At 45.2% G+C, this 71,927-nt stretch overlaps 3 protein-coding genes across 4 annotated transcripts; 2 read left to right on the forward strand and 1 right to left on the reverse strand.

Moving 5' to 3' along the window:
• Positions 1-4,020: 4,020 nt before the first annotated feature.
• LOC101766850 (transcriptional regulator SUPERMAN) lies at positions 4,021-4,542 on the reverse strand. The gene has a single exon (XM_004956727.1). The coding sequence runs from the start codon at positions 4,540-4,542 to the stop codon at positions 4,021-4,023; it is 522 nt and encodes a 173-aa protein (XP_004956784.1).
• A 19,406-nt stretch (positions 4,543-23,948) lies between these two features.
• On the forward strand, positions 23,949-38,355 carry LOC101767263 (transcription initiation factor TFIID subunit 2). The gene is made up of 25 exons (XM_004956728.3): positions 23,949-24,282; positions 25,847-26,330; positions 26,422-26,573; positions 26,665-26,731; positions 26,976-27,175; positions 27,312-27,465; positions 28,141-28,225; positions 28,461-28,552; positions 29,305-29,430; positions 29,513-29,566; positions 29,763-29,819; positions 30,425-30,522; positions 30,619-30,954; positions 31,043-31,130; positions 31,933-32,058; positions 32,132-32,188; positions 32,916-32,995; positions 33,108-33,150; positions 34,007-34,093; positions 34,420-34,509; positions 35,053-35,111; positions 35,202-35,292; positions 35,390-35,555; positions 35,626-35,809; positions 37,083-38,355. The coding sequence occupies exons 1-25, from the start codon at positions 24,170-24,172 to the stop codon at positions 38,149-38,151; spliced, it is 4,158 nt and encodes a 1,385-aa protein (XP_004956785.1). The 5' UTR covers positions 23,949-24,169; the 3' UTR covers positions 38,152-38,355.
• Positions 38,356-39,619: 1,264 nt separating this feature from the next.
• LOC101767658 lies at positions 39,620-46,238 on the forward strand. Of its 2 annotated transcripts, none has more exons than XM_004956729.2 (15): positions 39,620-39,890; positions 40,493-40,583; positions 40,679-40,763; positions 40,861-40,945; positions 41,388-41,457; positions 42,131-42,200; positions 42,471-42,516; positions 42,596-42,647; positions 42,776-42,844; positions 43,084-43,289; positions 43,393-43,467; positions 44,179-44,248; positions 44,321-44,401; positions 44,681-44,760; positions 44,865-46,238. In XM_004956729.2, the coding sequence occupies exons 1-15, from the start codon at positions 39,682-39,684 to the stop codon at positions 44,974-44,976; spliced, it is 1,401 nt and encodes a 466-aa protein (XP_004956786.1). In that variant the 5' UTR covers positions 39,620-39,681; the 3' UTR covers positions 44,977-46,238. The 2 variants fall into 2 exon arrangements, with proteins under 2 accessions (XP_004956786.1, XP_004956789.1); XM_004956732.2 differs by having other exon boundaries at positions 42,596-42,620.
• The last annotated feature ends 25,689 nt before the right edge of the window (positions 46,239-71,927 follow it).

The raw sequence follows: 71,927 nt of genomic DNA on the forward strand, positions 1-71,927 counted from the left end.
TGTTAGAGAATCGATCTCAGTGCAGGTTGCTTGGATTGACTAGGCAAGCAAGATGGAATTTGTGAGCTTCTCATCCTCGAAATCTTATTTGTTAATAAAGTTATGTTTACTACTCTCCCTCCGTTTCAAATTGTAGGTCGTTTTGATTTTTCTAGGTTCATAGATATTTGTATGCATCTAGACATAATGCATGTCTATGTGCATAGAAGAAAAAAGTAGAAAAGACAAAACGACCAACAATTTGGAACGGAGGGAGTAGGAATTCAGGATTGGAAGGAATTTCATCCATACGGTAAAAACACGTAAAAAGGAACTAGAATGCCTGCAACCACCCTTGTAAAATGTATCAATGTATCCTTAATACTGAGCATCTAAAACATTGACTTAATTGTACAGGTCGGTAAATATTATTTGAATCAATATTAAGAATAGAAACTTGCTGCAAGTTTAACAAGTCGCGCACGGGTAGCAGTCACAGTTCTTTGTTCTTCGCAGAATTATTCAGATGATTTCTCACAGCTTTTGTTATGATTTCAAGAAAGAAACAGAGACGCATGGATGCTTTGTAAATCAGGGAGCTATTAACCTATTGACGTAATGGAAGAATCGATAACAATGTATAACGTTTTCTCTGCCATTTCTTGCATTTGTAGTTAACTTACAATTTATCCGAGTTATAACTTTTTTGTTCACCATCACTACCGGGGAAAACACCTTCCATCCGCCACGAACGTACCTATGGGATTAGAACCGGTAATAATGTATTAGTACCGGATCTAATTCCTACATGTATATTTGTTGTGGATGGAAGGCCTCGAAGTTCCTATATATGCATTATGCTAGTAGAGAATTAGCCTTTAGTCCCGATTGGTAGGGTGCAAATCTCCCGAAAATCCATCTGGGATAAACCAACCGGGACAAAAGGGGGGTCTTTTATCCCGAGTCACTCAACCGGGACAAAAGACCCCCCACTTTTATCCCGATTGGTAATACCAACCGGGATAAAATGGGTCACCACGGTCGGTGCTGCAAAAAAAAAATCCCGAGCTCCCAAGTCACAAGTCACGCAATTTTTCACGCGAAATATGCGCATGCGCACTGCGTGGGATTCGAACCCACAACCTCCAACCTCACGCGTAGCTTCCTTGCCATCCCACCTACACACAACATCTGACTATGGAGGGGATGCTATCCTTTTGTATTAACTCGTGGGGGACCCTATTATCCCGGTTGAAAACACCAACCGAGATAAAAGACTCCCTTTTATCCCGGTTGGTATTACAAACCGGGATAAAAGGGTTAGAGGGATTTAGTCCTGTTCTAGCGACCTCGTTGGGGACCCTTTTATCCCGGTTTGTAATACCAACCGGGATAAAAGGGAGTCTTTTATCTCGGTTGGTGTTTTCAACCGGGATAATAGGAAGGGGGGGTCTTTTATCCCGGTTGGTGTTTCAAACCGGGATATAATGCCTCTCAGGATCTTTTTTTCACACTAGCCTTTGCAACCGGGATAAAAGGTCCCGGTTGGTGAGCCCACCACCAGTGACCGAGCTTTAGTCCCGGTTGGTGAACCTTTTGTCCCGGGCCAACTTTAAACCGGGATAAAATGGGGTGCATCGAAAGCCAATTCTCTACTAGTGTTAGTATCGGCTGGTGTTACCATCTGGTGCTAATGCCCAACTGGTACTAATGCTTTTCCAGGCTTAGATCTCCAAAGGTGAACTCAAAAGGAAAGCATTTCTTACCTAAATTAGATTTGCTATGTAGGTGAGATGGTAAAGATATGTGTGATGCGAAATCGCGTGACTTGTGTAGCGCCCCTCCCCTCCCCTGTTTAAATTATTCTTTTGGACGCACCACCCTACCAACCTGTGGTAAAAGTTCCTTTTAGTATACCTAGTACATATTCCAAAATCGAGGTTGATGGGTTTTATAACTAGTACTAATAAGAGATGGAAAATAAATACAATGTCTATTTCATATTGTAACTTTATATTTCAATATGTCAAGTTTGTAGATCACCGGACTCGGTTCATGGTATAGATGTCCATGCAGCCTGTGGCTCGCCTGTCCGGCACGAAGCTCCATTTTTTGCCTCGGCCCTAGCCCGGCCTAGCATGGAGGGCTTCATGCCCGTGCTAGCCCGACCTAGTAGCTCGTGCCGGGCATGGGCTGCCACCCCGGCACGACGGGCGGCCCAGCCCAGCACGATCTAAAGGAGCAGGCCCTTAGCGGCCCTGTATAAATACGAATACCAGAAAACTCTGGCTGGCCAACCCTAGATCATTTCACCTCCACCCCACCACCACCCTACGCTTGCCGCGTTTGCCATCGAGCTGCCGCCCGCCCGCCCGCCTCCCTCCCTTGTTATGCTCGCCACTTGCCAGGTGCTTCAACTCCGGTGTCTAGCCTCCCGTAGCTTCTACCCTTAGGTGGCCACCCTCTTGGCCTCCTTGTTGAAGCCACACCGCACCTGGCGGATGGCGCTTCCCTCCTCCCCTCTTAGCTCTAGGCACGACCATGGGTTGTGCAGCTCGGGAGCTGCTCTAGCGCCGCCCCTCTTCGAGCCGCACTGATCCTGCCAGCGCAACCCCAGCCTCCCGCTCAATCGCTCCACGCAGATCCTAGCGGTTGGGGTGGTAGGTACCTGACAGGTGGAGATGCGCACGAGGAAGCTCGTCAACTTGGAGCCTAGAGGCGGCGGTGGCGCACAAGGGGCAGCTGGCTGTGCAGGCCCACCGTGCCTCGGGCCGGCCTGTAGCCTGCCGTGCTCGTGCTTGGGCTGCCAGCTTAGCTCGTGGGCGGGCACGGCACGACACGGTAGCATCATCGTGCCGGGCCAAGCACGGTGCAACTACGCCCATGCCTTGTTGGGCCCGTGCTAGGTCGGGCTGGGTGGCCCGAATGGCCATCTATAGTTCATGGTAGATTATATAGAAGAGAGATTGGGATCAGAGGGAGATCCAGCTGCCCTACGGCCAGCCGCACCTAGGAGGAGGAGGAGGCCATCAGTGTGCTGGTGGGCAGCAGTGTCATGGCAGCGGCGGCGCTAGCGCAATGACGGCGGGAAGGCTGTTTTTGAAGACCGTAGCAAAAGGTAGGAGAGGGACTAAGCCCTTTTTCCTACTTGATTGAATCCATTGCATCTCCCCTCATATTTATGTGGAGGAGCCGACTTGACTTACAAACAAACCTGACTCGACTTGAACAAGCAAACCTATTTTCTATACTCTTTCCAAACCTAGACGGATTTTTGGCGGCAGCCATGCTACACTAACTAGCACGTTCCTTTGGTCGGCGTGTTGGGCCTGTTGGGCTGTCCCAGGCCCAGGCGCCCTAGATACATGACACTATTTATATGTTCCACGATTATCAAATCACCTGCGATCAAGTTGTCGTGTCCTAATACATTTTTATATATACCATTCAGATTTGTTTGGTTACTTTTTTCTGCTAACATTATAAAATTAGGAAACGTCATTTCATTTATTGTTGTCCAACTGCAAGTTACTCCATTAAATTGCTGTCATATATGAGTCTAATTAACTTTACCAGTCTTCATTTCAATACAAAGATCATTTCCATGTAGCTATACCAGAATATATGTATAATCAGTTCTGCTTATTATTGCAAAAAAATCTCCATCAGGACCCGCATTCTATTGTATTTTATCCTTTTTGCATTGAGCCCACTTTATATATTCATGAAATTCTTGCTGCAACGCTCGAGGGAATTCACCTTGTAAATAGACCATATGTAATAAAAACAACATGAAGCAAATGAACCACTACTAGCAGCTAGCTAAACGTTTGAAGTTAGAGTCGCTTTTCTGATCGACTAATCCTTCTCAAATCAACATATATAACTCAAACTTGCGCACAAAATATAAATAAGGCAGAAGAAGGCACACAATACCAGGAAAAGACTAACAAAGATCGGAATCTCATAATCATACAAAGCCACGCTGTCATGCCATCACGAAACGATACTCTTCCAGCACCGTACCCCCTGTCCGTCGTCTCAGGAGTGGCCAAGTCTTAGCTCTAGATCCAGACGCTCTTCCGCGTCGTCGCCATGGCTGCACGCTCCCATCCTCAACTCCAAGTTCTTGATCGCCTCGATGTCCTTTGTCAAGGCGGACGACGACGATGCCAAGGAGAAACGGCAGACGCCCGGCTTTGCCGCTGGCGGCACAGCCGAGCCTCCATCGCTGGCAGCACCGTGCGCGCGACAACCTGAGCTCATGAGTTCAACAACTGCGCGACTAGGGTTAGGGTTTGGAGGGGGAGCAGCAAGAGCTAGATGGTGGTGTGAGGAGCACTGGTGGTGGATCAGCCTGGCCCTGTCCAACCTGTGGACGTTCATGTGACCTCCCAGCCCTTGTGCTGACCTGAACTCCCTCTTGCAATACCCGCAGATGTGGGACGTCGCGGAGGACGACGACCTTATCTGTGGCGACGGCCATGAAGAGGAGGCGGCCAAGCTGAAGTTGTCGCTGCAAGGTAGCTGCTGAAGCTTGGTGTAGCCATCATCTCTCTCCATATAGGCGGCTTGCTGGTCTAAGTCTAACTACCTTGGGGAGTGGACAATGGAGGGAGCCTCTGGGGGAGAGAGCCATATATAGCTAGCCAGCTAGTTGGGCTAACGAATAGTAGTGTCCTCTATAGAATCTGCCAGTACTGAAAGCAAAATAGTAACAGTACGAGGTATATAAATCCACAACAATATATATAAAGAACAGACCAAGTTTATGGCATATTTTTATCTATAGCTACAGCTATATGTTTGCATGTCTAGTTGTTCAAATTTTTTATTTGATATATATTTTATTTTAGTTTTACATAGATTGCCCTCGTTATACATATATAGACTTTTTATTTGATATATATTTTATTTTATTAGCAGGGAACAAACAGGGCCTGAGCTGCATGCACCTATATGTTTGTGTGTCTAGTTTTTCAAACGTTTTATTGATCTATATTTTGTTTGGTAAAAATAAAACAAGGGGCTCTCATTTTAAGCCTAACGCAAGATCCCCTCATTCTGGGCGGTGCTCCAGTGATGGGTGACGCTCCGCCAACCTTAAGGTGGAGGGTGGAGGTAGGTTGCGGGTGGGATGGAGAAGGCAGCGGGGGCACCACCCATCGGGGTTGTGTAAGTAGACAACCGGTGGGCGGGCGGTAGCTAGGGCGGGGACATTGGTGCCAAGTGGCCATTGGTAGATCGGAGTAGAAGACTGGGAGACGAGGGCACTTGCGCGGGATGAGACAGGGGAAGGGGAGGGAGAAGATGGGATGAGATGGGGCCACACGGAATATAAGTGGAAGGGGTCCGTTAAATGGAGAGGATTCTTGTTGTCTCCATTTCATTTTAGTTTTACAAGATTAATTATATTGCCCTTGCCATATACAGACCCCATTTGGATCATTTAGAGCTAACCATTAACAACTTTGTTAGCAAGGGGTATGCAAACAAATAGGGTTTGAGCTAATTTGTAGCGGCTTAATAATAGGTAGCTCCTCCTTCCGTTCCAAATTATAAGTCGTTTTGACTTTTCTAGATGTGTCTGGATATATAGTGTTTACTTATGTACCTAGACATAGCATATATTTACATGCATAGCAAAACCTAGCATATATTTACATGCATAGCAAAACCTATATGAACCTTAAAAGAGCCAAAACGGCTTACAACATTTATGGATGGAGTACGAGAATTTAAACGGGACCACCAAGCAGTACTGCTCGTTGTTACATACGGTTACTTTATTTCCTGTAAAAAAAGATTCCTGCTTGCATGCGTCCCCTGGCCAGGCCCCGTCCCCCCTCCGCCCGCTGCGGACACACGGACGTGTGATCCACTGCACGGGCCGGCCCACATATTCTCAAGCTGTGCCGATCTCGGGCGCATCCGGACATGCGCGCTCAGCTCGCTCGTGAATAATCCCGGCAGGTGTAGGCTGCGAGCTAGTGCTCACTCCCCGGCTAGTGCTAGCTACAGTAGCTGCACCGCATGCATGATGAAGGCTGCACAGCATCATGCATCGTTGCCAAGCTAGCCAAAGCGAAAGCGCGCGCAGGCGAGGTGCGTGGCCCGCCCGGCGCGGCCTTCCCATCGATCGTCTCTTGCAGCAGTCGAGTCGTTTGACTGCACCGATCGAGATCGATCGGCATTATTGCCGCGATCGCACGCAGTTCCTTCATTTATTCCCTTTTTGACACACGCGCGGGTCGATCAACTCGGCCGGGCTCCATGCATGCATGGTTACACGCTGGTCACCGGTCGTGGCGGACGTCGCATCGGCACCGGAGGCGGCAGCTGCCATGCATGTGATGAGGACCGGCGAATTCAGCATCAGACTGCACTCCTGCTCCATCGGACGACATACTGTAGCTCGCAGCACAGTGCACAGTCGTCTGGGAGTTACCGGCGTATGAACCGGATCGCGATCGGACCCAAGACGAGACGGTGCCACGCAGTACCATGTCGCTAATTTACATCGCAGCCAGATCGAACTCCTAGTAGTTTGCACACACAGCAACTCCATCATTCTCACCTAGCTCTGCATGATGACTGCATGCCAGCTCAGCTTATTATACAATCAATGTGCATATATATGTGCGTATATGGTCGCTCTCCTCTCTTGAATATCAGCACCGGTGGCACTGCATCGTCCGTGCATGAAGATATTAATTATTGATCCTTCCTTCACATGCATGGAGTTTCGGGCCAATTTTTCAAACTAGGCAGGGACTGGTTCGGACTTTGCGTTCTTTTTTTTAGTTAAAAATAAATGAAATAAGGCTTGGACTTGCCCAATTTTTTCGTGCCTACTTTTCCTTGACCAAGCCCGGCCCTACAGCAAGAGTTCATGGCCAGGTTCAAAACGGTGGGCTCAGGCCGGACCAGCCCTAAAATGCTAGGTCTAGATGAGGTGCGCGTGGAGAGAAAACCGCCCGCAACAAAAAAACATGTTTCAACAATTTACTACACCAGCCCTTGCAACGACTTGCAGGTGAAATGGTTCATGCACCACTATCGAGTCTCGCACAATCAGGCACCTCACAACGGTGTGTTAATGGTATAACAAGCGATGAGACTTCTATGCAGTACGTCTCCTGCTGTCTTGCAGTGGGCCTACGCGTCAGTGACTCATCAACTGCAAAGAGAGGTACTGCATAGGATCTGCTTCCATAACCAGTGATTTATCATCATAAATGCATCAATATGTACTACAAGAACTTAGCACCCAAATTATCATCTAAGAACAAATGCAACTAAACAATCCGTGGCCAAAATCATTTTTCTTGCAATGACAAAATATCTAAACAAAGTTCAATGTCCCAAACTCATAATGACTATAAATGAATTGAGACTCTTAACACTTTTTTTGGTCACAGTGAGAAACTAAAAATTTCTCAGAATGATATTATATTTAATGGGGCCATCAAGGATCCTCTTGCGCCTTCAATTATATTAAATGGGGCCATCAAGGATCCTCTTGCGCCTTCAATTCGGCAATTTTCTTCACCAACTCCGGCACCTAGATCGAATCTGGCACAGTGTTATCCTAAACGTAAAATGGTAAACAATCGGTTACCTGCTGTTTAGCCATTATTCGGTCTAAATGGCTGATTAAACGGGCCAAACGGCAGATTAAACGGGTCAAACGGTTGATTAAACGAAAACGGCTTGCCACCGTTTAGCGTTTAAATGCTGTTTAAACGGCCTAATGACCGTTTAGCCGAACAGTGATCTAACATCATGATCGATTCCGACCATCTATTGTTCCATATGGACCTCTGACCTGTCGTCCTTGGTGGGAGTTTGGGTGCATGATTACCGATATAGCACTATTTTTCTTTCCAATCTGTGTTGGAGTCCTTCAAGGTGTAGTCAAGATATTGATCTACAAATCCCTGCCTCAACTGGATCCTGGCACCTCCGACTACCGCTAGACACTTGGAGTTGGGCTGTGGTTTGACTCGGAAGAAATGGTGGAACAAACTTAAATGGGGTCAGATCCCTAAGAAAGCTTCATAGAACTGGATGAAGGTCGCAGTGTGTACAATACCGTTGGGATTAAGGTGCACGAACTCCAACTTGTAATGATGCAATATCCTGCTAAGGAAGTCGTAGCACGGGACTCCCAGGACGCACTCAAGAAAATGAGGGACGATCACCATCTCATCGGCATCCATCTTCATTGGAACCGCTTATCCATGAGCGGATCTCCACTCGATAAGCTCTTTGCTCTGCAAATAGCCCTTCACTAGATGCTCAAGGTCGCGCAAGTGCACACCTGATTGGGGATCTGATCTGTGTCTACCTTCCCCATCTTGGGTGGCAGCAACTCCAAGTCCTTCTTCTTCTTCTTCTTCCCCTTCCCCGTCTTCTGCCCAGCAGCTTTCCTACCCATTCTTGTTGTCACGAGCGATTTCACTCACATCCACTCGAGGGTTGTGGATCGGGAGGTGGCGGCGCTAGAGCTACAGTATGGCTGAAGGTGAAGGGGGCAGATGGGAAGTGTGAAAGAAAAATATAGTTCCTCTCCGTTATCTATAGATGGTGTTTCACTGTTTCTCTGGCTCTCTGAAAATATGGGATTTAATTGCGAGTTCACCATTATTTCGTGATATGATACTTTTTTTCTCCAAGTTGGACACATTTACTGTTTTTTGACCCTTAAGCCTACAAAACTAGTCGGCTTGAGGCTCGGGAGCTATATGACACATGTCCATCAGCATGATGTTTAAATTTTTCTTGGAAAGGTAGCAAATTATAAAATTAACCCTCAGCCTGATTCTTCAATTCAACCTAAGGCTTAGGGGCTACTCCATATGGAGTGCGGCTTTCATCGCACATCCTTAAAGAAATTCAAAGATGAAGATTACAAAATCAATATGATCGGGACTTGGGCTCATCATAGCCTTATGGCAGCTTTGAGGAAGTTTGAAAATTCAACTGAAGAAAGTACTTGAAGAGAAGCAAAACTACTCGGTAAGGACCTAAAAAGTACTCGGTGGCTACTGCACTCGATTATGAAGAGCTTGGGAGCTTGTCCGATATACATCTATGGGCCCACCAGCAGGGCAACGAACTGCCTTAGATTTAGGATAGGACATCCAGGCACATCTGACATGAAGATTACGGTGCATAATGATGTAGTTGACTTTGCTATAGATAGAACTAGTTCTATTCGGATTGATGGAAGGTACTCAATGTAATATAATTAGGATGTCCACTATCTTAACCGACTAGGATTCTTTTAACAACCGACCTGTGTTGACTAGGATTCTTTTAACAACCAACCTATGTTGACGCTCACTATTGACATACTTTTACCCTTGTTTATCTTCAATAATGATATAAATTTAATACCTAAACTATTGATTACACCTAATAAACCAGTAATTTTCACATATGCAACATATTTTGGAGGATATTTTATTTTTGTAGGGAATTAGACCTAAAAGTATATTTTTGGATAAAGCACTAAACGAGCATCGAACCAAACGAAGTCAGAGGCCAACGGGCCTATGAAGGGCCTAGGCCGATCGGCCAAGAGGAGCTCAGGCTGATCGGCCTAGGGTCTTCTGGAGGCTTCCGACACCCATCTTTGACAAACAATCCTCCAAGATGACTTAAGGGCTAAGTTTGTGAGGATATGGCAATGATCACTTCGGGATCAAAGAGGAATCAAAGAAGATCAAGAGGATATTTGGAAAGTCATTGAAGATGAATCTCATCCTGAAGCAATCGACGTGTCAGACCCACATACAAGTGAAAATAGGACTTCAAAGTACCAGAGGAGACTTGGAGACGAAGTAGGACACGAGGGGCCAAAAGGAAGGCCTAGACCGATCGGCCTAGACCCTCCCAGGCCGATAGGCCAGGGGGTTTCCTTCGCCCCCTCGCCTTCCAATTTTTTCCACACGCTCTCTAGACTATAAATGTCCCGAAAAATCCACCGAGCCTCATATCCAAGACGACGTACTCGATGTGAAGCAGCAGAGAGGCAAAAGAACTTGAGGGACATCTCTTCGGAGAGCCGAGGGCCGTGCAGTTGTCGGAGGTTAGTGTAGGCGAACCTCTACCAGCGCGATCATCCTACGAGGAAGATCACAATGGAGTTCTGGAGCTAGGAGTCATCAAGATCAAGGTAGGATCCCAGTGGTGATCTTGTGATGTACAATCATTCATGGTGAAGTAATAGATGCGTTCATATTCATAGTGATCTAAGTATCTCCTTGGATGGTTTTATGCTTTATCGGGTTTGTTTGCTTTTCAATCTATGAATCGATGATAGATTGCCTAGGGTGTTCTTGTGGTCACGGTGACCAGATTTGCATGCCTGATCTACCGATGAGTATAACATGTTCTTATGATCATGCCCTTAGCCTGCTTGCGCTGATAGATGTGATCATGATAGGATCTTTCTTGTGTAAGATAGGGGGTTTCGGGATCTGGACCAGAGATGTAGATTTAAAGATGTTTTTACTAAGATCATATATGTGTTGCTTTGTTATCTATGCTCAGAACTACAACATATACATAGTCTAGATTGCTCTAGATTCGTTACCTTTGCTCTATCTGTTATCTGTCTGTACATGGTTAGTAGATTGGATCTGAATCTCTCATAAACACCAAGCTAACACTAACAATGCTAGTTGAAATAGATCTTGTGTTATAAGTTCCACAGATTGATAAACCTTGGGGAATACTCTGAGGGAAGAGCTACAATTGATCCGTATGCTTGCGGTTCACAAGTTGGCATGCTAACAGCCGTCAACAAGCTGTAACCTTGCCCCCAGATATATAAGGTGAGGCAGGGACCCTCCATAATATCTCATACGCTCAACGTAATATAATCCCTATACAAGATGTAGGGTATTAGTATTACGTTATTCAGCATCCCGAATGTGTCTAATTTGTCTCTGCGTTCACCTCCGAGTTCCTCATCTCGATGAAACCCCTCCAACAAATCCACTACTTCAGGATACCCCTCGTTAGGTTGCGGATCTAAGCAGTGACATCGCCTCATCTTATTGCAAGTACCACATGAGAGTAGGCAGCATCTTAGTATATTGGGTGTCCATGTAATCTTTATTTAGTTGCATGTCTGGGAGTTCAACTTAAAAGCTTAAGATAACAAGAAAATATGAGCAATTCAATTATAATTTAATATCTCCCCACATGCAGGCTCTATTAAGCCTTAAATCGTAAAACTAGGAGCTGAATATAATTTTTTTATCTAATCTTGCTACGAGGATTTGAACTCAACGCCTATAAAGCTGATACCATAGAATTATATGCACCAAATACTAGTTCAACCTAAAAGCTTATACTGATACTGATGGGGAGATGTAGACAATTCATTTATATACTTCCTGGAATCCACTAAGTCTGTATGGGCCTGGCTCTGGAACACTGGATTTTCCTAAAGCCATCTAACACTTGATTTTTTAGGCCATTGGATGAAGATCGGACATTCTACCATGATTTTCAATCTATAGAGCCATTCTTCCCCTAGCTCTCTACACGTGTCCTCCCATCTCCAACGACCGAATCTTCCATTGCCTACCATTACCACGCCTACCCAGCTTTGCAGGGAAGTCGCACGAGGTAACCCATCCGAACATCACCTAATGAACCGGCGGCATCCCACCACTTTACCATCCCAATCCTCCACCACCAGCCTAGTCAACTTGAAACCCCAGACACTATTCTATGCCCAAGAAGTACTTTGGTAAGTGGTGTCCAAGCCTAAGGAGTAATGTGGTAAATGCCAACCTCCTTGTTAGTATTTGTTGTCCTATTCGCGGATATATACATGCACGTGCCCGAAAAGGGCTTTTTGGTGGGCAAGAAGCTCAACTTTTCTTCCACCTGTATATTCCTCTCTTATATTATGGGTAATCCTTTACGAACTATCTAACGTGTTGAACCTAGCCCATTTTTCCTTGCAATGCCCTTTGTTTTTTTCCTCGAGAAGAGCTCTTTGTTGCGCATAAGTAATTATCTATGGTACCTTACAACCATTGTAAAAATCTCATTTTATTGTAACAAAAAAGATTAAGCGGCCGAATACCTATTTAGCCATTCGAAATGGCTATAGCCATAGCAGAATTTACCATATCGCAAATTGAATTGGTAGTATGTTTCTTTTCTGTGCAATGCATCTTAGAAAAATCGTAACTTTTTCATATAAACTTAATTGGAGAAACATTTATATGAAAAACCTAGATCTCGATGAGATCTATAAATTTGTAGTTCACAACGTTTCATTTGAAACCATATGATATCAAAATAATTGATACAATGTTGTAGACCACATTGAGCTACGTAATTTTCATATAATGTATATATTTGTTGATGCCGGATTTTGACACGTGTTTTGAATCGACGTCAAAGAAGGAGAAAGGGGGCCGATGCGGCAGGCTAGAAGCTTAGGAATCGGCCAATTGAAGCTACAACATTTTGGTCGACTAGCGGAGGAGGAGGCTGGCCGATTGGAAGTCAAAGTGGCTTTGCCAGTTTGGGCCTTAGGTGAGCCGAGATAAAAGATTTGCTGAAGAAAGAGATAGGCCCGTAGGAAAGTAATAACCAACTCAAGTACGAGTCGAGTTTGTAAATATTTGTTGTCGTTTAAAATTAGAGATAAATTCTAGTTGGTTAGGAAATCAGTTGTAACAGGCTATAAATAGCCACCCCTAGAGGTTTGTGAACAACAACACATTAATCAATACAACAAATCTACTTTTTCCTCGTACTTTACTTTCAAATTGGCGACTTCACCAAAATAATTTTTCTTTCACGAGTTCGTACGGGTTGGCAGGGCTGCATCGACACGATCTCCGGCCAATTTTGTAAGTTCCTTTTATTGAGTAATATCTAAGCTTTAACTTCGGGTGCATCGCTGTTGTTTCGTTTGGATTTATTCACCAGTTATCGATATCAACTAGAATCATAGGTTTTACCTGTTATTTTAGTTTTTATTACCAGTTATCCAGCTTGAGATACAAACTCTCAGCTTTTATTACTTTTATTATTTGTTATCACATAGCCGATTAGATCTATCCCAAGTGTTGCTTCTCTAGCGTTGTTTAGCTTGCTCTAGTAAGTTTTCTTTATAATCGCTATGCGGTATCGACTGTTTTATAGCTGGTCACCTCTACAATGAATCAGCCGATTCACCGATACGCTTTTTAAGACAGATCGGAACTTTAGCCGATCGAGGCCCCTAGAATTTAATATTTTTGTTTCCTTGTCAATCAACATGTTAGATTGACTGGCACGCCACGCGAACCGCACCAGGGTGATAACCTGAACAGGAGTTAAGCAGATTCTCCCGGGTCGTGTGTCCGACGCTGAGGATCGTCGGCCGATTTTCAACGCCAACACACTTTTGGCACGCCCGGTGGGACCTAACCAAGATCCAACATGTCGAAGGCTACTAAGATTTCTGAGGATAACGTCATCGAAATCACCGAAGCAGATCTCAAGGACGATCAGAAGGAAGAGATAGCAAGGGCCTTAAAAGAATATAGAAAGACATGCCTACAGTCCTTTAGTCGAACCAGGAGCGGGGAGACGGTCAAGAAATCTCCTCTGCCAACTACTCGCCACATCACCATCGCCGAGGACTCAGGAAAGATGTCTGATATGATACAATAGTCGGTCTAACCTTGTAATGTTAGATGTGATCTTGTTATTTGCTCTATAAATGGAAGGAAATAGATAAAAATGCAAGATCACTTTTGTTAGGTTCTTGATGCCTCTATTTAACTAGGAAAAATACTAGCTTCTGGTTGCTACATGTTTTGCCTTGCTCAAATAAATGCATGTAGTTAAATACACTTAAATATGATAGTTTGAGTTGTTTAAAAACTCAAAAATAGGATAACTTTCCAAATGAGTTTTGAGCAACCCTAAAGTGACCCCACCCTTTCTTTGTAAAATCTAAGTTTCTAAAACTTTATATGTGTACACAGTCACCATCAATCAAACCTAGGGTTTAAAACACGAAATCACTTTATCTCACAAGGAACTCAATTTAAATCTTAACTTGGGTCACATGTTTAACTTACACTCTACAAAATCTTTTGAATATATCTTGCTTGTGAAAACGTGAACTTGAATATTGCATATGCATCTCGTGTAGAAGCGAATCTCGCAGACGGGACATACGAACTGCTCCCAATGACCGGGGAAGTACCTACCGAGCTACATCACGTCGAGGTTGAGCAAGAGCCTAGTCACTAACTTAGAACAGGAAGGCAAGCCCCGGAGCATAACCTAGGTTTCTAAATTCATGCAATATCTATGTTACTTATGCTTGTGCATTTACGTTCATAGGAGTTGATTGAAAACCTAGTTGCATGATCTTAGGTACCTATGGTTGAATACTAGCATGGTAGGCCGAGTAGCTGCAATGCTAAATAGCACTCAGTAAAAGTCGAGTGATTTCCTGTCACTCGCGAGTTATAGGAGTTGCGTGTTTACTTATACTACAACTATATGGATGATGGACGGGACCAGGTTTGGTTCCGATTTGGTGGTTTTGTCCCGTCTGTCTAATGATGAACATGCTAAGGCCGAAATGTGTCGGTGTTCGTGGTCAAGTGTTTGAAAGTACTAATATCATATCAAGTATGGGATAGGGAAGTCTAGTACCTGATCGAACAGGGACATGAGCGGACAGTCCCACTATCTCTGGAACGGAGTTTCCCCTGGTGCATCATGTGGCTGCAAGTGCAGTCACAGTACGGCGTCGTCCGGGACCATGGGGCCTTGTATCCAAGGGAAGTGGCCCTGACACGTAGCTGGGGATTGATGGGGATGGTTGACAAGTGAAGCGAACCCGTCATGGTACACGCGGATATCGTGGGGTTAGGTTCACCTTGCAAGGTTTAAAAACTTGATTCGAATTGTCTGCCTCTCACAGTTTGAGACTGCTTGACTACTGTGCTGCACTGAGTAACAAGTGAAATAAAGAATGATTATCTTAAATAATGATGCTTGGAATAAAATTGTTTGCTCAACTTGCTTGCTTAGAATAGGTTGCTTACCTAGAATAAATAATCTATTAGAACCTGCTGCTAAAACTTGAAAGTAAGGACCTACTTAGATGCTTTTGGTAAAACAAACCCCTCAGCCAAAAAGCCTTGCATGTCTACAAGTCGGTGGAGTAGTTACCACCCGACAGGTTAGTCTTGTTGAGTATTAGTATACTCAGCCTTACTTGTGGCTTTACTTTCAAGTAACTTGGATGTTAGTGCTTTTGCTGAAAGTGTGACTTGGCCGACCCAACTCCCTCCGAGTTGGACTGTCGAGTGGAACCCGTCCTCGGCCGGCGAGGATCACGGTAACTGATATCATGGCCGGCTTCACCATGATATTTCTGCTTCGACGTTTAGTTGCCATCCTTTTTTTGCTGCTTAAACTTTGAACAATTTACTTTACGCACTATTTGAACTCTTGTGGTGTAATAAATTGAAGTTGCCTAAGTTAATTTACTTGGAATGTTGTAATCTCTGGAACTCGCCTTCGTGTGACTATGCTTAACTTTGATCCTGAACAAGTGGTTTGTCGGGTGAAACCTGACTGACTACCACTTTAACTTGATTAAAGTGTCCGCTTACATGTGAGGCGGTGTTAAGTACACTTTAGCTAGGTTAATTTTGGTGGCTCCGCCATACCACCTACCTTTCAAAGGATGTATGTCTGTCTTGATGCATTGAAGAAGGGATTTCTTGCTGGTTGTAGAAAGGTAGCAGGTCTTGATGGCTGTTTCTTTAAGGGAGCCACTAATGGAGAGCTACTTTGTACTATGGGTCTGATTGGGTATTTATATCTGACCAACAAAAGGGAATTCTAAATGCAGTCAGCTATTGGGCTCCTTAAGCTGAGCACAGGAACTGTGCTAGGCACATTTATGCAAATTGGAAGAAGGAATTCACTGACAAGGAATGGCAGAAGCTATTTTAGGGGTGTGCCAAGGCTCCTTGTATTATGTTGTTCAACAAAGCTAGAGTAAGGCATGCAAAAGAGACACATGCAGGAGTTCAAGCTATTTTGAACACACACGAGCATTGGTCAAGGACTTGATTCAAGTTGGGATCAAACTGTGATTCTTTGGACAACAACTTGTGTGAGTCATTCAACAAGTGGATAATTGAGGCTAGGTTTTTTCCTATCATCACCATGCTAGAAACCATTAGAAGGAAGGTTATGGTTAGGATTCATGATAACAAAGGTAGAGAGGTGGGTGACTAAGATTTGCCCAAATATTTTGAGGAAAATGAATGCTTACATCACCTAGTTAGGTAAGTGCCATGCTATTTGCAATGGAGCATCACAATATGAAGTCATGCATTTTGACAATAGGATCACGTAGACCTAGAGAAAAAAGTGTGTTCATGTAGGTATTGGCAATTGTCAGGATTGCCGTGCCCTTATGCAATTTCATGCATATTTTTCAAGACCAACAGCTTGGATGAATACATAGCAACTTGTTATTCAGTTGATTCATTCCACAAAACATATGCACATTGCCTCCAACCTATTGAGGGCATGAACAACTGTATCTGATAGAGAGAAGCTCAAGGCACCAGGATATGTTAGGATGCTTGGAAGGACAAAGACAGAGAGGAGAAGGGATCAATTGAGCCACCCAAGGGCTCAAAGATGTTAAAGGTTGGTACTGTCATTAGATGCACAAAGTGTAAACAGATTTGTTATAACAGATCCACATGTGAGAAGAGGAATCCAGCTTCTGCTAGGACTCCAAGTACTACTCCAAGTGCAATGATTGTGGTGTCCAACACCCAATCAAGCTGTACATCCTCAAAGAAAAGGAAGCCATCAACTGATAGCAATAAAAAGTCTCCAGCAAAGGTAGCAACATAACTTAGTATTCTACATCATCAATTCATTTTGTTTTACATTATCTAACAAACTCTTTTCATAGAAGATGATCAAGACAAGTGCAAATGTAAGAGTGTCAAGTGTCACCGGTGGATTTGCTATTGTCAACTTGGTGGCCAATGTCCCAAGATCACAAGCTAGCTCGAGTGCAACCATAAAAATCACTTTGGGATTAGCTACTGCTCATGTATCTGCTAGTGCACCCAAGAGCCGAAAACCTGCAACAAAGCAAGGGCCAATGCTTCTACTCCCACCATGGAATTTAGCAAAGCTCTAATGTGAAATGCAGCTTCTGATTTTAAATCCATGTAATGGCATGTTATCTTGAACAATTTCAATTTGTCGTTGTCAAGATTAGCGGATCAAGACTACGGCTAGTAAATTTCTTTTATGCGCGTAAGGCTTCGGATGGTGGCGTGAGAGGACACGGGGTTAGACTGGTTCGGGCAGGAATAGCCCTACGTCCAGTATGAGGAGCTGCTCATGTTACTCACGCGTGGTCTGTAGTAGGGGTTACAAACAGGTGAGAGAGGGAGCCGGTCCCAAGTCTCTTGGGTGTGTACTGATGCTCGTAAGGAGAGTGTGTGGGTTCTGTTGGCTTCAGAGTCCTCCTGGTCTCGAGGCTCCCGGTTCTCCTTTTATAGCGCAAGGAGGGTACCGGGGTTACAGGTGAGCCAGGTGTGCGGAGAAGTAAAAGAGATAAGCTAAGTGAAGTAAAAAACAAGGAAGAGGATCAAGTCCCCGGGTGCCGCCTTCTGTCCCGGCCTTCGTCCCTTGTCAGCGCGACCACCGGAGGAGGGCGGCTGTCGCCGGATCCTGTCGACGATCCTCCGGATGACCGGCGCCGCCGGGCATGATGATGGTGTTCGGCCGTGACAACTGTGCACGTTGGGGGAGACGGCTGACCCCTGTTGTCCTGCTTACGGTCCGTGGAACACGGATGTCATGTCCCTGTCGTCGGATAGGCCGAGAACGAGAACGGGCGGTGCTCCCCCCTGTGCCGGGCGGCGCATGAAATGAGTGCTCTACGGCGAATCTGGGGGAGCCGCGGCCACTGTAGCCTATGCGGTCGTGGCCACAGTGTTCTGCCCGGGTACTTGTGGTGGGTCACGTCGAGGGGCGCGGGCGCCTTTCTGCGCGCCAGAGCCGCGGCGCATTTATGGCAAGATCGGTGGAGGGCCCACGAGATCCGCGCCCTCATCTGCTGGTCTACGCCCGAGGCGGACCCTTGTCTTGTGGGCCCGGATGAGTCCGACCCCCCACGCCCGGGGTCGGGCGAGGCGGAGCCTTGCGGCGAGGGGTTGGGCGCACCCGACCCTGAGACCGTGGGTCGGGCGAGGCGGAGTTTCGCCATCGAGGGGTCGGGCGTGTCCGCCCCCGGGGCCCTGGGTCGAGCGAGACGGAGTGGGATGCTCCTTGCCCATGCCGGGTCGGCGGCGGTCATCATTACTGCAGGTGGGTCCTAGGCCTTCATGATTGTTGTTTTAAGGGACATCAGGAGGTCGTTAATATTTCCCCCCAACACAATTCCATGTAATGTTGCCAGATACTAATGGCATGTTAAGTTGTGTTGAACCTTTGTTATGTTTACTATGTATTGAATCTTATGAACCTATTACTACATGACTGCTTCTGTGTGTTCTCTAAACAAATAGACTTGTAGAAAATGATATTTTCTACCACCACATACATATCATAGATACATATCAACACATGACATTGTTCGCTACAAATTCATAGGATAACATGGTCACACATACATAGATACTGCTTGATACAGTTCACTAACCATAACACATTGCCACAATACTTAAGCAGACTAGCCTAAATGCATGAAAAACACAGCTATAGCCACGACCACAGATAGACCAACTAGCAGACGCCTCCCCTTCTCTAGCTTCTGAACTTGCTCAGTTTCCTTCTGAACTTGAGTAGCAGATGCCTTCCTGTTGCTCTGCTCAAGCTTCATTACGGCATCTGCAGTCTCCTTTTTCTGCTGGTCAAACTTCATTACTGCATCGGCAAGAGCACTCCTCAACTGCGCCCTTTCACGCTTCAGATCACAACCCACCTCCTGCTTTTCAAAAACCAACAGGAAATCAAGCCCCATTGCACAAATCCAATGGCGAATCAACAAATCCCAAGCACCAAACACACAAATTTCATTCACCCAAGCATGGAAGCACTTCAGGTAGCGACCCCCTATGTGCTCATGACTCCATGGGATCCACAGCACCGCCTTCTCTCCACAATGGCAAAAGATGCGTGGTTCGTAGGTGAGGGGACCAATTCGATTCGGAATAGGAGACCTCCGAGTCCCTACTCGCCACTCCAAGTACCCCTCGACGTGCTCGAGCTCGCCATAAATGTCTAGGGTTTTGCACAGGAACAGGAGAAGAGGAACCTGTCGGGGAAGAGGAAGGAATGGAGGAGAGAGGAGCGAGGGGTCTAGGGTTTCTGATGGTCAGCTTATATCTACTCGCTGACTCGGATCCGACTCCACGTTGGATAAGCTGACGTGGCGCCACGTCTGCGACAACAGCCCACAAAACCACCGAGAGAGGGTTAAACAGACGGTTTAAATAGTTGGTGGTTCCCAAACATCTGGTTTTGGGGATGAGGGTTAAAACTGTGGCGGAACCGTCCAATTTAAACTGGTTTAAATGCGCCTAATTGCTGCCGACGCAGCAATTACTCGAAACGCATTTATAACAGTATAAATCCGGTCGTCTGTCGAGTGTCCCTAGGACCCCTCGAAAGATCCACGTTGTATTTCATAGCCATACATCAGGATAGTATCCGCGATAGGATAACATCAACAAATATTACATTTTTACATACATATAAAAGGTACGAATTATTACAGAACATGGATTGAAGCAAACTTAACAGTGCAGTGTTAGACAGAGTTCTAAGATTTAAAACATAAACAGTTCAGGAGGAGATGAGCATTTAAAAACTTCTTAAGGGTATTGTGAGACTCATAACAATACCCTAGGGCTTCGGGGCTTCCTCCTCTGTGGACTCCTGCGGAGCTTCTGAAAGATAACCACAAGGGATAACCCTGAGTACGGGGTACTCAGCAAGTCTTACCCGACTAACCAATATAATAGCTTTCTTTGGATGTATATGATAGCTTTTGGTGTACTTCGTTGATACAACTTTTGCCGAAAAGCTTACTACAAGTGATACCTTAGTTTTATCTTTTATTTGGGTTAAGTTATTACCTAACCATTCTAAATGATGAGCAGAAAGTAAAAGCAATAATAGATATTAAGTCAGACATCAAACATTATCAGAAAGATATATTATTCATGAATTTATACTACGATCCTCAACAGTGATCAAGTGCATTCATAACCGAGAATTGCGGCGATCCGGATCCATTTACATCCTGCAGGAGAGTACTCTGATCACCAGTTTTATACGACTGTCCAGGTCGTACATAACGACCTTTTGATTAGCAAAATCTATGATTGGGAATAAGACTACCCGGACCCAGGGACGCACCCCCACATGGGACCCCACGTCTGGCCCGATCACCATGTGAGTTTCAGGCTACGCCCCTGCCAATCTCCAGCACGTCAAGCGCGGGTACGAAGTATTCCCGATCATAGAGTTTACTAACCTACTGGGCTTTACTGGTCCCATACCCAGTAAGTGATCAAATGCTTATCACTTGATCAAAGGTTAAGACAACGAATCAGGCCTTAACCAAATTAATCTAGCAGACAGAACTACATCTCTAGCTTATGTCCGCTTCTCAATATCCAAGTTATCTTTTCATAAGCAACATGTATGACTCAAAAGTTTTCCTTAAGGTTGGTAAACCAAGTATGTAAGCAACTAAGCAATTCTAGACTTGGGTTATCTACTCAAGGGTTGAACAAGTGGCAAAGATGTCCTTAAAGCAAGGCATGATCATACACAAGAATAGGTTTCAAGCAACTCCTAGACTTAGTGCATACATATAGCAAATAACCGATAATTGGACACATGAAATAATAACTCCAAAATAGATAGGTATAAATGCACCGGGGCTTGCCTTGTTCGCTTAAAAAGTTAGTGTTGTCTGACGGGTTGACTTCGCAGGGGACTAATTCAAAGACTTCTTCGAACTCCGAAGATCCTTCTGAAAATTCCAAATAATCTCCTTCTGGTGCTTCGGGATCTATAGCACAATACATGCAGGGGTTAGGAATGCAAAATTTTGAATAAAAGACTATACAACTTTCCTTCATGATAAAGTTGCAAGCCAACAAGGACTATACAATCTATCATGATAAAGTTGCAAGTCAACACAAAAAAACCCCAAAAGATTAACCCACAATTTTTTTATTTTCTTACCTAATCCTTACTTAAGGCCTTTCTTTTATTTTTAGCAAAGGTTATAATTATTTTCTAAGTTGAAAACCTCATTTCCTATGGGTTAAGAATAATTTGTGATTAAGAAAATGTTATTCCATATTTTATACATTTTATAAGATTAAGTATTTATTTAATTACCTTAAAAGAAAGGCATTAAATAAATATCCAAATTTTTATTATTTTTCTAGGGTGTAAAAATTTTAATGCATAAAGGAAAATAAAACAAGCCTAACAAAATTGGTTTCACTAATTTTGGACACTTCTAGAAATTTCTGTGATTTAAATGGTGAAATTCGGATTTAAACTAATTACTTTCTAAAGGAAATCTAAATTTTCCCGAAAACACCCCCGGGCAACTTTTCTCACGCGGCTCGACTCTACCCTCTCTCACGCGCGCTGGGCCCACGGCGCGGACCCACTCCTCCTCCTATTCCTTTTTACCCGTCGGCCTTTTTCTCCCCCTAACGGGCCCCTTTGGGCCGTTTTCTTTTTCTTATCCTCTTCCCGGTCCGACACCGGCCCAACGACCCTTTTTCTTTTTCCTTCACTTCCCCGCGAGCGTGGCCTGCTGGCTTCCCTGGGCCTCTGGAGTGCCGGCCCAATCAGACGCCCGCGCCCCCGGCCTTCTTCTCCTCTTAACCTTTCCCACTGACGCGCGGGCCCAAGGCTCCAGGCGCTTCTTCCTCCTCCCGCCAAAACGCGCGCGCGCGACAGGGGGCGGCGCGACTCGCCGGCCGGCGTCCTACCGGCGGCGGAGCTAGGTCAGGACAGCACCTCCGTGCCTTCACGCACCCGTACGCGGCAACAGCTCTTCGGGAGATGGCCGGAGCCATTCCCTCCACGGCGACGGGCGGCGGCACCTACGGCCGGTCGCAGCTACGCACGATAACGGCACGGACTACTCTTACGACTACGGCTACACCATCCTAGCATCCTAAGGACCTGCCTAAGACTACTCAAGAAGGAAGTGAACCAGCGCAAGGGGGTGCTCACCGTGAGCGGAAGGCGCGGCGACGGCGGACAGAAACGGCGGCGGTATAAGGCGTGCCGGCGAAGAAGCTGGGCAACAAGTTGCTAGGGTTGCTGGTGGGGTGTGGGCGGAGGTGTGGACGGAAGGAATCGATGGGAGCTGCGGTGTGGTGGCGGAATTTTACCTGGCGGCGGTGTTTGACAGAGAAGGCAGCGGCGGTAAGAAAAAGCGGTGGTAAAACGGCGGCGCGGGAGCGGTAATTATATGAACGGCTTACCGCACGCATGGGCGACACCGTGGCCTACTCGTAGGCTTGCGTGGTGAGGAGGTGGCTTAGCCATTGCGCTGGCGAGTGACCGAGAGCGGCGGCGGCGACACGTCAAGCTCGCTCTGTCATCGCTCCTCTTTCTTACCTCTGGCGCCCGTGACTTTAGAGCTAAATTGCGGTCGATTTCCAATCCGACGGTCCCCAAGTGTCTTAACCGAAGTTGTAGATAATCTTGAGCTTTTCAGTTCATATATAAACCTTTGCCCAAGATAAACATCCAAAAGCCTTCAAATTCGAATTTTTCTTTGGCATATAACTGAATCCTTTTGCTTTCCCATTCAGTTTCGTCAGTGAACTGACAGTGTCACTTACTTCACTTTGTGATTGAGTTTAGTGATCCAAATCTTCCTTTTTCAGTCCAACTCCTTCCCATTCGTGTTCTACCATCTCCAAGGTTTCCATTTTGCTCAAGAACACCTACTCCTCTTGACCTACATTGCTCTGAAATCCATTTCAAAGTTGGCCACACACTGCTATTTCAGACTTAGTCGTTTTCAGTAAGATAGTCACTTGTGATAATGTGCTGACTTTGAGCTTGGATTTGAATTCGTTCCCTTCACTGTTCTTGGCCAACAACACCCAATTCTAGTAGTCCAAAGTCCATACTTTAACATGGTATAGTTATTTGGATCCACTTATTTGAAGGATTCAGCAGAAATGAATTTCCAAAATGGACTCTGCTGCTGTTTTTCTGAATTTCTGTTTTCGGACGATGAACAGTAAGTTCAGTTTTCCATTTTCTTTCTTTAATTCCTTTGAGATATTTAGGACCATTTCTGTTTCAAATTCTTGATCCTCAAGTTTTAATTACTCTTACACTTCTATTCCATATTTTTACTGAATTTTTCTGAATTTCAAATTCAAAATTCGAATTTCGGCCAAATTCGACCCGAATTTGATTTTCGGCCAATTTCTTTTTCTTTTCTTCTCGAATTGCTTCCAATTCTTCAAAGTCACTTTAATGACTAAAATGGCAGGTGTTACAAAAACCCATAGGTTTTGGGGATGAGGGTTAAAACTCGGAGACGCCGATAGTTGAGGGTCGTGGAATAGACTTTTTCCCTAATTTTTCTCTCATTGGAAAGCCCATGTCATCTAACAGCCCATTAGCCCGTTCGGCTAAGGGCTGGCTATGGCCAGTTTATAAGCCCATATAACCAATCGTTTACTGGGCTGGAAAGCCTTATCCAAAGAAATGTACTGTAGGACAAAGGAAAAGGTAGCTACATAAACCCAGTCCATAGACCACAAAGATACAGCCCCGCCCAGTCAGTCATTCACGCGCCCCGAGGCTCCCGTCCCCACCGCGACCCCGTGCACCGGGTCCACGCAGACCCCCTTCGCCGGGGCGGCGAAAGATCTGAGCCGCGACGGGCTCGAGCGCCGGCGAGAGCTCGCCCACCCGGCCTATAAGAACTCCCCCGCTCCTCCTCTAGCGTCTTAGAGCCCAGCCGCGGGATGACGTGGCGTACCTCGACGCCACCTCCGCCTCACTGAGCCCCACGGGTCTCCGACCAACAACCCCCTTCTAGAAGCTTCCAAACCCTAGCGCAGCAGGAGGAGGAGCTTCGGGGATGGCAAAGGCGAGGAAGCAGAAGGGTGATGGTGGCGGTGCAGGCGGAGGCGCCACCGTGCTCCACCAGAAGCTCTGCGTCTCCATCGACATGGAGAACCAGCTGATCTACGGGTGAGCCGCGCCGCAGCTTTAAATGTGCCGAAATAGCTGCGATCCTCTCCCCTGGTGCGCGTGCCCTGACCTTTTGTGCGGGTTTAGCTGCTCCTCGGGGTTGCTTAGCTGGGGACGGATTGAGACGCGAGGATTAGGGTTTGGAGTTCGCGGTGGAGGAGGGCGCAGATGTTGCTACCGTTTGGGCTTGTACTGGAGTTAAAATGCTTTGGTTGGTTTGTAAGAGAGATGGTTCCATTTGTCCGGTTTCAAAAATCAGAGTTGTCAGATTTGATAGTGCAATGTGATTGCTGGGTATTATTTGAAGTTGATGCAGCTGCCTGAGTAGTGAACTGTGCAATGTGATTGCTTAATGATATATTCGACTTTGCTATTCTACTTGTGCGTTGTTGCTCATTTTAGCGGCAATTGTAACTAATGTCAAAATTCTGTCCATTCATTCACGAAATAATTTTGTTTACTGTAAAATAATTAGTACTGCTACCAGCGTGCAGGCCTTTAGTTACCTGCGAGGCCTTAATTTTTGAAAAGTTTGGTTTAGCTGATAGAGCTATGTGTGCTATGATTGCTTCATGGTACGACAGTTCTTTCTTAGCAATTGATTTCCTTACCTCATGCTTACTAGATTCATATAGTGGAGGGTGCTAATTATTAGAACACCGTGCTGAAAGTGCCAATTTATCATCATCTGAACTATGATTTATCTTCATTGTCCTGTAAAACCATGAGCTGCTATGCGTAAACCACAGCTTAAGTTATTGCTGTCAAAGTTGAGTGAATGCAATTGGTCATTTGCTGCTGTGCTGCATTTGGTAACCAATGTAGTCCGCTATATATACCTGTGAAATCAGGTCCTTTCTTAAAAGCTAGATCTTCTGAAGTTGTAGTGCTTTGTTTTCATATAAATATAAAATGTGTTAACATGGTTCAATATGTTCACGGGAGATATCTTTAAGTTTCCTGTTTGAAACTCGATTTGAGCAATCTAAGTACAGGGTATCATGGTCTCTAAGCTACTGTATTGAAAATTAGAAAAAAAACATGTTCAATCTTGGTTATTTGTCAGGAAAAATGCATAAAATTCCTTGTAATTCTTGTTGAGAAAATATCATTGAATGTGGGCTTAGTAAATGAGCTGGGGAATCTAGATTTTGTTCACATTGAAAGTGAACCTGCAGCCTTTTATAACTACCAGAGTTAGTATGGCTGTCTGGCTTGACACCATTAGCAAGTTGCTGTACTTTGTGATTATCCTCCCAGCCTGTTGCAGATGAATTTATTAACTGATTAATGCTAGATTAGGTAATAACTGCACAATCTGACTTGGAATATAACAGCACACTAGCATCTTGTTCTTTCGGCGAATTCCACCTGTATTAAAACCAAGTTATGTACATGTACCACCTGCATTTCATTTGATGTATATTTTAAATTGTATTAGAACCAAGTTTAAGGCTTAGATCAAATAATTATTGGAGACCAGTCTAGATGAACTTTGCTGTACATGCTGACAATATGACTTTGTGGGAAGCTGACAGAACATGTTTTTGGTCTATGCATTAAGGTACACCGAGATAAAAGTTCTTCTAGCCGATAACGACACATTTGCTCTACATGCTGATAATATGACAATCAGGAGCATTCTGGTGGATGGTGAAACTGTTGAGTTTGACTATTCCCCTCATTGGAAAAATGAAGGTGATCAACCAAATTGGTCTTCAATATCATGTTTGAAGACTGCTGCTGATGCTGCATGCTCAACATATACTTTGGCTCTAAATCGAGAATCTGTACCAAATCTTATTGTGTCATATGAGAGATCGGTCAAGTCGATCACTGAGCAGCAGGTAGAAGAAAACAGTGAAAGGCATGAAGAAAATAGTAGAATGCTTGAAGAACATGGTGGGAAACCTGTTCAAACTTCTGATGATCAAACTGTTAATGGCTGCAATGGTTCTGCAGTGGAAGAGCAAAAGGAAAGGGAAAATGGAAATGGAAATGGAAGTGAGAAGGTCAAAGAAAATGGAATTGAAACTGAAAATGAAAAGGTAGGATGAAGTTTTCATTAATAAACACTAGTTAGCAGCTATTTACATATGGATTTGTGGAGACATGATACCTCATTGCAATAAATTGTAGGTGAAGAACATAAAACTGGTTCACATAGATTATATTTTGGAGAAGGCTGAAACTGGCATTCACTTCGTCGGCAATGTTCTGCATAGCAGTAGTCAGATAAGACGGGCACATTGTTGGTTTCCTTGCATTGATAGCACCACACAACGCTGTCCGTAAGTTAAATTTATTTCTTCCCTGCTTGCAAGTCTTGAAATTATACTTTCTTTCGCATGCGAATAATTATTTTTATATTATAATACCCAGATTTGACCTAGAGTTTACAGTTAGCACGGATTTAATCGCTGTCAGCAACGGTGACTTACTTTACCAGGTATGCATTCAATCTTGATTGACAATGGGGGTCTAGAGGCAAAGTACTCATTAAGTTCCCCATTTTATAACAAGAACTAACTTATGTAAAATGAAAAGGAATGTCTTTTAGTTTCTAGTAAACTTGCTATTACAGTTTGTTAGCAAATGTTTCTTTGTGACTGTTTCATGATGATCTCTTTTTTGTACTGTTTCATGATCTTAGGTCTTTCTTATCCATGTTCTGCTTATGCTACATCATGCAGGTCTTAAGCAAGGAAGATCCTTCAAAAAAAACTTATGTGTATAAATTGAACACTCCTGTTAGTGCACAGTGGATATCCTTGGTTGTTGGGCCACTTGAAGTTCTCCCTGACAGGAATGACATAAGTGTCTCACACATCTGTTTATCCCCTGCTTTGTCAAAGCTTCAGAACACAATCGCATTTTTCCACGATGCATACAGGTGTTGATTTTACTAGTATCTCAACAAACAAAAATGCTTGGCTCAGTGTTGCTTTTACTAGTATCTTAAAAAGCTCCTTTTTTTTTACTGATTTTGCACTTTGGTGATAGTATTTCTGCTGTTATCATTTTGGCAGCTGTTATGAAGACTATCTTGCTGCATCATTCCCCTTGGGTTTGTACAAGCAGATTTTTCTTCCACCTGAAATGACAGTATTACCAACAAGCTTAGGTGCCTCCACATGCATATTCAGTTCAGATATCTTGCACGACGAGAAGGTTATAGATCAGGTGCGTCTCTCGTTCCATCTCAGGTTGGCCAACAATTCGACGCACGAGATGTGAATGTGTATGCGTTCATTATTAGAGCATGCTTATCAATTTAGTAATTCTTGATTTCGCTAATTTCCTCGTTAGTTTTTTTCCTTTCCCTCTTGTTAGTAAGAGCACGTAACATCAGTAAGCAATGCAATAATGCATAACTTCTGTGAGTAGTGGAAGCTCTTGTTCCATCAGTATTTTTTATTTCAACCGCACGCATGTTGTGTACTTTCTTGTACAACACTTCATGCTTGTTAATTTGATCAATTAGCTTGGCACCTCTCCAGCAGCTGGCAGTAAATATGTTTATGAAAAATTATGAGTTATATTATTTTTGCTGTATAGTGCTTTGTGAACCTGTCGTCCTTGGATAGTAGTGTGGGGAAATCTGCAATCCATGTGCTTGAACTATAACCCACTGTTACTATTACTTTTTCTTACTAGGGCTAATACCTTGTTACTCTTTTATCCCCTTAATTGGTGACTCTTGGTAATGCTTTTAAACCTGCATTCCAGTGTGGACATGTCCATGTTAAGTTTTACTTATGTTCAGCATTTTGTGGTATTCTTTTCGAATATTTCAATTAACATATCTTGCTGATATATAAACTTTCACTGTCGTGACTAACTTGGAAAATAGTTCAGATAATTGGCACAAGAATCAAACTAGCTTATGCCCTTGCAAGGCAATGGTTTGGAATATACACAAGTGCAGAGGAGCCCAATGATGGTAATTCATCTCTACCTGTTAATTTATGTAGCTATTACTTGCTACTTCCTCCGTCTCAAATTACTATTCGTTTTGACTTTTCTAGATGCATCACTTTTGCTATGTATCTAGACATAAGTATATATCTAGGTGCATATCAAAAGGTGTATCTAGAAAAGCTCAAATGAATAGTAATTTGGGACGGAGGGAGTACATAGGTAAAACATTGCTGACAAATAATTTCCTGCTGGAGCAGAATGGCTGTTGGATGGTTTGGCTGGTTTTCTTGCTGAATTATTTATCAAGCGTTTCCTTGGGAGTAATGAGGCACGGTATAGGCGTTTCAAGGTTTGTCTTCTTACGAAAAACACATATGATGCATTTTGTTATTATGGAATGAAATTCAGAACGTGGTTCAGTGAGATCGCATAGATTTTTATATTATTCGTAATTGTGTTTCAGACCTAATTCAATGGGAACCTTTAATGTTTATAAAAAACTCGACCAACTTAGGAGCAGCTAGGTGGCATTGTAAATAAGAAATAGGTACCCAATTTCGTCTTGTGCAATAGATCCTATATATTTATCATATGTATTAGGAATGTATTCAGAATTGTTTGTACTTTTGTTTAGTCAAAAACCTGAAAATTATTAATAGTTGAATAGAGATGTCTCATTTTCCCTGCAATTATTTTCCTACAAAGGAAGACTGGACTTGGAGTATACTAACACCGTATATGTTAATAACGAAAAAGTTGCTACAAAGCTATTGGTCTCTGTGATGTCATTGTTATCAGAATTGTGGTATGCCGTTCAGCACATAGTTAATTTTTTAACCTATCCTTGTATGGTAATTTATCTTGTTACTATAATCTGTGATAGTTAAAGTAGAAATTGGACCTTCAGTTCTTGAAGTAGGTTTCCGTGCCTGCTCTCCAAATGCACATTGGTTGGATGGGGAAAAACATTCATACATTTATTCAGAATGAATTAATGGCTTTGCTGTTGCAATTGTTCCTTCAGCCATGCATGTATATCTTCGTTCAACTAACATGATTGTTGAATATCTTTATTAACATCTAGTTTTGGATTTGTAACAGGCTAACTGCAATGTATGTGAGTCTGATGTTAGTGGTGCAACTGCTTTGAGCTCTCCTGCTGCTTCAAGTGATCTATACGGAACTCAAACGATTGGTTCATATGGGAAAGTTCGTTTGTTGAAGGCAGTAAGTTTTGAGCATTTGAACTCTGGAATTCGCTTACATGCATTGTTCGCTCAATTCATTTTATTTTCTGAATTTTGAACAGGTAGCTGTACTTCAAATGTTGGAGAAGCAGATGGGGCCAGACTCCTTTCGGAAGGTATTTGCATCTTTGATTTACTACTGTTAATCTTTATTTACATAATTTGAGCACTTTTGACTAAGTAACTGAATTGATACTGAGAAGTACATGACTATTCATGATAGGAATTACTGAGTTTCTGATACTAATCCTTTATCGTTTCTAGTTAGAATATAGATAGCTTCCTATAGACTGATATCGTTCCCAATTTCAGATTTTGCAGGTGATAGTGGCTCCAAATCGTGCCTCGAGAACACTTAGTACGAAAGAGGTATAACAAGTTGGCAGTTGGCTGGCTCTATAATGTTATTTTGGTCAATTCCATAGCATCTATCTACATATCTTTCCATCCCTTAACCAAGGTAGCCTCACTTGTTGATGGGAATATATATATGGACATCAATTTAGCAAGGGTAGAATAGGATGAAATAAAATGAATGTGCCCCAGAGTTGTAGGGCCTATATTCTCTAAAAGTTTTTAGCGCTAAAAAAGTTCCACTTGCAATCGAAGCAAGAACTTACATTTTTGGGCTGGTGCTACGACTGAGGACTAGCACAGTAGCAGCATATGGTTTTACTTGTGACATCATTTTTGGGCTGGTACTACGACTGAGGACTAGCACAGTAGCAGCATATGGTTTTACTCATGACATCATTAATCTGCTTCCTGGGCCCACAGTGTGTGGTCTTACTTATGATGGCATTACATTGTAATGTGGGATGTTTCTGCACACTGTATATTAATTGATTCTATGGATTTAGCATGTAATATAGATTTCTGCACTAATGTTGTTGACAAATAGACACCTGTAATATTTAGCAGCAAAATTGAACTCCAGAGACTTGAATTTATTGTTTTACTTCCTCTTAATTCAGTTCAGACACCTTGCAAATAAGGTTGGCAACCTCGAACGCCCATTCCTTAAAGAATTTTTTCCACGATGGGTTGAATCTTGTGGATGTCCAGTTATGAGGTGAATGAACTTATTTGTTGCTTGCATGTAGCCACTTTCAACATTCTTTTATTCATTATCTCCTTGTACTTAACTCCGTATCATTCTTCTTGGAAGATTGGGAATCTCATATAGTAAAAAACGGAATATGATTGAATTAGCCGTTTCAAGGGGTTGCACTGCAAAAGCTACACCTGATTCTGATAGTCATACCAACGGTGACACTCGAGAAGGTGATGCTGGATGGCCAGGAATGATGAGTGTACGGGTTCATGAAACTGATGGGGCTTACGATCATCCAGTTCTGCCAATGGCTGGTGAAGCTTTGCAGGTGGTGGAAATACAGTGTCATTCCAAACTAGCAGCGAAGCGCGTTTGGAAATCGAAAAAAAGCACCAAATTTGATGGTTCTGATGACAACATAGATGTCCCTACTCAAGAAAACCGCACAAGGTCTATTTCCACAAATCTGCCTTTTCATCTATTATTTACTCATTTCCCCATTTTTTTGATATCTCACTTGCATAGCTGACGTATGCAGCGTGGATTCACCTTTACTATGGATTAGAGTAGACCCAGAGATGGAATATCTCGCTGAGATCCATTTTCACCAACCTGTTCAGATGTGGGTGCGTATTACCATATAAGCTTATTATTTATTGATAAAAGGGGACTCCTGTATTTCGTCTATTTGAAATTGATTATTATTGATGATATTGGACACATGGAGTAAGTAGATGCTGAAAAATTTCTATGGTTGGTAATTTAAGATGTTTAACATGAGAGGAGGCCTCCCCTCTCTTCTAATCTACATATTTCCCAAATTCATCGTGTCAGCACTTAATAATGAAGATTCAGCTATGAGATGTGCTAGTACTGTTGTAGTTTTCTAGGTATCTAGGAGATTCACTAAGTCAGGCTGTCAGACTCTTTCCTTTGAGACTCTGAATCCTTTATACCTATTTCCTGAAGGTAGTTAGACGTTCAAGCTTGTTTCATGAGTCATGACTACTTCAAGATAAGTGTTAGTGCTGTAGTGCATCACTTGTGCAGCCTCTGGTACATATCGCATCTTCTAAAGTGTTACCAGGACGTGGCTGCCTTTCTATCTTTCAGATTTTCAGACATGTCTACTGTTATCTTGCTTCCTTGGTGATTCAGGAACAGAAGTGTTTATTATCTGGTGAAGTAGGCGTTAGATTAGGATAAGTGTCCATAATGGTGATGGAAGTTTCCAAAATAAGATTTTGATAAGTAAACTAGCTTGTGCATTTCCTTTGTCCCTCAATCTTTTCAATATGATACATTGTATCAGTATTCTAGGTTTTGAATAGAACATAACATTAATGATCAATTGAATATGATGTTAGGATCAAGAAATGTATGTTCTTTTCTCTCCTGTTTTATTTCAAATTTTGAACCATCTGGCAGATCAATCAATTGGAGAAAGACAAGGATGTTATATCACAATCGCAGGCAATATCTGTACTGGAGAAATTACCTCAGCTTTCTTCTGCTGTGATTAATGCCCTCAATAATTTCCTAAATGACACAAAGGTATTTCAAGTTCCCAAAAGTGCTTCTTGATATCTTATACTTTAATGTTATGTAACAGATTAGTTAAATGCAGGCCTTCTGGAGAGTTAGAATTGAAGCGGCATATGCATTAGCAGTTACAGCATCTGAGGTATGCTTCTGTAATGTTTGCTACTATCTCTCAGTTATATATTATTGCTTTACAGATTCAGAGATAATTCCATTTTGAGATATTTGAAGACCAAAAGTTTACACATTGTTAGCAGTTGACTATTTCTTGTATTGAATTATTCTTTTATGAATGAATGGCCTACCCAACTGTTGCTGCTGTTGTATTTGTGAATGAAAAGGCTGTTATTTAGGCTCTTTATGGGTTTTATAAGATTCATGTCAACATGTCATAGTTGTCCAGCAAAGTAGCTTCTGCATATGTAGGTTCTTAATGATGTAGCTTCTGTGTAGTTCTTCATTTCAAGAATTGATGTATTTTTGCTAGTAGGTTCTTAATGATGTGATGACAATCAAAGAAAAAGAAGCAGACGAAAGTATTCAGATAAAATTAACGATGAAAATGAAACTAGAATGTTCCAGGAAGTTCTCCTTGCTCTTGCATTTTGTACCTTCTTTTGCTGCTCCTGCAAGCCATGTAGATTGGCAGTAGTGAACAGTTATGTAAATGAGCCACTAATTGACAGTACTGAAGCATCTTATCATATATTACTTTATACATTTCATGTTGTGATATATGCATTTGTTTTACACTGCTCAATAGCAAATGGGATGTTTGGCAGTTCTTTCTGTTTTTTCTGGAAATCTTGTTTGGATGCATCGATTTTGCACCAGTATCTTACATGAATTTAATATTTTGCTTCATTCAGGCAACTGGTTTAGCTGGGTTGCTTCATCTGGTTAAGTTCTATAAAAGCCGCCGTTTTGATGCAGATATTGGAATGCCCAGGTCCAGATCTGCACTGTGCATAACTTTTTTTTTCCTTCTCAATAGCTATTATGTATCATTGTTCTTTCTTTGCACTTAAGGTTAATTAAGTACCATTCTGTTTTATTGATAGGCCGAACGACTTCCATGATATCCCGGAGTACTTTGTTCTTGAGGTAATGCTTTGAGGTAGGAATTGTTATGTGAGTATCCATGGCAAAATAATGCACTGTAGAGCACTGTTACAACGTTTCATGTATCCGAAACTATTATATTAGTTTGTCAGATGCATATTTTGATAAAATAATGTAGAACATATTAGAATTCGTTTCTATAACCCGTGATAGAATGGTGTGTCATTAGAAAATAAAAAATGGTTATTCTATTCTTGTCTACTCAGCAAGCAACCACTAATCCTTTACATATCCAGATTATTACCTGTATACACTGTACGTCTTTTGCATATATGTTCCAGAATCTCACCCATTTACCTTTTCTGTGCAATATCATTCCATTCTAATTATTCTCAATAAGAAATGGAAGAATTAAGATAATAAGCCCAGTAGTTATTGTTTGTCTTGAAATGAAATAAAGAGTGCATATCTCACTCATACAAACTATATGGTCAAATATACGATTTATTTGTCTACCTACCTTGATTGATGTAATGCCTAGTGGCCTTATATAATCTATTGTATGAAAGTCCAATTGAGATGCAACATTTGATCTTTATTTGCCTTTTGAAGTAATTCAAAACTGTGCCTTGTGCATGGGGCTTCACTTTTTTCTTTTATTTTCTTTTTGCTGCAAATGGAAATGTTCGACAAGAGAATGTCTAAATCTGATAGAAACTATACTTTTTGGGGTTCCCTCAACCTTATGTTTGAGCATTTCATTGTTTGCAAAAGTATAGCTGAACAATTTAAATTTGGTTTCTGCTGATCGTATTCAGTTATTGTGTCTTAGCCATTGTTGTTTGTAGCATACAAGCACTAATGAAATATATGGTTTTTTTTATGTTCCTTTTATTAGGCAATCCCCCATGCGGTAGCTCTTGTTAGATCATCAGACAAGAATAGCCCAAAGGAAGCCATTGAGTTCATTATTCAGCTCCTGAAGGTTGCTGCAATTTTCTGGTTTCCATTTTATTTAACTTTTATCTATGACCCAGTAACCATATAACTTTCATTTTTCGTAAATCATTGAGTAGTTCATCATTCATGATTATTTAGTACTCCCTCCGTTTCAAATTGTAGGTTGTTTTGCCTTTTCTAGGTTCATAGATGTTTATATGCATCTAGACATACACTTTATTTAGATGCATACAAACACCTATGAACCTAGAAAAGCCAAAACGACCTGCAATTTGGAACGGAGGGAGTATATATTCATATTGCTTTCATAATTCTCAGATGTTTGCAAATTTTTGTGTGCTCCATTTTCAGTACAATGATAACAACGGAAATATTTACTCTGATGTGTACTGGCTGTCTGCAATGGTCCAGGCAATAGGCGAACTGGAATTAGGCCAGCAGGTTTGTACAGATGCATATCATGTAGTAAAGTATGGCTTATATTTACTTTTAGATGCATTCCACAAATCAGTTCATGCAAGATTGATTGGATGCATGGTGAGAACAAAATAATTTGATGACTAATTATGAAAATCTGTTCACTTTCATGGAATTAAGGTAATCTGTTCGAGATAGAGTTTGGTTAACTATACTAAAGGACATACTGAATTGTTTTGTATACCTGTGTGCTGGTATAAATCTAGTGCTTTATTTATTCAATCTTGTGGAAATTTACACTGGAGATTTGTCTGCACAACATTAGGACAATCCGAATTCCGAACAGATAAAAGTGGATCCCATCCTAACCAGCTTCTAATCAAAGCAGAGACAATGTTGTTTTACACTTCTGCTTTTTTGCTACAGAAAATGAAATAAAACCAGATATTGTTGGGGTTTTTACCACCCATGCCTTTGAAATGTTGCCTGATGCTGTTTTAGTGCTGTTGTCAAATTTCATTCAAGGTACTGATGACTGTATCAAAATAACCTTGAGCTTTTCCACAGGGCATGGGGTTCCTATCCTCTCTACTCAAGCGAATTGATCGACTCTTGCAATTTGACAAGTTTGTGGAACTTCACCCCACCAGCGTTATTATTTACATCTTGTCCTGTTCTGAAAGTTTGTAATAATTTGCCTGAAAACCTTTGTGCAGCTTTATGCCTGGTTACAATGGGGTCTTGACTGTCAGCTGCATTCGTACCCTTGCACGCATAGCAAGGAGGGTGTCACCTTCCATATGCCTTGTAAGAAAGTTTCCATCTATGTTTCCCACATTTTCTCCAGTAGTAACTATGCTTTTCATAGCGCATAACTGCATGCCACATTCACTTATCATTGCAGGATCGCATTTGTGAACTAATTGCCCCCTTTCGCAATATGGACAAACCATGGAAAGTTCGAATTGAAGCTAGCAGGGTTCTTATTGATCTTGAGTTACACCATAAAGGCCTTGATGCAGCTCTTTTATTGTTCTTGAAATATGTGGATGAAGAAAAGTCTTTGCGAGGTTGGCTTGCTGGAGTACTTTGAAGCTTATTTTGTATGCTTTGATTTCTTTTGACACCGAATTCTTGCAGGGGCGACAAAGTTGGCTGTTCACGTCTTGCGTTTATGTCAAGCAAGTATTGTTCCTCACGGTAATGATCAAATAAGTTTGACAACTCTAATTGGTCTTCTTCACCTGCTTGCTGGCGCAAAGGCATACAACAACATATTTCTTCGTCATCATGTGTTCTGCATATTGCAAGTTGCCGCTGGAAGGTTAGAAAATTTGTTATTGCACATGTTTTCATTATTTTGTTCTGTTGATTAACCTTTGCGTATAATTTGGTATTCTGCGATCCAGAAAAGTGTTTGCATTTTTTTTTCCCATCAATACGACAACAATACCTTCATGCTGCTGGTGTATCCAAGTACCAGAAGCTGAGATCTGGTCAAAACAACTGGATCAATGTTTCGGCGGGTTTACAACAAAATGATTCGATACTTCCTTACTGGTTTACAAAGTCAAACATTTGAACTTTGGCCATCAATATCTAAAATTGTTTATAAGTTGACGTGACTATATTCAACATGAAAAATACTCTGATACTCCCTCTGTCCCAAATTGTTGGTCGTTTTGGCATTTCTATGTTCATAGCTTTTGCTATGAACCTAAATATACACTATGTCTAGATATATAGTAAAATCTATGAATCTAGAAATGCCAAAATGGCCTACAATTTGGAACGAGGAAGTACTATATACCTTCTGATCACAAGGGACATTTTGGACATCAACATGGTCCCCTAAACACAACTTTTACTAGTACTTATTACAAAATTGTTGTAGAAGCATTTTATTATGGAACTACTACCTCCGTTCTCGAATATATGATGTTTAGGACAAGCTGGCTAGTTCATTTTGAAATAAGTAGCTTGTCCTAAATGTTATATATTTAAGAACGGAGGAAGTACATTTCAAGAGAAATCTACCTGTACCATGTTCAAATATGATGAATTGGTCTCACTAGGTTGCAACACACATTTAGAGGAAACTCTAGTTTTGCAAATACATTCCAAAAGCTGAAATCCTCTTGTGGCCATCCTTTGATGCTGCAATAACTAGAGCAGGAGTGAGAAAATACATTTCTCGGCTGGGCTCTGGTTGAGCTCTTCTTAGTGTAATACTGTGGGGGCAGTCTTTCCCCCACTGGCCGAGTTTTTTTTATCAAGAATTCCGTGCAAGGTCCTAGCAACACGGTACCGTAACTTCATTGGCTGGGCCTGTACTGCAGCACCATCCATGTCTCCACCCTGCCTTGAAGGATAGTGACAGCCACTTCAATAGACATGCATTACTTGGGAGATAGCGAATGACCCAAAAAAAACAGTAGTATCAACTTTATGATCTACTTTACCAAACTAAACAGACTGAATGTCCCTGTTTCATTAATCCCACCATATCATAAACATGTGATATTTAGTCATCAAGCATGCATTCGTGGAATTTGTTATTCTAATTTTGCTTTCATATTGACGTATTCCATTGTTAGGTCTCCATCATTATTTGGTGTTCCAAAGGTTGTCACGCCCTCTCTGGTGGTCCAGGACATATGTAGTGATCAGCACACTAAAGCTGATTCCTCAATTCCTCAACCATCGAGACCTCAAGAACCTTCCACTAGCACTCCTAGTGTGCGTGAGGTCTTACCTACCTCTGGACCCAGTAAAGATGCTGATAATATATCTAACTGCAGTGAAAGAAGGAACGTTGTCAAAATTAAGGTTAAGCTTACTGCATCTTCCAGTAAAGCATCGGATGCTGACCACAGAGGCCATTCTCATGGTGGAAGAAATGAAAATGAAGCGGGTCCATGTAGTTCTATGTCAGTGGACGCCCCAATGGTTGGAGCAGCAACTGAACCATTAAATGTAAGCAATCATAACATTGAGGAGCAGAACTCCTGTCATGACCGTGAATCAAGGATGTCAGCAAGCGTTAGCAATGCTAAACTAATGGACAGGCATGAATTTTCCAAGGAACTACAGTGTACTGCTGATTCGAGGCTGGATGTTCTTCCTAAGGATCAGTTCTCTCCTGCCATTATTCCTCTGGGTGTTGTAGACAAGCCTGGTAGTCAGCTTGAAGTAGTCTCCACCAGCTATGATGGAAATCAAGCTCCAGAGTCCGTGAATGGACTGGAAACAAAAGAGAGGAAGAAAAAAGACAAGAAAGATAAAAAGCGGAAACGTGACGAAAAACGAGATAAGAAAGATGATCCAGAGTATCTGGAGAAAAAGCGACTTAAGAAGGAGAAGAAAAGGATGGAGAAAGAGACAGCCAGAAAGCTGCTGGAAGGTGAAGGAGGAGCTACTCCTTCTGAACAGCGAAAAACAGTGAAAACTTCAGGGTCACAGGAAGTTTTGCTGGCAAGGCCACCAGCAGCTCCAGTGCGAAGTGCTGAACCAGCCCCATCGCAAAGTGCTGAACCAGCGCCAATGCGAAGCTCTGAACCCCAAGTATCAAGCAAGGAAACGACTGTAGATACTGCACGGACAGCAGCCAAACCACGGATAAAGATCAGAGTCAAGCCCTTGATAAGAAAACCTGAAGGGAGTTGAAACAGATTGAAGAATTGTGGTCAGGCTGCCGCCATTTGTAAGGATTACTGTACAGCGGGTTAAAATGTGGGTATGTTGTAGGTTGTACCATGAGTAGTCAGTTTTTCATTAATGGCTGATGTATGCTGTAAAAAAACATTGCTGCTGCCCTAGTAATTTCTAGGGTAATTGAAATCGAGTTCTAGGGTTGTCCATGAGTAGCCATTTTTTTTGCTGTTGCTTATTGTGTCACAAGTTTGAGTGGTTGATTTGCTGGGCGGATTGTTGCCCTCAAGTTGTAGCCATTGGTGCGCTCTTTTCAGGTTTGAGAGGGCTTGGCAACATTCCCTTTTTATGATGTTGTTTTCGAGCTTGGTAGGGTTTTCTTGGGTAAAATCCATAGCAAGTGATGGAGGTTTAAGCTCCTGTTACATGATTGACTGGTCCTTTTATCTTTTCTGCTGAGTTGGCCCATGAACGTCGTCACTGTAAGCCGCGCCGTTCTGCTGTTGTATCTGGCTGGTAAAGCCGATGCTCGAATTTGCTTAGGGGACTCGACTTCCCTTTGCTGTGCATTGTGCAACATGTGTTCTATCCATGAAGAACTGCCGCTGGTCACGCCACTAGCAGCACCAAGCGCATCACGATACCACATCGATCTGTGCTCTTGAAAACAGTTGAAGGAAAGCCATTAAAGACTGATCTGCATACTTTTACAGCTGCAGCAAAATCTGATTTGTCTGATAACCCTGGCCGGGGCTATTTGTTTGACTCTCTAATCGGAAGATCAAGGTACAATATTTTGCATATTCCAAGAATCAGATATGAAGTTTTGACAAGCGATTCAGCAGCGGGACTTGTAGTTTGAGATTTGAATTCTTGATTGGTCTGGCTCTAGGATTATCGAAGCTACTACTGACCACGACTTGACTGGCGCTGGGATATTCATATTTCTCGATCCACTGAGCACTGGTGAACAAAGTTTGCAATTGTCGCTATCCTGCTTTGCCGCTAGGATTCGTTGCAGTTGTCAGTGTAGCTCCGCGTGCACCTTGCAAATACTACGACCCCGAGTCCCATGGGCTGCAAGCACAATACATGGATCTTCAGCTAACCTTTTTCCACAGCAAAGCCTTTCAAACTTGTTTGGACTTTTGAAATGATCGTGAGGACACGGGCATTTGGATATCTAGCACAAGCGTTCCATATTTATCCTGAGAAAAGAAACCTGATAAAACAGAGCAGAGAAAACGCCAACCTTATCTCGAAACCCACGTTCTTTTTCCTAGAAAAAAAAAGGTTCCATTTCCAACATAGGATATCTAGCACATGTGTAAGGATTACTGTCCGCAAGGGTGGCCGTGGGCCCAAGGCTGACCGTTACACTAGAGAAAGCCCAATGGGCCCCCACGTTGCTCTCGCCGCCACGGATCGCACGAACGAAAGCGGCACCCACTCACTTGTTTCACCGCGCAAGCCGAAAACGAGCGGAGAGGGAGGCAATGCCACGGCCCACCGTCAGATCACGCACACGCGGCACATCGCGCATTCATGGCACGGGGAGTAACGGGCGACGCCGGGGGAAGCAGCGCCGCCGCCGCCGCGGCCGAGCAGGGGAGGGGGGCCGCCGCGCCGGCTCCGGTTCCGACGTGGCAGCGGGTGCGGAGGGCCGGGCAGGGGGCGGTGGCGCACGCGCTGCTGCTCTGCTTCACCGCGCTCCTCGCGCTCAAGCTCGACGGCGTCGTCTCGCTGTCCTGGTGGTAAGCCGTAACCCTGTCCTCCTGCCCAGCCCTCGTGGAATCCACATCTTATACTGTTCAAGTAAGTGTTGCCGTTCGTTGGGTCGCGCTAGTTCCCACGGAAATCCGAGATGAGCGCTTGGCTAAAAGTTTCTGATTCAGTGATTCATTGTGAAATTGTATGCCATTTGGGGCGTCTAGTCTCGTTTTGCAATGGTGGTTGTGGAACTTAGACGACAACGGACAAATGAGTTCGATGGTGCGTGCATCCTAATGTATATGCACCTTGTTTATTTAAGTTATTATAGGAAATGATGCGTTGGTGATTTGATACAGTGGACTGATTGAGGGAATTGTGAAATTCCTGCTTTGTGAATAGTTGGAAGTTAGCTCTTGCGTGTTATACTGAGTCAGGGTACGGATACCATCCAAGAGCTATAGATGCTGAGACTTTGGGTGATGTAACTTATGCAGACACACGTCCAATTTGAAGAATCTGCAGTCATCAATGTCGCAGTGTGTCATAAAGTTGCTAGAAACACCGAAACAGCTTCAGCACACATTTGATGTTATTCTTTCATGTCTCAATATTGGAATTCCCAAAATGACTACCAACACTGCAGGGTGCTTTTCATCCCTCTATGGTTGTTCCATGCTGTTGCTGCTCGATGTCGATTCTCGCTACCTGCTCCATCAGCACCTGAAAGTTGTCAAGTGCGTTTTCTGCTTTTGCTTTTAAAGTGGGTACCTTCTTTCTGAAGTTGGCTTTGGCTCGCAGCAAGTTAATTAGATCATTTTCAACTGTACAGCAGGTGCCGTGCCATTCCATTGTCGCCACACCCTTGCTAGTTGCTTTTGAGCTGCTTCTCTGTGTTTACCTGGAAAGCCTCAGTGGTGAATTCACTGCTTACTGTGATTTATCATTTGGTTTGTTTGTTTGCCTTCTTCATTGATTGTTTTTCACCTGTCAGCTGGATTGTTCATTTTTCAGGTCATGGGGATCCTTTCATAGATTTAAAGCTTGTCTTCCTTCCACTCTTGGCTTTGGAAATCATTACACTGGTTGACAACTTCAGGTGATGACATAAAAACAGTGGAACAATGCAAATTTCTTATATTGATATTGAACAATTACATTACAACTTCTTGGCATATACACATTCTACACTTCTCCTTTTACATTTTGTACATCAGTAATCCAACGTGTACATTGTCACCCTAATCTGTAGGAAATTCTTTAATACTGCATATATAATCTTTTCATGGTGATAGTCTTTGTCGCACTGATCATTTTTCACTTGTAAGTGCAAACTTGCCACTACGATTTTTGTACTATATGTGAGTTCATACCAGAAAATATTGCTATGGTGTGAACAAAGAACCAGGCATTTGAGGTGAACATTTCTTTTTTTGTCACTTGACAGAAACCATTATGCAAAAAATCACACCTATTATTAGTGCATGGTTGTTTGCACAAATTTTTTACCTTAACTCGTTCGTCTTTTTTATTCTCAATAGGATGTGTGGTGCTCTAATGCCTGGGCATGGAGAAACTATAACCGACGAAGCAATTTGGGAGAGGCTTCCTGTAAGAATCTAAGACTAGATTCAATCTGTGGTTATCTCTTCTCCCATTTTATTAGATAAATATGACCAAACCGTTCAGTTTTAAATCCTGTCCAAAAGTGCAACTTCATGATAGAAGTTGCTATTTCCAGTAAAATTATTATTTTTGTTATTTTTTATTTGCATTGTTTGGATCAATGTTTTATATTAAGGACCAGTTTGTGGTTGTCCTATTTTGTTTTTGTTGTTGAATCTAATTAATTATGGGAATCATTACCTTATGTTAGTACCACCATGCTGTCTGGCTCCAAAAACTATGTTTTTGAAATGGTTATGTATTCAACTTAGCAGTTGAAAGACATTCTGCTAAACTAAAGTGTCAGCAGATATCATATCAATACAACTACAGATTTTCGGTTAATGTAAGCCTACAGCTTTGTTTTCGCAAGAATCTTTTTAACCCATGACTTGTTAGAGGTACCACATTGGCAACAATGTGTCATTTGAGCCATTGGTATAGAATTTTACTGCATGATTCGATTTAAAACTACAAAACCATGTGTATATGGGTACCAGCAACAGCTATTTCTATACATGATGGATGACATTGCTTGAGACCTTTAATGTTGATAACTAGATGCCCTATATGCAGGCTAAATATGTAACTGTTACTAACAACTTCATCTTTTTCATAGTACTTCTGGGTTGCAATTTCCATGGTATTTCTACTAGCGGCTACTTCACTCATGCTTCTGAAGTTATGTGGTAAGCTATACGAATATTATGTAATTTATAGCTGCTGTTCAGAAGTTCCAAAGTAAATGACGTGACTTGGCCTTTTTTTCCCTTTCACCTAAATGGCTTACATTTTATGCTGGAATACTAGAGCAAATTCTTGAGGATTCACTTATTTATATTTTGTATTCTCTTGTATTAAACTGAACCATGGATGCAAGTTTCATAATCTTTAACTATAGGTGAGAGTACAGTAGTACCTTTTGACTTCTTAACTGATAGTTACGCTGTATGCAACAGGTGGTGCAGTTACCCTGGGGTGGTGGGATTTATTCATTAATTTTGGGTAAATACTTTTTTCTCCATTTCGAATCATGCTTGTAATCCCTTCAACTGTCTTACTGATTATTTGGCATCTTGTACAGGATTTCCCAGGGCTTTGCTTTTATGGTATGCACAAGATGGTCAAATCCAATGGTCGGTAGACATTCAATCCTTGGTATAACAATAAATTCACCTTACATGGATAGAGAGTGCAATTGGAACAGCAGCATTCCATTTTTTTTCTCCAAAAATGGTGCTGACATGGACTGTGTGGTCTGCAGGACATTGGTGGCCCTGTATTGATAATTCCTATAATAGTTTTCCAAGTTCTTCTTTGTATGCGCTTAGAGGTCTGTTCAACTCCATTTTCCATATGCTTTATTCACTTTAAAAATATAGGCTGTCTATTATACTTTGCTGTCATTTGAACTTTGATAACTTGCACCTAGTTTTTTATGTCTATACATAATCATTGTGCCTTTTGAGCTGTCATAGTTCTTTTCTTGTGAATATGTCATCTAGTGCACATTTTATCCCAATGCTATTTGTGTGCAGTGCTAGTCTGAGTACCATTTCTCTCTGATTGCAGGGCACCCCATCTAATGCACATTTTATCCCAATGCGAGCTATTTTTCTGCCCATAATTTTGCTGCAAGTTGCTGCTCTATCTTTTGCTATTTGGAGATTCTTCGACAGGCTTCTTACTAAACTTCAAGATGGAATTATCAGTCAAGGACATATTTCTGTGTCTTCGAAAGTTAATGAGCTGTTTATGATGATACAATATGGTTCAAGGTTTTATTTGCTCTTAACACAACTCTATCAATTATGTGTTCAAATTGCATACCTACTGCAGGTGTTGTACATTCTGAGTTTGTTCATCTTCATTGCTGACCAGGCTCCTTCACTGGTGGTCTATTGATGAAGATAGCAGAGAGGAACAGGCTCACTTATGCTATGCAAATAACATTGGGTATCCACTGCAAAATTCTGATTAGTTGTATTTGTATATAGACACTAGACATACTCATTACATATATGCTTGCCTTAAAAAAGTCATCATGTATGTCAATATTTTGGATCTATGGATCATAATCACTGAACTACCCATGCTATTTTTTCTATGTGTAATGCATTATGCATCATTGCAACTTAGATACATGAAAAACAGTAGTCTATGGGACCATAAATTTCTAGAAAACATTTTTTTGTTGTGAAATGCTATATGGAGCTCATGGCTTAAACAGAAATTGGCTTATTGGTATTATGTTCTACCTTTTTTAATTTGCTTGGAGTCTGGGTAGAGGTTGTTGCAGGACAAGGCATCATGGTCTCATGTGAGGAGATGGATTTTCCTAGCAGAGAGAAGAAAGAAAATGACAGGATCAATGTTTGAAAGAATGTATCACTGAAAGCCCATATATAAATATAAAACACATATGGGAGATCCCACCTATGCTCAGATGGCCCAAGATGTAGAAAGACAACCTAAATAATTTCTAAAAACCAACTGCTTGCTTTAGTCGATCTTGATAGTGATCCTTTTGAAGTTATGAGTCAATTTAAACCCACTGTTTGATACTTCGTTAAGAGAGAGGGAAGGAGGGAGTTCCTCGTATGCATTCTAAATGCTTTCAGGTCGCGTAATACTTTCAATGACTGATCTCTTGTTCATTATCTGCAGCTATAGTACCTTTTGCAGTTATCCACCAGAGGTGGTAAAAGAGATGCCAAAGAAAGTTCTTGTCAAAGAGGTTGTTTCTTCATACTTGCTGCAATAGCTTCCTTGTTTACATGAAGCTAATAGCTCTTTTGTCCTCTTCCAGGTAGAGAGACTTCAACTAGCCTTGGAAGAGCAAACTGAAATGGCAAATCATAGCCAACAGCAGTGTGATAGGCTAAAAAATGTACTGTCTGCTATCCCCTTTTCTAACACACTGATACATTCTTTGCAGTTTTAATGTATTCATGGATCTCTGAAATGGCTATCTCCATCCGTCTACCATTATTGGAATTATTTGCCTTTCAGAATGTTCAATTTATTCAAAAGGCTGTACCATTGTCATATAGCTTGCAGACATTCATCTATTATCACTATAGGATTAATACACACCAGATGCTTCCGACTTATTTTTGCTAGAACCTTTTCCTGAACTAATGCTACCAAAATATTTGCATGAATGCAGGAACGGATCTTGTGCCGAATTTGCTTTGAAAGAGACATCTGCATTGTTCTGCTTCCCTGCCGCCATCATGTTCTATGCGAGTTAGTTTGAATGCTCATCCTGATATGTTCACACATTCTGGATCTGTTCTTATGATCTATATATACATGATAATTCTGAAGTTCTCCATTTGTTCCCCTTGCAGGCCCTGCTCTAACAAGTGCCAGTCATGCCCAATTTGCCGATTGATCATTGAGAGCAGGTTATCTGTTAATGATGCAGTATTGTCAGCCAATCCATTATGTGATGCAGTTTAGAAGTCCACATGTTGGCAGTCGGTTCTAGGGTACCGACTTCTTGTGTCGGCAAAGATGACCCACATTGATTCCTATCGAGGAAGACAAGTTGTGAAATTCTTGGTATGAAATTTGGAAGAAAGTGAGGATAAGTCTTCTATTGTCAGATCGGAGTACAAGAAAAATCAAAAGCCACACTGTACATCCTTCTGTAGTGATATGACACAAAGGAAGTGGGAAGCGTATGAGTTCTTGAGCTCTTGGATTGCACATATATATAGCCAATATCAATAACCACTTAAATAACTGATCTTTGTTCGGCCAGCCATATATGACATCTGGCCAGTTTTGTATAGTTCCTGAGTGAATTCTGCTAACAGATGGACGGAGAAACCAAGAAAACATGTGCAAACTGGAACTTCAGGCGGTTGTCACTAGATGTTCTTTGGCGTTCAGGAAAAAAAAGCAAATCTCAGTCTGTTCTACTTTGACAAGTTTATGAAGTTGCACAACAATGGCTTCACCTTTCCCTAATGGAGTTTCGACATGTAAACAGCTTACATGCATATGTACAGATGCGACAATAATGTCTCTGTCAATTTTATCTCCAAGGTATAAGAGCATTGAGCTTTCTCCTGGTCATGTCAAATAATGAGAGCATGAGCATCTATTGTATGCGCATGTCATGTCGACCCTCATGCGTCCTTTGTCCACCGTACCAGAACATCACTTTGCAGTACGAGAATTGACTCTCAAGTCAATATTTGTGGCTAGCCACAACCTACACCTCTTTTGTCACGTTGCTATGATTTCGCATGTCTTGTGGCCTTCAATCCTCCGGTACTCTTTGGAGATCTCCGCATAGCGTCGGAAGGACAACCGAGATTGTGTGCCGGTGCCAATATTTGCGAGGAAGTTGCTAGGTGCATGCTCCGCATGATCGGCAAAGGACTGGTCATTCCATTTTTGTCATCCTTATCCTTGTTGCCTTCATGTGTATGTCACCTTTGTTGCTATAGTCCTGCTTTTGCTACCTCTGTGTGATGATATGCGTCCTATCCAGAATGCGATGGCAAGCTGGTGGCAATGCAGATAAGAACATGTTTTCTTGGTTAGCTGAGAATGGGAAAATGCTAGTGCACCATTCGATGAATCAAGGGGTGTGAGTGTTTCGGCTATTTTTCGAGAAGTTCGGCTATTTGTTAAGGATGTGAGTATCTGAGCTGACTATTCAATCTAGAGGTTGTTCACGGCTGAGTCTGCTTTGGCTCGGTTGAGAGACATGGTTTTAGTGCAATGTATAATGTCATCTTATTCGGCCTTTGGATTTCGAGTGGAAACAGAGAAACAAGAACAGCCAGCCCTTTTTCGTTGCCTCGTGGTGATCCTGTAGTTCCTTTGTCGCCATCATGCTTCCATGCCAGACGAACTGACCAGACCGCCATCCTTTCAGGCGGATTGCGTTGCCGCGCGCGCGTCGCTGTTGCCTCTTTTTTCATGCCCACACCGCATGATCGGGCACGGGCACGCGTGGCAATTTGATTGCCACCCATGCATGATCGAGCACGGGCCTTTGTCAGATGGGACGCACCGGCGGCAGGTGCAGAGGGGAGGATCCAGGCGAGATCCTGCGCGCCGCAGCACGTTTTGCTTCGGCGTCGCGGCGGAGGAATGGTCAAGCAGAGGGCAGGTGCGTCGCATGTAGTTAGGGCCAGGAGGTTTCTTCCACTTCCGATCCACTACTACGATGACAAGGCATGTGAGCTGCGGCCACGGCCATGAGGTGATGATGTCTTCTCAGAAATTGCTTGGCCATGGCCGGCCGGCAGGTTGCATCGCGCACGAAACGTCGTCGTCGACCCACAGAAAATACAGTGCTGTCGTGGTCCATGTCTATGTGAGCTGCGGCTTGTTTGGATAGATATAGGGGGGTGACGGGATCCAGCCATTCTGGAGTGGCCGAATGATTGTTGCTGGGTGGTTCGGTTTCCTCGCCGTCCCCAAGGGTTTGTTTCAGCCTTTCGATCGGGTCTACTCCGATCCTTAACAATAATCGGTGAAGTCTAGTGCGGTCTTTGTTTATCATCTTGTTTCCGTTGGCCAACCACATCCGTTCTGTTAGAGTATATGCATATTGAAGTGACCCGATATGATCCGGCTGTGTTATGGTAGGATAAAATTGGTTAAAATTGATTGATTGTAATCTCCTGGATAGTTTCCATCACTGTCTCTAGGATTACTTGAGATCTACCATATACTACGATAAAAAAAAAACCCAAGAGGCCGAATACAAGCCACATCATCCAATATTTGTAGTATTCATCTCCTCACACGTTCCATGGCCATCAGACGGTCTATGATGCGCTACTGTTCTTCTTCGTCTTCCTCGCTACAGCCATCTTATGCTCCTCTCTCACTTGACGCACCCACCTCCCACTGGCCTACTACATCCATCTTCAACAGCTCACCCACCGCCAGTCACTAGTCTAACCACTCGACTTTTAAGCTCCTCCAGCCTGCTGCCGTCACAGCCCACCAGCCATCCTTTGCCACGCCCGCGGCAGATAGCGCTTTGCCTCCTCCGTCAAGCATGGTACCTCCCAAAGGTGCCAACTCACCACATCCGATTTTTACCCATGTGAACGAGAGAAAGAATCTCATATATGGATCCTTAAATCATATGAGGCTAACGCATGGGGCTATATAAGTACAAGAGCTAGTGTTTGACTCTAATTGTTGGAAGACATGTCTCTTACACTATCTCTTAGGCATATGAGCTAGTACCAATGGAAGAGGCCTAAGTCGGGGCTCCTTCCCCAAATAAAAAAACGTAACTTCCCCTCACCATTTGACCTAGTTTCGCCATCATCAGTACATCTCCTCCTCTCCGGGCGGTGTTGAAAAACAATGTTATTGAGTTTCTTGTAACTTTCAACACCCTCGTTTCAAAAAGAAACAAAAAAGAAATTCTTGTGATTTTAGGCACCCCAGTCTAGGAGATATGAAAAAAAATGATGTCCAACTGATTCTAAGGCCGTATGGCTCCTTGAGCTTGCATGGAATAAAAAAAGAAAGAAGAATGAAAGTTAACTAGGGAGAGAGACATCCACCGTAGCACTGATAACATAGACGATGAGAATCAAATCTTCGTTGGCTAGGTGACAACTACATCTTCCTGCCAATAATATATCGTTCAACTTATTCTTGTACTTAGCTACTACCACAAGGGAGGAAAGGGAAGAGATCAATAAGCACGTATGCTCGTTACTGGTTTCCTCGACACGACACGCCAGCCAGCCACTGTGTACCGTGCGCGTACGGCGTGTGCATGTACATGCATGCACCGGCTGCCGGCCGGTCGTGTCCGGCCATCATCGAACGACGGATGGACGCGTCGTGAGTGGTCGTCGCTCGCATGCCGGCCAAGCGATCGAGGCAACTAGGATGGAGCCACACCCCTGTGGTGTGTGAAGCTATAGTACTATATATGTAGCCTGCAGCCTGCGCATGCGTACGTACGCATAATGCGTGCACCAGGTAGGTGGTAGCTGGTAGGCTCCTCTTTCTATCATATCGTTTCCACGCCGGCGCACTGTGGTAGCTGCCGATACATACGTTTTGCGCTTGCGCACGTCTAGTCTTGCTTGACTCTGGTGATCGAGCACGGAGACGACGGGCGAAGCCAACAGTGGCGGCATGCAGAAATGGGAAGGGCAAGGCCAAGAAGCAACCGGATCGGAATCGGATGCATGAAGATGTACTAGTAGGTAACTACTTTCTACTACTAGCTGCTACCGGATGACCTTATCATGTCGTCGTCCTTGTTGCTTTGCTTTTTCACCATCTGCATGTGCGTGCGTACGTACAACGTACATACCGTTTCCCATGGCCTGATGGCCATAGACCTTCCACCGTACATGTACGTGTATATTCGTGCGACGGTGCGAGGGAAATGGACGGTTGCGATAGCTCACGTGGCCACAAAAGTGCATGTGGTCTTTGCTTTCCCTAGCTTAACGCACGTTCTATGATGTGTATGACTGAGATAGCTGGGCTTTTCTGGGGTTGGAGCCTGGACATTTAAAGTACAAGCATACATGCACGAGATGGCATGCATGGAGCGGCAGTGTACATGCAGAGACCAGAGAGGGACAGGCCAGGGAAAAACAAACAAACATATTCAAAGGCTGGGGGATCGGAGTTGTGAGCCGCATGCGCAGAGGGCGAACACGGGTGAGATTCTCCGAGGCGGGGGGCGGCCCCGGCCGTCAAACGACGACTCAGGGTACGGGCCATGTCGAGACCTGACCGGGATCGCCAGGGTACGGCTGCTGATAGCTCTCGAGCTCGCGCCCGCTGCAGGGCATGCATGCAGAGATATGATGCAGCGCTCGCTAGCTAGGGCTCGGCCCGATCGATCGAGATCATCACTGGTGTGTGCGCCTGCTGCTGCTCCCTGCGTGGCCCCTACATCGCAGCAGCTAGCGCGTGCAGGACCGGCGGCGGCGGCGGCCTCGCCGGCCGGCCGGGAGAGCTCCCTGCGATGTCCTGACGCGGTGCTGCTTTCAAGGAGCGTGTTCACTTTATTAATAAGCTGATGAGTGGACAAGCCTATATTTGCCCTACTTTTTTTTTAGAAAAAAGAGGGGAGGACTTGATCTTGCGCTATCAACATAGTCATTTTTTAGAAACTGTAAACGTTACCCTAGTAAGGATGGTCCAAGATTGACGGCGGAAACGTGCGCGGAGAGCGCATGCGCAGTGCTCTCTCCGACCTATACGCATTATTCAACCGGACCCGATACCAACCAACTGCAGGATGCATGTAGCACGTCGATGAAACAAATTAAGAGGTGCCACATGCCTGCGCTCACATACTGAAAGTACAAAACCTGAACATGAGTTGTAGAGCTATCTGTTTGACATGTTTTTATTTTAAAGTATTTTGAACTAAATCTACCTGAATAACCAAAACTAGATGAAAAGAGAAAACAAGCAGAGAGGGAAAGAAGCTAATAGGTTGCATGAGTGTTTCATGCACGTACGATGATCATAACGACTAAAAGCCATAGGTGCAATTTTATTTACAAAATAAGACTGAACGTTATCAAAGCAGCATGGGTTCAAAGGACAGTCGTATGTATGGATGAAATACGCTTGGTATGTTTGAGTTGGCCATATCCAAGGTACGCGTACGTACGCGGGCAGATGAGGAGGCCGACGGAGCTGGGGAATAAACACGTATTGATAATTGACACACGTATGCGTTCTGATCTGATCTCCTATTTGATGGTGCCTCATCTAGCAAGACCCACATGGCATCGAGCTCAGAGCATCTAGTAGTTCACCGCATACATCAGCACGAGGAGTCCGGAACTCTGGATAGAGATGCCGGATCAACTTGGCCATCAAGCTAAACGAACAAATATAACTTGAGTTACAGATATTCTCCAACAAACTTAGCGGCGGCCTAGGGGATTTTGGTGCGGCGTGGTGCCCTAGCAGGTGCCTATGTAAAGCCCCATCTTCTCACGTCCAAGGGGGCTGATCTTTTTTCCATCAACCAGGCCTACTCCTTCACGTAAGAAAAAGGAGATCTTTTTCCATCCACCACAGGTGCCGCCAGGAGAAACAAAGGAGACGCAGTTCTTCCCATCGAGCTCCTGCAAGATCCTTTTCCATCCACCAGGCTGGCCCTACCTCTCACGTCCATCATCACCAAGTTTCATCCTCCGTCGCACCTCTGTCCAGAGTCAAGTCGAGGCCGGTGAGCGCAGCAAGAAGCGGCCATGGCACCTCTCTTCGTCTTTGGTGGTACAGGTTGATCTTGGATTCCTTGTCTATCCCTATCACAGATTAGATGCATACACACGGTGGGGCCATCCGCTCATCTCGCCACCGGCCACTCGTCTCGCCGTCGGCCGCGTTGGAGTGGCAGCAGAGGAGTGCGAGAGATCGGATCCTGGCGGAGGCGTGAAGTCCATGGCCCATGACGCCGCCCGCGCCGCTCGCTCGTCTCGCCGCCGGCCGCGTTGGAGTGGCAACAGAGGAGCGTGAGAGGTCCGATCCTGGAGGTGGAGGCGTAACATCCATGGCCCACGACGCCGCCCGCCGGTGGTTGGAACCTGATGGAAGAGATTATGCCTCGGAAGATGGAGACGACGCCGCGCCTACGGTCGGAGACACTCGCATGTGCAGCCGAGAAGATCGATGCTAACCAACATGCAAGCAGGAGGAGGCGTCTCATAGGGCCATGCTGCCATGCACGTACGTGTGTGTGCATGCATGTGCACCAATGAGCCAATCAGAGAGTGTCTCGTGAGGCCACGCTGCCATGCATGTACGTGTGTGTGCATGCATGTGCACCAATGAGCCAATCAGAAGGTAAGGAAGGCAGCCGACCATCTTCGTGGTTTCCTGCGGCTCGTCGGAACGTCACTCGAAGATCATTGCGACCGTGACGACTGACCTTGCCGTGACGTCTACTCGGCTTCAATGACATAACTGTGCATACCCAACCCACCACTGCTACGACTACCACGCGCCGTATGATGCCGACAAGGACGAACGACGTGGGCGGGCGGAGTTGATGTCCCAGCTACGCTACACCGGCTCATGGACTGATGAGTCCATGGATGATGCCGACGCCATACCCACATCAAAACCACACATTCATGGAGAACGTGAAGCGAAGACCGAAGATGACGACCACTGTAGCGGAATCGGAGGTGCTCTGCAAGCTAGACTTGCGGAGGTGATTAACTAGGAGCTTTCTGAGGTCTTAGGAACCAGAAAACCATGTCGTCCAATACAAGATCGCTGTCAGCAAGCTATAGAGCGTATAGGGACTTGTATTTATTTTTCTGTAAAGATTAATAAAGTACTTGTTCCTACTTTTTATTTTGTGTACTTAGTACACTGGCATGCTCGCACTATCCCCAAGGGCAGAAAAATCTTCGTGTGATTTTTCTCCTCAAACAAATTGGCACGCCTGATAGGACATGGTTCTCCTCCCATCTCCGCTGCGCCGTGGTCGTCATATTTGTCTTCGCCGTTCTCCAACAACACAGCATGATGCATGGTGTCCTTCGACGTGGAGCCACCCTGACGAGAGGCCCTCTTCTTGCAGGAGGACCATCTGAAGCTATCAAGACTTGGGTGGTGTGCATGATCCAGTTCGGGACGAACGCGTCGGTGCTGATCCCCAAGCAAGCTGGAGGACTCATCACCAAGACCCAAGCGCCGCCCACAATCCAGTGCAGGCAGCTTCCCACCACGACGACAGTCAACCAAGCTGGAGGACCCTCTGTCGCCGTCAACACTCAAGCCCTGCTCCTGCTCAACTTCGGCCAGTTCCCGGTGGCCATCTTCGAGCACGGCAACAAGACCTACATCCACTCGTCGCAGGACTCGACGAAGTTCTAGAAGTTGCAGTCCAAGAAAGCTCAGAAGCGAGCTGCTGCCAAGGCCAAGCGAGAGCGTCGAAGCTTGATGCTTGAAGCACGGGCTCTCTTGAAGAAGTCCGTGGTGGCTGATCTCAAGGGAGATGTCCAGGTCGCGCAATGACTACGTGCCAAGTCAACCAACAAGCGCACGGGAGCTGCGACCTTCTGTGCCCCTACAGCATCAAGCGCTGAAGAAGTGGCTGCCCAACTGCGGAACGCACGAAGGTCGAGCTATTAGAAGCTTTGGAGGGTGTGTCTAGCAACTTGTGAAGATACATGTTTTTTGCTCATCATGCCTCTAGTCCTCACCCTCTTCGCAACTACCAAAGGAGGTACTGCAAGGTGCAACGACTTCATCAACAAGTCGCCTCACGTATGGCCCATAGCACAGTCCCAGAAGAGGACTGGTCACTTGACACCGGCGTCCTCCTCGACAAGGTGTTCACCTACCCCAGCACACTAGAGGCGTCATACGATGTTTTCCCTGACGAGTGGGCACACGAGCCAGTCAAGATCAAGGACCTGGTGCGACGTGCAATCATGCACGAGTACTGGAAGAGGAGGCGCTCAAGCAAGTAGTCCTGGCTTCTGAGACCCACTGTCTCCTTCAGCAACGACATGCCGATTTGCCCAACTGAATGGGTACCCTGCCTCTATGTGAAGGCGACTGAAGACCCCTCTAAAACGACTACCAGTAGGTTTGCTGTTTTGCAACCTAATGAAGAGCACGCAGCCCAAGATGGAGCTGTACGACAAGAGCTATGTTGACTCCAAGACCAAGTGGCCCAGCTCAGGAGGAGGCTTCGAGATCAAGAGGTGCCAGAATCCTCGGCAACTCGATCGAGAAGCCGCACAGAACGACCTTGGCACTGCGACCTAAGTCGTCATCCTCAACATGAGCGCAAGACCTTGGCACCATGTCGTGGATCTCCACCGCTGGACGTTGCCCAGAGGAGGCAAACCACCTTGCCTCCACGTTGGAACCAGTGGTCAAGACATGAAGATCACGCCGCGCATCCTCGCCTGACGCAACAATGGTGAGTTCGCGACTCTTTGCAAGGTTGGAGGCCTCCCCAAGCATCGTCTTCCCCAAGATGTGAACTCCAAGACCAAAGGCAGTGTGAAGATAACGTGCCTACTCCGGCAGCACAGCAAGTTATGCTGGAATGTCAAGCTCCACCACCGGTCCGGCATGCGCCCAGTGAGAACCAGTGCAAGCGCGAGAGACGCCGGAGGAACCACTATGTGCTATACTGCGAGCTTGAGGACTTGGTGCTTAGGCACACTCAAGTCCATATCCAGCCCAACGGGGAGCACCACCAAGAGAGCAACCGCATTTGGTTCCGCATCTCCCCCAACCTTGAAGCTAATGAGAGGTACAACTACCTCCTCAACCGACTCACCCCGAAGCCGCGATGGACCAAGACCGGATATGCCGAGGCAAGGAAGGCAACCCCATTTGAAGAACGCCCACCGGTCATCCTTAAGCGCGGAGAGGGAGAAGGACGAGCTAAACCAAGCATGACTTCCTTAGGAAGTTCACAGGAATAGTCTGCCTCACCTATGCCCATGGAGGGAGTCGAGCAGTCATCGTCCCTGCCAAGAAAAGAGCTGCTTCCCCGAGCAACGGCTGACACCACCCTTGTACAAGATGTGGCGCCACCGCAAGCACTTGCTGCTGTTGGCCCCCTCGGGGTGGAGCAAACTGTCGGAGCTTCTCTTCATGAGGAAAAGAAGAAGTCGGGAGAAGACCCGAAGAGTGTAGTCATGTGCACAAACTTGGTAGCATGCTCAGGGGATGAGTCCGAGACAGAGTGGGTCCCTCCTAAGGTGACTCATGATTTTCAGCTACCCCTCCGATGAGGAAATCATGCCAAACCTGAAGGCAAACTTCAAGAAAGCATTCATGCCCCGACTAGGCGACATGCGCTCGTGGTTCAAAGGTGCCGAGGAGATAGAAGACTCGGGTGTAGCCAAGACGCAGGATGAGGCAAGGACTTTGGTGCCTTGCCTTCCTATCACTGCAGGAAAAGGGTCCCTATCGGACGGTGACAAGGTGTTAGCTTCGGATACATCCCCATGGTGCTACATCGACATCACGTCCCGACTTCCCCAAGATCCTGAAGACCTCCAGTACATGGCAGATCGCAAAGGAGCTAGCACGCGGCTCAAATCCATTGCTGCCCAGAAGCTGCATGGTCTAGCAGTTGAAGAAGATGGGAAGGTTGGAGACCCGCGGGATGGCGAGACGGCAAGGGACTCTGACTCCTCCTCGTCGCTGGAGATACACGACCACTCACCACACTATGATGAGCTCGCCACGTCTATCCCTTTCGATGGAGATGAGCATCTTGACATCGCCAACGCCGCACCAGCACACATGATGGTTGACAAGTGCCCCGAAGTTAGCCACGAACGCGGTGCCGAGTCACCTAGAAGACCCTAGCCTACAACTTTGGAGGAGCAAGTACAAGAGCAAAGGCGGATGATGGAGCAGCTATCCTCCAAGTTTGACCGCCTGGTCAAGAGAGTCATGGCGTCGGCCCAGACTGCACCGCCAGCTGGTACGTACTGAGCTACTAAAGACCCGCAATTTGAAGACTTCGATGGTGCAGCAAGCACTCGTCCTTGCCCGTCGAAATTCGCTTCGCCGTCAGCCAACGCACCACCGCTGCCGGCGATGTTGAAGGACTACCATGACCTAGTTGAAGACATGGTGAACAGGAAGCTGAGAAGAATGATGAACGACCAAGCTCCCCGATCGACGGAGACCGAGCTTGAGAAGCCGTATGAGGTGTGGCATGACCTTGTGCCCTTCCCCTCTGGGTGGCATCCGCCCAAGTTCTGTCAGTTTGATAGGACTGACGATGCAAGGGAGCACTTAGCTTACTTTGAGGCAGCATGTGGCGACTATTGCACCAATTGTCGGGATCCCTAACTGTCACAGCTTTCCATTGGTATAGCCGCTTGCCAGTCGGGTCGATTAGCAGCTAGGGAGCTATAAAGGATGTCTTCAGGAAGCACTTCGTAGCCATGAAGAAGGACTTCTCCATTGTCGAGCTATCACAGGTGAAGCAACGACGTGATGAAGCTATCGACGACTACGTCATTTGCTTCCGCAATAGCTACATGGGTCTCTCTAGGGAGATGCACATTGAAGATGCGATCGGGATGTGCATCAACGGAATGCTACAGCACTGGTCGCTTGAAGTGTCTCGGCGAGAGTCGAAGACTTTTAGCGACCTCAGCTCAGCAGTGGCTACAACCAAGATCGAGTTCGAGAAGTCATCCCAGATCATGGAGCTCTACAAGAACGCCAGTGCATTCGACCCAGCCAAGCGTTTCAATTCGATAGCGAAGCCAAGTAGCAACGGGGGCAAGGGAAAGGCGCAAGTGGAGGCGAACACCGCACGGGTCTTCTCCAACTCTCCTCAAGGTTAGGTGCCCATCTTAGGCGGTAGAAACGAGCAAGTAGGAGGTAGGACACACCCGTCCATCCAAGAACTCCTCAAGAAGTAGTACATCTTCAAGCGGGAGTTGGTGAAGGGAATGTTTGAGCAGCTTATGGAGCACAAAGCGCTCAACCTACATGACCACGGAGGTCGAATCAGGTAAACATGACCAATAACCTGCTATACTACCCATACCACATTTACGTTGGACACATCATCGAGGACTGCGTCGCCTTCAAAGAGTGGCTCCAAGGGGCCATCAACGAAAATAGGATCAACCTAGATGCTGATGTCGTCAACCCTGACTACCATACGATCAACATGGTGAAGGTGAGGACGCGCTCTCCACCAAGAACAAGAAGTGAAGATGAAGGAACATGGGTGCCACTCACCTAGGTGGAGCACAAGCTAGAAGCCATGGCATGCCAAGCGACACCCGCGACCCTTGCAAAGGCACGCCGAGTTGATCAAGGCACAACATGGACTGTTGTGCAACGTCGACCATGTCTAACCACCCCTTCACCATGGCATCCCTAGGAGATTGCATCATCAACTCTAAGAAGACGGCGGCTAGACCCAAGTCAACGGTGCCCACTGCCACGAATCCCCAGGTCGGAGGGAGACACACCATTCGCTCGTCAGAGCCATGTGCTACCTACCTTGGAGCAGTTCTTGCCTAAGGACTGGGGGCATGCGCCACCGGTGTGTTGGAGGTATGCCCTAGACACAATCATAGCGATGATGATATTCCATTGTATCCATGTTTTATATTGTGTTCCTTGAATATCCATTAAAGGCTACTTGAATTGATTTGCAATTATGTGAATTGTGTGTGGAACTCTTTACTTGTATGGTTATTCTAAAAGTTGTCCCTAGTCGGAGTTCATGTGAGGACACACATGAATCTTAGACTAGCGCATGTATTAGTTGATGACTATGTTTCACAAGTCATGGATATGAAGATGTCAAACTAATAATGTGGGCACATGTAGAGACATGTGCTAGGACTAATCCAACACGAGTTACATAGTTCTCTCTTTACACAGCGTGCACGCTTTGTCCTTAGACCTGAGACTGTCGCATGTACTCAAGATGTGGATCGACTTACTTAGGGGCTATCAAATGCTACACCGTAACTAGGTAGTTATAAAGGTGGCTTTCGGGTTTATCAAGAAGCATGCTGTGAGGCATGGTCAGTCAAGATGGAATTTGTCCCTTGAGTGATTGGATCCGGAAATGTATGGCCATGCTATGTGAGGTTAAGAGTTAATCTAGAAAGGGATTCCGAATCACAGCATCGAGAAAGAGTGGTCGGCTTGGATCTAGACCAAATATCGTGAGGCAAAGGGAATAGCATGTACGTGATGTTGTGATGGTTCATCTGATATGATCTTCATGTGCGTATAGGAGTTAGTATGTCTTGCTAGAGGCCGCTACTAACTATTGGTCGAGTAGGAGTACTCGGGCCATGTCTATATGTATATGAACCTATAGGGTCACACACTTAAAGGGCTGGAAGTCCAATTCGGATATGATCTGAATTGGACCAGGTTTTGGAGTACTAATGGGCCTTGGACCCAGAGGCCCATTAGGAACCCCTATATATTGAGGGGTGGGAGCGCCCTAGGGTTCAACCCTTTTTGCACCAGCAGCAGTTGCGCCTCCCACGTCCTCTCCTTGTTGCAACTCGCGGACCTAGCAGTCCGGCTTGTGACGCTTCCTCACCGCATGTGTGGATACCTTGGAGGTGTTGCATCTGCAGCACTTGGACGAGCCGCCGCACGAGAGCTCCGATGAGGAACCTGACGAGCCGACGATGAGCCTGACGAGCCGCGGCACAAGGAGGGAGTCGCTGGACGTGGATGAGCTACTCAACGTCGACGTGTTCGACTACACTGCGTCGACATGTGATCGACTTTGCTGCCCCGACGTGTATCTACAACTTCCGCACCTGTGCATCGAGTGGTAATCTCGTGATCTATAACAGCAGTTATTCCTGGTTTACATGGTAGAAATTTTTTTTTTGCGCTAGCGTAACCTACCTCGTATCCCTTCAGTGGTATCAGAGTGGTAGCTGTTTTGTTATGGATTCGGGAGGTGTGCATATGGAGATATGCGGTTTTTCAGATTGATCTATGACCTGGTTTTGTATTCTTGCTGCAATGGTCGTGTAACGACATACTCCTACCGGTCGGATTTCCGCCATCGGAGTTAAGTGATACACATAATGCCAGTTGTAGCGAGCGAAGATCAATGTGATTGGTCGAATCAAAATCTAGGTTCATACGCCAGATGCATATGATGCGCAATAGTCGATTGGATGTACTACTGGATCAGGTTATTTACCGTGATCATGTATTTCGGTAAAACGACCGTAACTTTTCGGTACGATCTCGAATCGAGGCGAATTTTATATGAAAATTGATCTACAGAAAAAGTTACAGATAAAATTCAATGGCTTTGCAATTTTTGGAAAAATCACATTTCCTAAATTTGGCTTGGAAGATGGAGTTTTGGGCCATTTAAGTTTGGAACGTTAGAACGCCTAACTCTATTTTGCAGGATCTTGTGATCGGTATGGCCCTTGTGTATGTGATGCATGTATGTAACTGATTCATGACCTGCGTGTCATGCGTACGGCAATACGGCTGGAGCCATATGTATTGTCACCTTAATGTATTTAATGGTCTGCGTGCCAATCTGTGATGATCCAAGCAACTATGTAATCTTCTTTACTAGCTATTAGATGTAATAGCGTGTACTACTTCTTGGAGGACTCATCACTGGAAGGATGGCGCACATGGATCATGGAGATGGAGATTATCATAGTGAACAAGTTCTATGGAGATGGAGATCGCCAATAAAAATAGGGCCATACTGTGTCACAACTGTGTGCATGCTATTCTATTTTGTTTTACTCTTATATGCTGTGACGTTAGAACTAGAATGATCCCTCGCAAATTTTAAGTTAGTACGCCTTCCCAACTAAAACTTGCACTGTCCCAAGTCTTGTACAATTGGTGGTGGGTCTATGAAATTAGGGTGCCACTAGTTTTCCCTGACTAGACGAGTTTGTATCGGATACTTACACGCATAAGGGTTGGTTTGCTTAACAAGGTCATCTTAATGGTTAAGGACCTTGGGGCATAAAGGTTGGGCGCCGAGACATAGAGATGTCACCCAACAACAGGAGTCATATGTGATATGATTAGCAAGAAGTTTGCTTACCGATCTACCTTGCCTGCTAGCGGTGATGCTAAAGCTCACTAGTAGACTTGTTAGTTGTGGATCCTGAATCATTAAGTATCAATAGAGGGATATTAATTTTAGTGGGAGTAGATTCTGTTAAATAGTTTAATGTGATTTGCTCTATCATAGTTATGTTTGTCTTAGTATTTTGCATTATTATTTTGTTGTAGATGGCACCTAGCAACACCACACCATTTGCTTTGTGTTCGGTCCTTGAAAAGGACAAGTTGAATGGAACAAACTACTCGGATTGGATCCGTAACCTGAGAATTATTCTCAGGGCTGAGAAAAAGGAAGATGTTCTAGACACCCTATTACTAGAAGAACCTGCTGATGATGCACCTGCTATTGTTAAGAATGCGTACAAGAAAGGATGTGATGCTAACCTCGAAGTAAGCTACCTTATGCTTGCTTGCATGGAACCCGAGCTGCAGATGCAGTCCAAAACAAACCACGAGACACACGATATGATCATGGTGCTTAGAGACATGTTGCAAACACAGGTCAGGACTGAAAGGTTCAATGTGTCTAAGGCCTTTGTGGAGACCAAGCTAGCAGAAAGCGCAGCACTAGAACTACACGTAATCAAGATGGTTGGTTACACTCAACGGTTGGAGAAGCTGGGCTTCCCACTAGGCCAAGAGTTGGCTACTGATTTCATTCTTTCATCTCTTCTGTCTAGCTATGGGATGTCACAAACCTCGGGACAGACGATGATCCAAGACCCGTCTTCGTCAGCGCCACGCTCACGGAAGAGGAACGAGAAGACTACTGGAGCTTCCTAATGGAGTACCAGAACTGCTTTGCCTGGAACTACAAAGAGATGCTGGGGCTAGATCCCCGTGTCGCCACTCATAAGCTGGTGATTGACCCACAATTTCGCCCCGTTAAGCAACCTCAACGACGACTACATCTGAAGTTTGAGGATCAAGTCATCGCCAAAGTTGACAGGATCATCACGGTGGGCTTCATCAAAGAGATACAATACCCACGATGGCTCACTAGAATCATGCTCATGGAGAAGAAGAATGGACAGGTTCGGATCTGCATTGACTTTTGCGACTTAAACCGAGCCTGTCCCAAAGACGACTTCCCGCTGCCGATTACGGAGATGGTGGTGGACACCACGACCGGGTTTGGCGCCCTATCCTTTATGGACGGGTCATCAGGCTACAACTAGATGAAGATGGACCTGGTGGACGCCTTCAACACCACCTTCAGGACACCCAAAGGCAACTTCTACTACACTGTGACGCCATTCAGGTTGAAGAACACCGGCTCCACCTACCAGCATGCCATGACATACATCTTCGACAACCTTCTTCACCACTTGGTGGAATGCTATGTCGATGACATGGTGGCCAAGCCAAAAGACCGCAAGAATCACCAAGATGACCTACGAGTGGTCTTCGAGCGACTCCATCGACATCGACTCAAGATGAACCCTCTCAAGTGCGCCTTCGCTGTTCGGTCAGGCGTCTTCCTCGGGTTCGTGGTTTGGCATCGAGATCAAGCCAAAGAAGATCAGAGTGATCATGAAGATGCCGCTGCCTCAAGGGCTGAGGAAACTGAGGTCACTACAAGGGAAGCTGGCGTACATCCGACGCTTGATCTCCAACCTCTCCGGACGCATCCAGCCTTTCTCCAAGATCATGAAGAAAGGCGCGTCGTTCGTGTGGGACGAGGAGTGTCAAAATGGGTTTGATAGCATCAAAAGGTACCTTCTAAACCCCCCCTGTCCTGGCTGCTCTTGTGAAAGGACGCCCCCTCATCCTCTACATCACAACACAACCATCTTCAATAGGCACGTTGCTTGCTCAGCACAACGATGAAGGAAAGGAGGTAGCGTGCTACTACTTAAGCCGCACCATGGTGGGTGTCGAATATAACTACTCTCCCATAGAGAAGTTGTGCTTGGCATTGATCTTCGCTCTAAAGAAGCTGAGGTACTACATGTTGGTGCATCAAGTCCAACTCGTCGCAAGGGCGGATCCCATAAGGTACATGCTGAGTCAGCCTGTACTCACCGGGCGACTTGGAAAATAGGCACTACTGATGATGGAGTTCAACATCACCTTCGTCCCACAGAAGGCCATGAAGGGTCAAGCTTTGGTAGAGTTCCTAGCGGCACATCCAGTGCCTGATGATTTGCCTCTCATCACTGGCCTGCCGGATGAAGAAGTCTTCCCCACCGAGCTTTAAGCCCCATGGGATCTCTACTTCGACGGGGCCTCAAGGATGGACACCAACCCTAATAGCACCCCAAAGAGGATGGCTGGAGCAGGACTGGTGTTCAAGACCCCACAAGGAGGAGTGATGTACCACTCGTTCTCCCTCCTAAAGGAAGAGTGCTCCAACAATGAGGCGGAGTATGAAGCGCTCATCTTCGGGCTTCTCCTAGCACTCTCCATGGAGGTATGTTCCCTAAGAGTCTATGGAGAATCGCACCTCATTGTTCGACAGATCAACAACATCTATGAAGTTTGCAAGCCGGAGCTGATGCCATATTACCAAGCAGCTCGGAAGCTCAAAGAGAAGTTCAAGCACATCAAAGTCCTTCATGTACCTCGAAGTAGGAATGCATCAGCAGATGCTCTGGCAAAACTCGCCGCAGCGCTTGTCCTCCCTAAAGGTGAGCCTGCATGAATCGGCATTGAAGAAAGGTGGCTCCTCCCTACTATTCTAGAGCTCATCCTAGAGGAGTATGAAGTCAACACCATCACGACAAATGCTGTTGAAGAGGACGACTGGCTCCAACCCTTCCTCGACTACTTCAAGCATGGCAGCCTCCCCGATGACCTGGTCAAGCATTCTCATGGACAAGAGGTCCTTCTCCAGTGCAACGGTCGACAAGAAGCTAACCAAGTCCTGAAGGAGATGCATCATGGAGTCTGTGGCGAGCATCAAAGCGGGCCAAAGATGTATCATAGCATTCGCCTTGCTGGATACTATTGGCCTAGCATGATGGCGGATTGCCTACGGGTGGCCAAGTCTTGCCATGGGTGCCAAATCCATGGTAACGTCAAGCATCTACCTCCAGTGGCGCTTCATCCGACAGTTCCCTCATGGCCATTTGATGCCTGGGGAATTGATGTGATTGGCCCCATCGACCCTCCTTCGTCATCAGGCCACCGCTTCATCCTCGCTACAATGGATTACTTTTTCTAGTGGGCAGAAGTTGTGCCACTGCGTGAGGTGAAGAGCGACAACGCCATCAAGTTCCTAGAGCGGCACATCATATACCACTTCGGAGTCCCGTACCACATCACCTCCAACAATGCCAAGGCCTTTAAGTCGACCAAGATGTATAGGTTCATGGAGAAGTACAAGATCAAGTGGAACTACTCCACCGGCTACTACCCTCAAGCGAACGAGATGATCGAGGCGTTTAACAAGATGCTCGGCAAGATCCTCAAGAAGACGGTACACAGACACCGAAGAGATTGGCATGACTGTCTCTTTGAAGCTCCATGGGCGTACTGCATCACAGTCCGTACCCCAACTCAAGCCACCCCGTATTCTCTCATTTATGGGTGTGAAGCTGTCCTACAACTAGAAGTTGAGCTACCGTCACTACGTGTGGCTATTCGTGATGGGCTCACTCAAGACGAACAGATCCACCTTCGTTTTTAGGAGCTCGACGCTCGGGAAGAGGAGCGTCTTCACGCTGTACAAGACTTGGAGCTGTACCGCCAGAACATGGCGAGGGCCTACAACAATCTTGTCAAGCAGCGGTTCTTCAAGAGAGGTGAACTGGTGCTCGTACTGCGGCGCCCCATCGTCATCACGCACAAGACGAAGGGCAAGTTCGAGCCCAAGTGGGAAGGATCGTACGTCATCGAGCAAGTCTACGATGGAGGCGCCTACCAGCTGGTGGACCAATAAGGAGAACAGCCGATGCCTCCAATCAACGGCAAGTTCTTAAAAAAATATTTTGCATAAAACCATTTTTTGCTCTTAGGTGGCCAGCGTGCATTCTCCATTGCACTACCTAGCTGCCCCCTTTTTCTTTGTTTTTTTCTATGGACCACACGAGTCCTACACAAAAAACAAAAATGGCTTTCCCCATGGAGTGTTCAGTTGCAGTACAGGAGAAGGGCTGCCTCAAAACTATGCTTGGAAGGCCTTGGGCATTAACTTGCTTGGTGGAGCTTTCAGCCAATGCCCCTTCATGCACTACGCACGACGCGTGCCAAGCGTGCTCCACTAGGGGCAGTGGGAAGACTGCTCGATGACTCCTAAGCAGCAAGGCAACCATACCCCTTGCGCTCCTTGTTGTCGGACAACCCACCCCAGGGAACACTATAGGAGAAGAGCAAGAAAAGGGCTACCTGGTGCAACACAAGTTCCATTCAATGTGCAGCCACTTGCCATCCCTGGTAGGTGACAACAAGGGTCCAAGAAAATAATGCTAGCGAGGATTCACCTAGATACACAAAGGTGGATGGCTACCCTCCAAATTCTGGGAAGAATCAAGATCCAAGTTTCAAGAGGTCTCCAAAGAAGATGACCAAATCCCAAGAAGAAAAGTTCAAACTCAAGTTTAAGAGGTCTTAAATAAGATGCAAGTCCAATCCCAAGAAGAAGGCGGAGGGTAGCCGTTCGCCATCCTCGGCAAAAGTAATGGCACAATTTCCTTAGCCATTATCCCAAAACCACACATACCAACTCAGCCACACCTATGTCCACATGACAAGGAGTGCAAGCGGTGCTGTGGTACTACTCAATGTGAAGGAGTCTTGGGAGATAATGCCCATTGCCGCCCAATGGAGTCATGGAAGCATGTTGTGTCCACACTCACATACACTTAGCGAGGCAAGGTTAATCCACCATCGCTATGGTTATTCAGCGGTACCTGACAGCTTAGTCCTTTGGCAGTCCCATCCTAAGCTGCTCATAAAGCTAACAAACAATGGGAAAGCCAACATTTTTCCAAAACCCAACAAAAAACCGTGTTTTATTGTTTCTTTCCCTTGGTTGCTGTTTTATACTAACAGGTGCAAACAAGGCATCTGTTGTTATAAGCGCTGTAGGACTTTCGCTTCACTTCATGGGAGCAGTGCGACACACCAATGAGGAATGACATCAAGCTATGAAACCCTTCAGTTCAGTCGGCTGGCACCATGGTAGCAAGGTGGTCGCGGCTGAACTGATAAGATTTCTCCACCAAGTGGTACGGTTCCAACACCATGATCGAAGGTAAGATGTGTTGTTGATCATGCTACGGTGGCTACACGGCTTCAACGCACACACTCGGGAGTTGGCAAGGATGTTCGCTAAGTACCCTTTTGTCACTAAATCATGTCTCGTGTTGATTTTCCCTCTGTGTTTATTTTCCCCTCAGTCTCTTCTGGCGTGCTAGTGTTTGCAGGACCTTCGCAACATGACATGATCAATACAACGACCGCATCCACGCTAGCTGCTCTGGCAGCAGCCCAGCTCAACATGGCCACACAGCCATACTCCAGTACATGCATAGGCGATAGCCAAGATGTATGCGGCTCTGAGGACTCCGCGGTGATCGTAGCGATAGCTTGACAACTTTAGTGGAGCATGCACGGAGGTGCCGACACGCAACCTAGCTACCTTTGCTCCCGCCCAGAGTCTAGCTCGATGACCGTGTCATGCACCACATTAACGCTATGTGTAAAGCAATGTAGCATCATGAAGAGTCGTGGTAGTAAGCCACGCTACGGCGTTGCACACCACCGAGGATGTGTAGAATGTATTCAAAAAGATATATAAAATAATTGATGCTGAGTTATGTTGCAGTTGAGAAGGGCAATTGTCTTTGGAACATGCAGGAGAAGAGTTCGACTTGAGGGCGATACCAGTTGAGCGACCCAACGAGGGCCGTGATGGTGTAGTCAAGACGTTGGCGGCGGCTTCGTCCAGGCAAATTAGCTTGGATGAGTCCTTGGGCAACCTACCGACGAACCTGCCTTCATGGGTGCTTCCATTGTTACTTGCCCTCCTCTTCTTCTTGGGAGACGCCATAGCCTGTGATTGTCGGGGTGAGTCATCATCAAGCATATTGTCATGAAGAGCTACCATGACGTCTTGCTCTTTATTGCCACGCTCACTGCCAAGAGCACCCTTATTGCCACGCGTCCTCTTTCACCTCATCGGTGAACCCGTAGGTGGTTCAGGGACGTCCTCTCCACTACTAGAGTTGACGTAGTGTCTCCTTGTTGAGACCTCCCTGGTGGTGCACTGGAACATAGAGGATTCACCGACGGCTCAAGTAGGCTCTCCATCATGCTGGGCACGTGCACCCTCACGGCCAGAGCGGTCTTCGGCGTTGCGGCTGTGGTGACTTGAGAAATTTTAACCCTCGTCGCCACGAGGACTCTCCGAGCGAGGCTTTCTAGCAGGCCACCCTATGTCACGAGCATCGTTGTTGCAGGCCATCAGCTAAGATGCGAAGCTGTCAAGCAAAGAAATGAAAGAAGTCAATCAATGAAAATGAGGAAACTTAGATCTCCTACCACATGATAGAACTACGACTTGTCTGCCTGATGGTGTGGATGTTGGACGAAACCGTGAACGCAGGCGTAAACCAAATGAGGAAAAGCGTTGGGTGTTGACATCGATTGACCCCGTGCGGTCGTATATATACACAGGGCGGCCGGGGCCATCGTGCCATGAAGGCCAAGAACTCTTAATCGCACCCGGCTGCACTTCGTAGATGCGTTGGAGAATGTTGAGATCATTTCTTCACCAACTCAAGTTCAAATTTGCTCCGCATTCGAGCTCTACTTGGTGGGGGGCATTTGTTTGACATGTTTTTGGTTTAAAGTATTTTGAACCAAATCTATGTGAATAACCAAAACTAGTTGAAAAGAGGAAACAAGTAGAAAGGGAAAGAAGCTAATAGGTTGCATGAGTGTTTCATGCACGTACATGATCACAGCGACTAAAAGCCATATGTGCAGTTTCATTTACAAAATGAGACTAAACGTTATCAAAGCAGCATGGGTCCAAAGGACAGTCGTATGTGCGGATGAAATATGCTTGGTATGTTCGAGTTGGCCATATCCGAGGTACGCGTATGTACGTGGGCGGATGAGGAGGCCGACGGAGCTGGGGAATAAACGCATATTGATAGTTGACACACGTATGCATTCTGATCTGATCTCCTATTTGATGGTTCCTCATCTAGCAAGGCCCACATGGCTCAAGCTCGGAGCATCTAGTAGTTCACCGTGTACATCGGCACGAGGAGTCCGGAACTCTGGATAGAGACGCCGGATCAACTTGGCCATCAAGCTAAACGAACAAACGAGTTGCATATATTCTCCAACAAACTCAACAACGGCCAAGGGGATTTTGGTGCGGCGTGGTGCCCTAGCAGGTGCCTATATAAAGCCCCATCTTCTCACATCCAAGGGGACTAATTTTTTTTCCTTCCATCAACCAGGCCTACTCCTTCACGTAAGAAAAAGGAGATCTTTTTTCATCCACCACAGGCGCCGCCAGGAGGAACGAAGGAGACGCAACTCTTCCCATCAAGCTCCTACAAGATCCTTTTCCATCCACCAGGCCGACCCTACCTCTCATGTCCATCATCACCAAGTTTCATCCACCGTCACACCTCTATCCGGAGTCAAGTCGAGGCCGGTGAGCGTAGCAAGAAGCAGCCATGACACCTCTCTTTGTCTTTGGCGGTACAGGTTAATCTTGGATTTCTTCTCTGTCCCTATCACAAATTAGATGCATACACACGATAGGGCCGTCCGCTCGTCTCGCCACTAGCTTGTCTTGCCGTCGGCCGCATTGGAGTGGCAGCAGAGGAGCGCGAGAGGCCAGATCCTGGAGGCAGAGATGTGACATCCATGGCCCATGACACCACCCGCGCCACTGGCCACGTTGGAGTGGTAGTAGAGGAGCGCGAGATGTTGGATCCTAGAGGCGGAGGCGTGACGTCCATGGCCCACGACGCCGCCCGCTGGTGGCTAGAAGCTGATGGAAGAGATGATGCCACAGAAGATGGAGATGATGTTGCACCTACGGCCGGAGGCACTCGCATGTGCAGCTGAGAAGGCCGATGCTCACCTACATGCAAGTAGGAGGAGGCATCTCATAGGAACATGTTGCCATGCATGTACGTGTGTGTGCATGCATGTGCACCAATGAGCCAATCAGAGAGTGTCTCATGAGGCCATGCTACCATGCACGTACATGTGTGTGCATGCATGTGCACCAATGAGCCAATCGGAAGGCAAGGAAGGCAGCCGACCATCTTTGTGGTTTCCTATAGCCCTGCCGAAACGTCAGCTGAAGATCATTGCGACCTTGACGACCGACCCTACCGTGACATCTACTCAGCTTCAACGACACGACTGTGCATACCTGACCCACCATTGCTACAACTACCATGCGTAGTATGATGCTGACGAGTATGGATGACGCAGGCGGGCGGAGCTGATGTCCCAGCGATGCTACACCGGCTCATGGACCAACGAGGCCATGGATGATGCCGACGCCATACCCACATCAACACCACACATGCATGGAGAACGTGAAGCGAAGATCGAAGATGACGACCAGAACAGCGGAATCGGAGGTGCTCTGCAAGCTAGACTTGCGGAGGTGATTAACTAGGAGCTTTCCGAGGCCCTAGGAACTAGAAGACTATGTCACCCAAGACAAGATCTTTGTCAGCAGGCTATGGAGCGCATAGGGACTTGTATTTATTTTTCTGTAAAGATTAATAAAGTACTTGTTCCTACCTTTTATTTTGTGTACTTAGTACACTGGCACGCCCGCACTATCCCCAAGGGTAGAAAAATCTTCGTGTTATTTTTCTCCTCAAACACTATCAATAGCTAAATGATCATATTTTCTTCTTCTTCTTTTGAATAGAAGTTCAACAAAATTGGCTAATAATTACAAATTAGATTTTATGTGTGTATGTGTTTGGGTGTGGGTGGCCCCACTAAAGGTCTACTTTGGAACACACGAAGTTCAAAAAAGTAGGAACAGAAAAATGCGTAAATGGAACGACTCGTCATATGGAATCTGACTGGATTTTGAAACACAAAATGATAGAGACGTGAAGTGTTTGGGTGACGCATAAGAAACACCACATGTTTGGAATCTGACTGGATTTTGAAACACAAAATGATAGAGACGTAAAGTGTTTGGGTGACACCACAGGAAACACACATAGATGTCGTCGACATTTAGTAGCGTCAACTAGTGAAGATTTGCTGCGTGAATCCTCAGATAGGTTAGCTTGCGAGACACGGGAGATTTATACTGGTTCGGGCAATTTTCCCTACGTCCAGTTCGTGATGTGAGTTCTTTATTCCTGGGCTCAAGAGCTCAAGTTTGCAGTAGGGGGTTACAAACGGTGCGTCCATGTGTGAGTGTGTTCTACTGGGGTCGAATCCCTGCTCTCATCCCCCCTTATATACACAACTCATGGGGTGGGTTACACTGTTGATCGTCGAGGGAAATCCATCCAGTTGGGCGCTCTCCCCCGATTGGTACTCGTGGGGCCTGTCTTCCAGTTGGGGCCTCTTTCTGCTTGATTCCTACCAGGACCTTTGTCAAGGACCACTCTTCTGATCACCTTGGTTGTTGAACCCGACCCCTACACGTATCTGGGGGCGACGCCTGCCCCCGGTCACTTCACCTGATACCGTCATGATGGTGAATCATGCGTGCTTGACCGGGTATGATGCGGAATAGAGCCGTTCCTAACTAGAGATGTTTGTCCTAGGGCGGTTGTCCTATCCCCTGGGGCACGGATAACGGTACGCCGACTGATCGGCCCGCGTTTCCCTCGCTTCAACCTGTGTGGGCTTGGCTGCGGCCGTCACATCGGGCAGACCTAGCTATACGATAGGATTGGCCCATCATTACGCCCCGGCCCCTACGTGACGCCTTGGGCTGGTCCAATTGTCTGTTTTCCTCAATTCCTACCTTGGGTTGGTCCAATTCCCTATTTTCCTTGATTCGTAGGCCTTGCCCTCGAATTCCATCAGCCAGTCGGGCGGTTATGGCAGTGGCCTTTTGTTTGGCCCAATTAGCTTCGTTTTCTAATCCCTTCTTTGTCTAGGCTTAATGATGGTTTAGGGTATCCCTAATCTCGATATCTGTCAGTATCTTCTGAGTCCTTCCTCAGCTGGAGGTTGAGGGAGGACTGTACCTCGACAACAATCTTCTGATCGCCTCTTCTATTGATGTTGTCGCATCTCGCCTTGGGACCAGCATGCGTTATTATTTTATTGACACCAGACCACGATGGGATAGTTTCCTACCCCACGTTCCATCAAAGCGACCCGTCTTCATCATGCCCTGCGCCCCTCCCACCTAGAAGGTTTGAAGGGCCTACTTCCTTTACACGGGTGTCTCAGGGTTCTTGTCCATGAGGGAGCCTCTTCTAGTCTATGTGTGACTGCGGCTGGTTTATAAATAGGGGGAGCAGTGTCCTCCTCCTTCTCATCCATCCACGATGTCCTGAAGAAGATGGCGCTCTGCTTCCCTTCCGACGGAGGAAGGCCTCTTGATGAAGTCTTCATTTGCGCGTCGTACCCGCGGCTTGATCCAAGGTGCTGGGAGAATGTGAGCAGCGGAGGAGCGTGATGAAGGCGTGTGGAGGTAGCAGGGAGGGTGGTGTCAGGACAGCTTCCATGTTCCCCTGATACTCACTACAAGAAATCTTTCAACCTGTGACAAACCAAAAAGTGTCATAAACACATTTTTTGCATCATAAACTGTGATTTATGACGTGGGAATGACAAAAACCCTTTGTCATTAGTCAAGCGTCATAAACCATGACTAGTGATGTTCCTTATTTCGCTACATCCCTAAGATTATGACGCCTATGAATCGTCAAACAAAAACATCATAAATTGGTTCCTATTGTTTTGCCACGATGGACAGAATCTGATGTGGCATGACAATTATGACAAATTGTTTTGTCATAGAATGAATTTCGCCCATTTGTTGTTGGGTCGAGCCCAAAATTGCTCCCACAGGCCAATGTTGTTCAGATAGTCCAAAATTGATTCCGGTAGGCCCATTTGTTCTTGGGTCGAGCCCAAATTTGTTCCCATAGGCCAATATTATTCAGATAGCCCAAAATTGATTCTGATAGGCCCATTTGTTGTTGGGTCGAGTCCAAAAGTTGTGCAAATTGTTTGTGGTCCTTTTAGTCCTGATTTATGAATGAAATTGACTTTTGGCCCAATTATATGTGGGATAATCCCACTTAAGGAAAACATAAATTTAACCAATCGGGCTTGATAAATAATTGATTTCATTTCAATTCCGATCCGGTTGGCAAAATAATAAATAGCGCACACATATTTATGTATACAAGAAAACAAATTGTTGCTCCCCATTGAGACAACCACTACCATATTGTTCATCACATATCACAAACTATTACAAGATAATTGTCTCACAAAGAACAGAGATTAATATAGCTGCATCCAGGTCATAATCTCAAGAGATAAAGTAAAGCATTGATCTTAACCTCTTGTATAGGTTAGCAGTTGATGAAGGAGTACTTCACTATCTTGTGTTACCTTCTTCAATTTCTCAATCTCAGCTGACTGCAATTTGAGAGTTGATTCTGTTCTTCTGTCTTCTTCTTCAAGGTAGCTAACTCTTCTTGGTGAGCAACAAACCATTATCGAAGTTGTACCCCATCTGGTTTATTGGCGTCAACTTGCTCCCTATCAACACTGCTGCATAAGGATTTGGTAGAGCTTCTTGAGTACTCTGCTGCCTCATCAGTTTTTTTTTAGCAAGAAGCAGCATTGATTTGAGAAATTACATCTAGCAACAAGAAAGAAGGAACAACAATAATCATCATGTGTTTAGTTTTTTACCCTGGTGCTGGACTGGACAGGAGTGACTACAAATGTTGACCCTTTGGCCAGCTGAAACAGGATATAGTCAAACTTCAGCTGATGCATTTTTTCAATATAAATTAAGAATGGACAAATAACCAAGCATAAGAACTTGTGGGAATGGTTGAGATCATCTGCAAACCAAAACAATTTCATGTATTAAGTTTTACAAATATAATTATTGGAAAATGTGAATTATAAAGGGGATCTGCTGGAGCAGTAATTTTTCACCAACTCTACCATTTTGGCTTGTTTTGAGCTTCAACAGGTTTGTTCGGGCGAGATCCAGTTTTCCTTCGGTAGGAACCCTAGCCTAGCTCATCTTGGAGCATCTCACGCTGCCTCAGTCCCTCTTCCATTTTGGCTCTCGAGTCGTTCGACCAATTCAAGGGACTCTGCTGTCCTCCCCTCGTGGGGCAGCCAGCCAGTGGGGTCGTAACCGTGACTTTTGAATGTAGTCGGGGATTTCCTTCAGTCAGGTGCTGTTCCCGACTCATTTGGGCCATTCTAGGGCCTATCCCTTACTGCTCCTCACTCTCTTGGCGTGCGGCGGCCTCAGAGCCTCTTGCGAGGCCGGCCTTCGAACCACGCGCTTGTTCCGTGGGCCTGTGATTCCTTTCCCTCCTCCAGCCCAATGGGCTGACGACCAATCGGCTGGGTGGCCCCCAAGTAGTGCGATGCGCTGGTGCCACCCATGTCTACTGCTGTCAGAATCTGAAGGGTCACCTCATGACTTCATGCCTCTGGGGCCCACCCCATCCTAGTCACTGGCGGTTCTGCTTCCCATGCCCTGGTGTGGGTAGTGGCGGGCCCCACTGCACCTGCGTGCATCTCATTGGTTCCTCTCCCTCCCTTTATAAACTGTCCAGGGGGGGCGATAGGGCTCGCTCTTCCTTCTTCCTTGCTTCGCATCTACCAGATTTAGTAGCCCGGTAGTCCACCAGGGGGTTACCCAAGTG

This window comes from Setaria italica, chromosome II (genome assembly GCF_000263155.2).
Source record: "Setaria italica strain Yugu1 chromosome II, Setaria_italica_v2.0, whole genome shotgun sequence".
Classification (NCBI taxonomy): Eukaryota; Viridiplantae; Streptophyta; class Magnoliopsida; order Poales; family Poaceae; genus Setaria; species Setaria italica.

Excerpts from the sequence above, each read along its gene's own strand:
- LOC101766850 (XM_004956727.1), bottom strand. The coding sequence starts at position 4,542 with ATGGAGAGAGATGATGGCTACACCAAGCTTCAGCAGCTACCTTGCAGC.
- LOC101767263 (XM_004956728.3), top strand. The coding sequence starts at position 24,170 with ATGGCAAAGGCGAGGAAGCAGAAGGGTGATGGTGGCGGTGCAGGCGGA. Across the intron at positions 26,574-26,664 it reads AGCACCACACAACGCTGTCC|ATTTGACCTAGAGTTTACAG; the intron begins GTAAGTTAAATT and ends TATAATACCCAG. Across the intron at positions 35,556-35,625 it reads TGAAGAAAAGTCTTTGCGAG|GGGCGACAAAGTTGGCTGTT; the intron begins GTTGGCTTGCTG and ends GAATTCTTGCAG.
- LOC101767658 (XM_004956729.2), top strand. The coding sequence starts at position 39,682 with ATGGCACGGGGAGTAACGGGCGACGCCGGGGGAAGCAGCGCCGCCGCC. Across the intron at positions 40,764-40,860 it reads TTACCTGGAAAGCCTCAGTG|GTCATGGGGATCCTTTCATA; the intron begins GTGAATTCACTG and ends TTCATTTTTCAG. Across the intron at positions 42,648-42,775 it reads CAAGATGGTCAAATCCAATG|GACATTGGTGGCCCTGTATT; the intron begins GTCGGTAGACAT and ends TGTGGTCTGCAG.